We start from the raw sequence: 64,601 nt of genomic DNA on the forward strand, positions 1-64,601 counted from the left end.
AGAATAAAATATTTACATATAAAATAAAATACACTAGAATGGATTAGTCAAGGGAAGTTGATGAAGAATATGCATGTTTTGAGTGTGGTTATTAGAATAGGCGATGGATTTGTAAAGTATGAAAAACTATTTATGACTGGTGAATAGTATAGTAGTTTTATATCTTATATGGTGATTTATTATTATATTTATATTTCTAATTCTTGAAGCCACTTTATGTTAGATTTAATAAATTAGTTTTTGTTCAAAAATGATTTTTCTAAAATGGCAGCCTCTTGTCCAGAGATAATACAAAAACTGCATGTTATGTCTTTAATAAAAAGTTACAAAACATTTGAAAATTGCTTACTGACAAACTGAAAGCGCATATCAAGTTCAAAAAATTAAGTATAGCACATAAGTGAATAACCGCTCAAAATATTTAGGAGAATTACAATTAAATTTTAAGGAAGAGAAATAATTACTAAAAGTAACCTGTGCAAGATGATAATCTCTGGAACTTATTTTGTATTTTTTTTTCATTCAAACTTTATTGTAATTCTTTCAAAATATTTGGTCACCTAAAAACTATTCATAATATTTATAGCATTCGAATTTGAAATTTATTTTGCACAATATTCTGCATAAATATACCATTAATATTTATGTAAATGTAAGTTTATTTAATGCTTTGTTTGGATGAGAAAAAAGTTGGGATTAAGAAAAATTGGAGGAGGGAAAATGAAGAGGAGATAAAATTGGAAAAAAAATTATCATTTCCTCAATTTGCATGAACGAGAAAAACACATAGAGAAAAAAAATAAGCAATATCTAAATAACTAAAATACCCTCATATCTAAAAATATATAATGTTTGAAATCAAATTAAATATTAGAATGGAAAAATCATATTAAAATTAGTATTATCAAATATTTGATTTTAATCTGGGCAAAAAAATAATTTGATTTTAAATTATTTCATAAATACTACCTCCGGTCCTTAATATAAGACTCCATTTGACTTTTTGTTTGGTCCTAATTATAAGAGCCCAATCCATTCTGTCTATCATATTTATGCATTTTTTTCCAAGATAGTCCTTCTAATAATGGTAGTTCTAGCCAATATACCTAATTAGTAAGGATATTTTAGGAATGACAACACTTATTTATTACAAATAACTAACTTAACTTACTTCCTTAATCTCCTCAAATAAGTCAACTGGGTCTTATAATTAGGACCGGAGGTAGTATATGTTACTATATTTAAAAAAATTATTTTCAACACAAAATTAAAACATATTTTTAAATTATATATAATAAAAAGAATTAAATAAATTATACATTCTTTAACATTATTAATAAATGCTAAAAATATAATGTAAAAATAAAAGATGAAGGGCAGGAAGGAAGAATGAGTTTTCTCCTCATTTTCTCTTCATATATGCTGGAGACAAAAGTTGGAGAGGAAAAGGAGTGAGTCTCACACCCCATTTTCTCTTTAGCTTTTTTTCCTCTTAGATTTTCTCCTTCATTCAAATAAAAGAAACTCATTTCTCTCTTTTTTTTTTAATAGTCTTTTTTCTTCTCTCATTTTCTCTCCATTGAGATGACGGGTAAGTAAATCTTAGAAAACTCACATTTTATTTGCTAGAAAAATTGCTGTCTCAATCGGGAATTAAAAAGATAGAATTATGTGATTTTTTTGGGCCAAGATAGAGATTTATGTAATGAGAAAACATTTCTAACCTATTTCTAAAATAAAAAATAAAAAAATTGAGTTAGATGTTACAGGCTCATCAGAGTCAAGGATTGGACTTTTTAACTTATAGAGCACTCGTAAAGATGCCTATGAATTATCCCCTAGCAAGATTTTGATTTGTGATGTGGAACTGAATGAAGGCGGGAAAAAATAATTCATTGCAACGACTTTGTTTGATTGAGTTTGGGCTTAGGCCTTCTGAATCTATCTTTATAGAACTTTGGCAATAGGCCCAAATTGAAATCTGCTTTAATGATTAAACTTTCATAAATTTACATTGACTAGTGAAAAGTGAAAAGGGAAAATGAAAAAAAAAAAAACGCATTAAATTTCAAAATAAAAAATAGATGATTTGACATATCAAAATTTATATAAAAATAATCAGCATCTCCTATTTGTCATTTTGAAATTCTAATCCTATATGAAAAGCCTTCAATCCATCTGGCTTCCTCTTCATTCCTTGGCTTCTTATCCACATGATAAACCACATGATAAAACGACGTCGGAGGCAAAATAGTGAATTTCAACACTTCTTTAACCCTCTCAACCACTCTGGAAACCATGTAAGGACCATTATGCCCCCATTTGTTCCCATCAAAACCTGTTTCAAAATCTTCAATGAATCGAAACAGAAGCGGGTGATTCTTGTCAAAAAGAAGAACTGCATTATTCAGTCTTGTCCAGTTCTTGGAAACTGGGTCCACGCCTTGTGCAGCAATAGAATTTCTCAACCCGTGAAAAACTGAAAAGATTTAAGCACTATGAAATCTGTGTCTAAGTATATTCCTCCATACTTGTACAGAGTCACAAGTCTTATGAGATTCGATAGATTCTGTGACAGAGGAATCTTACCTGGGTCCTTCCCTTTTCTCAGATCATGGAGCCATGCTTTTGCAGGAGTCTTACGAAACAAACTCTGCAAATCTGGTGTCACAGATGCAACTTTGAACCCACGATCGATCGCGAGTCAGAGGCCTCAGAATCCTCTTACCCTGTTTGGAATCCAAAGTTCTTGATACTCTGATCAAACACGCTCTGGGATGAACCTTGAAAAGAGTTTTTTAAGGATAACAATTCCCTGCTTAAAAACAACCTCGCTGGGGATATCCCAGTTATGAGAAACTGAGATTCACATTTATTGCTCAAGATTCCCAGAACTCTCCTGTGAAACTGACGAGTGACGACGTTGGATTTCAAAATCCTGGACTCATGAAGTTTCTCTCGAGCCAGCCGATCCCTTGGTGTTTTGTTGTGAGGTTCCATGGCAGCACTGGATCATCATGATCCTCATCGACTCGTTGCATGGGAATATTCGAACGAAGAAGAACTGCGCCGGAAAGTGTCGTCATTATATTGTTTCCTTTTGTGTTTATGGGATTCTGCAAAGTGCAAACCCATTAAAGAACGACGTAGGACATAATAATCATGGTTCGTTGTTTGGCACTTGTGGACACACAAAATTATAAAGGCAAAGAAAGAGATTACGAAGAAGATGGGGGAACTGGCTCGCCCAAGCTTTTTCTTTGTTTTGGTGTGCACCGTCGTCCAAGCTTTCTCCGATAAAAGGTTTCATTAGAAATCAATAAACATCGAAATTCTTGGGGGGTGGGGGGAAGAACTAGAGTTTCAGTTTTGATGATAATCCTAAACTCATCAGATTTAAACCGTTTAATTTAAACAGTGCAGATTTAAACTTTTTAATTAATTACTTTTAAATAGAAAAACTATTTTTTGAAAAAAATGATAATTAAGATATTATCTCTATTTTAAATTCTATACATATTAAAATAATTAATATAAATGATCTAAATCTGATGAGTTTGAAATATTTATGAAGGTAATGAGCATGGTTCCGAAGATCTGGTCTCCAAGATTATATAGACGAAGATGGGTTGGAAGAGTCCAGTTAGAAGATGGCATTAATTGGTTTATAATTTGAATATCCATTATATTGCAAACTCGGGTTTGAAATCAGTAAATCAGATATAATTTTTACTAATTTAAAATTCAATATTTACATAAACTTCTTGATTTTTAATTACAATTACCATTGCCTCAAATAATACTAAAGTTTCTTTTCTTTTTAATTTGGGGAGAATTACATGTCAAAATGAAGCCTCTAGGATTGACATGTCATTCTTTAATATTTACTTGTAAATATAATTAATTTTTTATTTGCTACCTATTTGTAACGCTTTTTTTTTTTTTCAATCAAAAGTGTATCTTCAGTTCTTAACTTCACATGTGGCTTGATTTTGATAACTTAATTCTATTAAGTGTCTTTTGCAATTCTCTAATTCTAACATTGTTAACAAAAACACTACATTAAAATTTTAAATATTAATAAAAAATTACTTTAAATTTCTTATATTCATTATGTCAAGTTTTTTATTACACGTGTGATTAGAGAACTTGACATAATAAAACTAAAAAACTAGATGAAATATTTTTAAATGTAGACCTATTAATTTTAATTTTGAAAAAATAACAATGATTGACATAAAAATAATCATTTGAGACTAAGGATTAATTAAAGAAATGAAAAAAATATTTTTAAAAAATTAAAAGACTAAATCGAAACAATCTGTGTACAGGCACTAATGATTGTTCTATGTTATGTTATCCCTTATTTTTCCAATTTTAAATGCCAAATTTGTAATTGTGTTCATGTTTTCTTTCCGCCTTTTCACAAGCATGTCTTTTTTTTTTGTTGGGGAAAGTATTGTTTCCAATTAAAAGTGGCCCTCCTAAACAGTTTTTTTTTATTAACATGAATTTAAGGTTTTTTTTTAAAACATGAATTTAAGTTTGAAACTTCGTGTTTAAGCCATCAAAACTTGCTATGCTAAAACAAAAGCGTGTTGGTATGTTAATGTTTTTTATACAGCCATGGTCCATTGACTAATGTACTCATTGGTTACATCACTCACGCCAGAGATTTGACGTGATTTTTGCTTATATATCCTTATATAGAATAATTAATTAAAATAAGGATTATCAACCCTATGTAAAGAAGTTATTGAATAAAACATAATTATCCAGGCGCAACAAGTATGATTTTAATTTTAATATTGTTGACAGATGAGACATCACATCTGATCTACGAATAATGCAGAAATGTGATGCGTGCATGATTATTGTAACGATGACATTAGAAGTTAATTAAAGCAATTTAATTAGGTTTATCGAATATTCTTTTGTTTTATTTATGTATCACCAGTATACATATCGTCTACCATATCTTTTTCCGTGGAAATTTTGAACAAAGCCATTATTATAAACGGAACAAGGTAACACACTCAATATTTTTATTGCCTTATTATTTTTATCGTCGTGGTCATCATCTTAAGAACTATATTGCATTATTTATAACCTAAAATTTTTATAAACAATGAAATTTATTATAATTTTTTTATTTTATAGTGATTTTAAAAATAATAGAAAAGGATATTTTATAACTGATATCTATATTAATAAGAAGTGTCAAATATGTGACAGTTAATAGCAAAACTTTGACGCCAAACTTTCCCAAAGGTGTTGGAATTAGAGCTATTTTCATTTGTTTGCATTTATTCATAATTATATATCTTTCCGTTTTCATTTTATTTTCAAATAAACAAACACATTAATTAGCCAAAAAATGATTATACATGAACTGAAAATTTTAAATTATATTCAAATCATGAAATACATTGACCCTTAAACTAAAAGGTGATTTGTAACACAATTTAAATCTAATTTCCTTTTCTAGTATTGCCTAATCTTAATTAGTGACTTAATTGGACTACATAACCAGGTCAGAAACTTAGTTATATGATAAAAAAACTAGCACTCACATAACTGAAATAAAATCCGCATGATTTGTTTTTTCAATAAATGACGTATGAATCTATTCTTTATTATCATTAAAAGTATACATCATTTTAAACTATTTAATATTATGAGTGAATATTGCCGTTAATTACCTACCTGATCTTTGTTATTAATTGCGATTTTTTTTATTAATACATCAATGAATTGGAAAAGAAAAATTGTGGTTGGAAAAATTTTTTTAGAGAAGTCACACAATTGGTAAATTATAACTTATTTTTTAGAGAGTGATTTTTTTTTATCTAATATGATTATATGATATGTAACTTACTTCTAACTTTGCATATAATTTCAGTATAACTTAATGGACAAGGTTATCTTATCACTTTAATCCCCAATTTTAATAAAATATATAAGTGATATTTTTTATTAAAAATGATCAAGCTTACATACTCGAGTATATTGTTAAATAATAAGAATAATCATATTTAGTTGGATTCATTAATGTAGACGATATTCAATTATTCTAATAGTGCTTATCTCTTATTTAGATCATCTGGAATAAATTTACGTCATTAATATCATGTTTTACTTTTTTTAAAGATTTTTTCATTAAAAAAGAATGTAAAATAAAAATAAATTTTTTCAATTATTAGTTAAGAAGATAATGATAATTCTAACTTGAAATAAAATTTAAATTTAAAATTTATATCATTCAAATTTAAGATAAAAGGATAAAAAGCTTCATTAAAAAAAAAAAAAAAAAAACCAAGAAGGTAGCAGCAAACCGTGTTCATCCACATCACTCATCACCACAGCTAGCCGCCACACCATGACGTGCACCCTGGTTGCTTCTAAATTTGACAAATTCATCCCCAATTAATTCAGTCTTCCTTCATATTGTCTTCTTGAAAGCTGCAATTTCTCTGCTAGCTACCTCTGCTTCATCATCATTCATATCGAATGTTCTGCACCATGTTTGATCGCAAGATTCTTATACGTGCCAAACTCTGTATCATGTTGTCTTTTATCACTTTCTGTGCAATGATTTTTCTTCTCTGTGAAGACATAAGGAGCCCCCATTATTCCCTGAATCATGAAGCTCCTGAGAAGTTTCAGTTACAATTGCAGAAACCCAGAATTCAGAAAGCAATAGAGTCAACGCTTTCCCGCATGCCCGTTGACGATGAAGAAGAGGAAGTTGATAGGGGAAACCAGAAGCCTCTGGTTCCTCCATTGAATGTCACAGAAAAAGAAAGGATCGCTTGGTTCCGGAAGAGGTTTCACGACTTCAAGATTTTCGAGTCAAACAATTTGACCCGTCAGTTTCATGCTAGAGTTGTACGACTCTTCCGCCATGAATGTGAAGCTCAGTTCTTCATGACTTGGATTTCCCCTGCGAGCCTGTTTGGAAACAGAGAACTGTTATCCTTAGAATCTCTGTTCAAGGCTCATCCTCAGGCATGCTTAGTAATCCTATCAAGAACTTTAGATTCCAAACAAGGGTATAAGATTCTGAAGCCTCTTATTGATCGTGGATTCAAAGTCCAGGCTGTGACACCAAATCTGCCATTTTTGTTTCAGAGAACTCCAGCAGAAAAATGGCTTCATGATCTGATAAAAGGGAAGAAGGACCCAGGTGAGATTCCTCTGCCCCAGAATCTATCAAACTTAATAAGACTTGTGGTTCTATACAAATACGGAGGCATCTATCTAGACACAGACTTCATAATCCTTAAACCCTTCAAAGGATTAAGTAATTGCATTGGAGCACAAAGTACGGACTCTGTTTCTAAGCACTGGACTAGGTTGAACAACGCAGTTCTTGTGTTTGATAAGAATCACCCGCTTTTGTTACGATTCATAAAAGAATTTGCGTTGAATTTTAATGGCAACAAGTGGGGATATAACGGTCCATATCTAGTGTCAAGAGTAGTTGAGAGGGTGAAAGCAGAAGGTGGTTTAAACTTGAGAGTGTTACCTCCAATGGCGTTTTATCCTGTGGATTGGACCAGGGTAGGTGGGTGGTTTCAGAAGCCCAAGAACAGGGATGAAACAAGATGGGTGAGAGCTAAATTGATTCAGCTCAGAGGACAAACTTATGGTGTTCATCTCTGGAACAAGTGGAGTGGCAAATTGGCAATTCAACAAGGAAGTGTTATGGCAAAACTTATATCACACCATTGTATATTTTGCAATAATGTCTATAGTTCTTAATTAGCTATTATTTTTTTCCTGCAAATGAAGAGATTTTATCAGAGAAGGAAAATATTGTATTACTTGTTCATACACACACGCATAACTTGTAATATTTATACATTTTTTTTCTAAAATAATCCTTCTAATAATGATAGTTTTAGCCAATATACTTAATTAGTAAAGATATTTTAGGAATGACAATACTTATTTATTATAAATAACCAACTTAACTTATTTCTTTAATCTCCTCAAATAAGTCAATTGGGTCTTATAATTAGGACCGGAGGAGTATTACTTGTTCATATGCACGCGCACAACTTGTGTCTTGTGCAATAATTCTCAATGGCGCACACATTTTCTGAATCATATCAAACATTAATTTTTTCTCTCTTTTCTAACATATGCGCTACTTATTTTCATTCCATTTGCATTATTTTTTGATTATTTCTATTACTGCTAATTAAAAATCTTTCATGCGTCCCTACTTAAAGTGAGTCCATTAGAAATAGTTAAAAAATGAGTTCAGTAAGGAAATTTGATTTCCTTTTAAAAGTCATAATACTATTTCTAATCCTTAATAGAAGAGCTACTTAACCAATTTGAGTAGATTAAAAAAATTAGTTAAGTTAATTATGTGTAATTAATATGAATTGATCTTCTTAAAGTATCTTTTTTAATCATGGCTATTCTTGGATGAAAACCTATTAACATGTGTAATCGATAGAGATACTTTAAAGAATGAATTATAAATTTGAGATACAAAATGGACTGAAATCTTGTATATAGAACCAAATTTAATTCTCATATAATTTTTATTCTCCTCCAGTCCTATAAAAAAGATCTTATATTTAGGACATGAGAAATATTAATGGCCGGAGATAGTAACAAAGAAGGAGAAGATTTGTGACTGGTTCAAGAGCCATTGTCCTCGAAGATAGTAATTTTGAGGAGAGAAGTGGCATTGGTTAATTTCTGCTGCTTCTTCTCAGGTTATTCTGTTGCAGTTCTTTGTTGTTTTTGTTTGTGAATCATGTGTGTGTTTGTATTGATGGTATTTTTTTTTGGCTTGACCTGGCCCCTTTGCATCTGGCCTGATAACTGTTTAAAAAGGGCAAAAGTCATCTTAAATGGACTTTTATAAAAAAGGTAAGAAAGTGTGGATACAGTATTTGGCTGTGGATTATGGGTTTAAACAGATCATCCTGGACTCTGACACTAAAGAACTCATTGAGATGCTGTCATCAAAGGTGGTTAATCATAACAGTAGCCTTATGGTACTGCGAATTCAGGAGTTATTAAAGCGAATTTGGGAAGTCCAACTGAGATATACAAGTAGAGACAACAATGGTGTTGCAGATAGTTTAGCCAAGAGAGGAATTTCATCTTCTACGTTTTTTGTTATGTCATATGTGCCCTCTCGGTTTGAGGGTCATTGTGGAAAAGAAGAGCTTGGGATCTAATCCCTGTCTGGTTTAGTTGTACTTTGGGCGTGGCCCTATTTTGTATAAAAAAAAAACAGTTTTTGGTAGAATTATTGAAGTCATATTATAAAGTAGCTTTATCTCTGTTCTGTTTTTTTCCGCCGAATTTATCTGTATTCCCACGAACAATGTCAAACAAATATTTTCTTCAGTATACTGTAAGAAAATTTTGGTTCATAATATGGAATAATTTGGAGAGTAATTAATATTTATTTACTAATTTTATTAATATAAATACCTTGAATGTGACTATTTTTTCTTTCCTTCAAAATCTCATTAAATATGAATATTTTTTTAAAAAAATTATCCGGCAAAAATGAAAAGAAAAAATTGGGAAAAGTCTCCTACTAAAAATTTTATTTTAAAAAATATAATATTTTTTATATATTTTGTAAATTTTGCACACACAGATTGGGAATAGTTTGGAACATTTTCTCAATTTTCCCAAATGAAAATTATCTCAAAGGCCAATGTGATGCACGTTGTGAACAAGAAAAGCTCAAATCATGGAGCTACATGTGGACTTGGATTCTCTCCACTACCTTCCCATCCTCTTTCCCTCCACTACCTTTCTTTTTTCTTCATAACCATTGGATCAAAATTTCAATGGTTCAGATTTAACATCTTATAAAAATAATGTTATTAAAAAAAAAAATTTAAACTGTTAAAAACTGGTCCGAACAGTTTACAATTGTAAAAAAAAAATTTAAAAAAATTGCTCTATAATAACAGTTTGTAGTTATGAACTATTCAGATTAGATTTTAACAGTTTAAATTTATTTATCTATTTTTTATCATAATATTTATTTTTATAAAATGTTATAAAATGTTAAATCTGGACCATTGGAGTTTTGATCCAATAATTGTGAAGAAAAAAGGAGGGTGTAGAGGGAAAAAGGATGGGAAGGGTAGCGGAGAGAATCCAATTCCGCTACATGTGCCACTAAACGGAAACCACCTGTTCGTACGCTAGAGATTCTCACGTCGAGTAAAAAGCAATTGATGACTTCTTTTACTCCTCCGTCATGCCACGTGTAATCGGATCCGCTCTGCAATTTTCTTCTACTCACATGTTTAAACCCGCCTCTATAAAAGTGGCTTGTCCTTGGCGATTTTGATAGAATTACTTTGCATTCTCAGCCGCTAACCAACAAAAGCTGAATTTGTTGTGGAACCAAGAAAGCCAGGCACACCACAAAACTTTGCTGTGATCACTCTCTCGTGGTTAACTTCCCTCACCGAGTGATGGAAGCCCTCACCAATTCTTACTCTAAGGCCCTTTTTGATGGCCTTGGATCTTCTTCCTCGAGGATTGTTCCTGCCCTTCATTTCTCAGACAGGCTTGAATTTTCCCTCTCTGCCGATAAAGTCGGCAATTTTGGCTTCCTTCAGACGACTCAAAACAAGGGTATTTCCCCAGTCCTGCCCTTTTTGTTTAGATTGATAGGAGGGAAAGGAAGGGGAAACATTTTAATGAGACCTTATTTGACATAAGAGGGGAAGGCACTGGAGTTATTCAAAAATTAACTATTTTACTTTTATAAAATTTAAATAATTTTTTTAATTTTATCCATATGAATGAGGCAATTTATCAACTTAAAAAAAAAATGTTAGATTGTGCTTTTACCACAAGCACAACTCACTGAGTAGTATTAAAAATTAAAGATAGGAATTGGGATTATGATTAAGAGAATTTATTAAAAAAGTGCTCAGCATAAGATATTGCTTATTATATGGGATCAGCCAAACTCATATATGTGAGATTGGAGAATTTCATGGGGGAAGTAGTATTCTCCAATTCGACCTCTATGAGTTTACTTAATCTTATATAACAAGTAATTATTCATGCTAAATACTATTTTAATAATTTTTTTCCAACTGCAATCCTAATTCCTTTTTTTCATTTTCAATGCTTCATACCAAATAAGATCTAAATACCCGTACCAATCCCCTACCAATCCTCCCAAGCAATTATTCATGCTAAAACGGACTCTGTTTCTAAGCACTGGACTAGATTGAACAATGCAGTTCTTGTGTTCGATAAGAATCACCCACTTTTGTTACGATTCATACAAGAATCTGCGTTCAATTTTAATGGCAACAATTGGGGATATAACGGTCCATATCTAGTGTCAAGAGTAGTTGAGTGGGTGAAAGCGGAAAATGGTCTGAACTTGAGAGTGTTACCTCCAATGGCGTTTTATCCTGTGGATTGGACCTGTAATATCCTAAATTAATTTTTAAGATTTATGTAAAAAATATATATATTTATTATTATAATAAAATAATATTATTTTATTTTAAAAAATATATATATAACTCAACTTTCTACCGAATTACTTATATTTTTTTTTAAAAATAAAATAATATTATTTTATTATAATAATAATATATATATTTTTTACATAAATCTTAAAAATTAATTTAGGATATTACAGTACCAGAATAAAATATTTACATATAAAATAAAATACACTAGAATGGATTAATGAAGGGAAGTTGACGAAGAATATGCATGTTTTGAATGTGATTATTAGAATAGACGATGGATCTGTATAGTATGAAAAACTATTTATGACTGGTGAATAGTATAGTAGTTTTATATCTTATATGGTGATTTTATTATTATATTTATATTTCTAATTCTTGAAGCCACTTTATGTTAGATTTAATAAATTAGTTTTTGTTCAAAAATGATTTTTCTAAAATGGCAGCCTCTTGTTCAGAGATAGTACAAAAACTGCATGTTATGTCTTTAATAAAAAGTTACAAAACATTTGAAAATTGCTTACTGACAAACTGAAAACGCATATCAAGTTCAAAAAAATTAAGTATAGCACATAAGTGAATAACTGTTCAAAATATTTAGGAGAATTACAATCAAGTCCTAAAGAAGATAAATAATTACTAAAAAGTAACCTGTGCAGGATGATAATTTTTGGAACTTATTTTGTATTTTTTTTTTCATTCAAAGTTTATTGTAATTCTTCCAAAATACTTGGTCACCTAAAAACTATTCATAATATTTATAGCATTTGAATTTGAAATTTATTTTGCACAATATTCTCCATAAAATATACCACTAATATTTATAATGTAAGTTTATTTAATGTTCTGTTTGGATGAGAAAAAAAATTGGGATTAAGAAAAATTGGAGGAGGGAAAATGAAGAGGAGATAAAATTGGAAAGAAAATATTATCATTTCCTCAATTTGCATGAACCAGAAAAACACATAGAGAAAAGAAAATAAGCAAATATCTAAATAACTAAAATACCCTCATATCTAAAAATATATAATGTTTGAAATCAAATTAAATATTAGAATGGGAAAATCATATTAAAATTTGTATTATCAAATATTTAATTTTAATCTGGGCAAAAAAAATAATTTGATTTTAAATTATTTCATAAATATATGTTACTATATTTGAAAAAAAAAATTATTTTCAAGATAAAAAATAAAAAACATATTTTTTAAATTTTATATAATAAAAAGAATTAAATAAATTATACATTCTTTAACATTATTAATAAATGCTAAAAATATAATGTAAAAATAAAAGATGAAGGGCATGAAGGAAAAATGAGTTTTCTCCTCATTTTCTCTTCATATATGGCTGGAGACAAAAGTTGGAGAGGAAAAGGAGTGAGTCTCACACCCCATTTTCTCTTAGATTTTCTCCTTCATTCAAATAAAAAAAACTCATTTCTCTTTTTTTTATAGTCTTCTTTCTTCTCTCATTTTCTCTCCATTGAGATGACGGGGAAGTAAATCTTAGAAAACTCACATTTTATTTGCTAGAAAAATTGCTGTCTCAATCGGGAATTAAAAAGATAGAGAACTATGTGATTTTTTTGGGCCAGGATGGAGATTTATGTAATGAGAAAACATTTCTAACCTATTTCTAAAATAAAAAATAAAAAAATTGAGTTAGATGTTGCAAGTTCATCAGAGTCAAGGATTGGACTTTTTAACTTATAGAGCATCCGTAAAGATGCCTATGAATTATCCCCAGCAAGATTTTGACTTGTGATGTGGAACTGAATGAAGGCAGGAAGAAATAACTCATTGCAACAACTTTGTTTGATTGACTTTGGGCTTAGGCCTTCTGAATCTATCTTTTCTAGAACTTTGGCAAGAGGCCCAAATTGAAATCTGCTTTAATGATTAGTGAAAAGTGAAAAGGGAAAATGAAAAAAAAAACCCATTAAATTTCAAAATAATAAATAGACGATTTGACATTTTGAAATTCTAAACCTATATAAAAAGCCTTCAATCCATCTGGCTTCCTCTTCGTTCCTTAGCTTCTTAGAGCCTGGTTGATTAAGCCTGGTTGATTAAGCAGTAGGATCTCAAATAAGTCTGTTTGAATTTAAATAAGTACTTATAAAACATGTTTAGAGTGTTTGAATAATTTTTATAAAATCCTGATGAATTGTGATTTTAACTTTCCACCGCATTTTTAAGATAAGAAACAAGAAGTAACTTACGCATTTGAAAAATCCCGATGAATCTTCAGTAACTAAATTTTCTCCAATTTACCCCTCATTCTAATAGTAATTATTTTAATTTTTTTAAAAAAAACATACAATATGAAACTGTAATTTTGATTGAAACAACGGAATCAAATATTCAAGTAATATTCTGATTCGAGGAGCATTGTTAAATTTCTTAATTATAATTTTGATTGAACATTCAATTTCCTTATTTATGTTACTAAAATTGCTAATCAATTTTTTTTTAATATTTCATTCATCTCTTATTTATACGGGGTCTTTTATTTAATATTTGTACTACACATAAATTTTGTAAGTGATTTTAAATAATAATAATTTTAAAATAAAAATAATATTTAAATATTCATGTCATTTATTAAATTATAATTTATTATTAAATATAATAATTATGAAAATGTAAACAACTTTATTAACTTCATGTCCTTTTTAGTAATTATATACCCATAAGTGATTTTAATAAATGAAAACCAAATATAATCACGATTTTTAAAATCACTTATTAAAAAAAATATCCAAACAGAAATCACGATTAACTAGTGTTACTTATAGTCAGTGTTACTTATAAAATTCACGATTATCTAAAATCATAGTTGTTGACCGCTAATCCGCACAGCTACTTAAACAATTGTTCCACGCGCTCTGAATCCACATGATAAAACGACGTCGGATGCAAAATATTGAATTTCAACACTTCTTCTTTAACCCTCTCAGCCACTCTGGAAACCATGTAAGGACCATTATGCCCCCATTTGTTCCCATCAAAACCTGTTTCAAAATCTTCAATGAATCGAAACCGAAGCGGGTGATTCTTGTCAAAAACAAGAACTGCATTATTCAGTCTTGTCCAGTTCTTGGAAACTAGGTCCATGGCTTGTGCAGCAATAGAATTTCTCAACCCGTGAAAAACAGAAAAGATTTAAAAACTATGAAATCTGTGTCCAAGTATATTCCTCCATACTTGTACAGAATCACAAGTCTTATGAGATTCGATAGATTCTGTGACAGAGGAATCTTACCTGGGTCCTTCCCTTTTCTCAGATCATGGAGCCATGCTTTTGCATGAGTCTTACGAAACAAACTCTGCAAATCTGGTGTCACAGCTTCAACTTTGAACCCACGATCAATCAAAGGCCTCAGAATCCTCTTCCCATGCTTGGAATCCAAAGTTCTTGATACTATGATCAAACACGCTCTGGGCTGAACCTTGAAAAGAGTTTCTAAGGATAACAATTCCCTGCTTCCAAACAACCTCGCTGGGGATATTCAAGTTACCGCTCCGATCTCATTTTGTAACGTAATTTACATTACAAAATATAGATCTTATATATTTAGGACAAAAAACTGAGATTCACATTCATTGCTCAAGATTCCTAGAACTCTCCTGTGAAACTGACGAGTGACGACGTTGGATTTCAAAATCTTGAACTCATGAAGTTTCTCTCGAACCAGCCGATCCTTTGGTGTTTTGTTGTGAGGTTCAATGGCAGCACTGGAGCCTCATGATCCTCATCGACTCGTTGCATGGGAATATTCGAACGACAAAGAACTGCGCGGGAAAGTGGCTTCATTATATTGTTTCCTTTTGCGGTTATGGGATTCTGCAAAGCCATTAAAGAACGATGTAGGACATAATAATCATGGTTCGTTGTTTGGCACTTATGGACACACAAAATTATAAAGGCAAAGAAAGAGATTACGAAGAAGATGGAGAAACTGGCTCGTCCAAGCTTTTTCTTTGTTTTGGTGCACCGTCCAAGCTTTCTGCGATAAAAGGTTTCATTAGAAATCAATACATATCGAAATTCTTGGGGGGTGTGCGGGTGGGGGAAGATCTAGTCTCCAGGATTATACCGACGGAGAAGATGGCTTGGAAAAGTCCAGTTAGAATATGGCATTAATTGGTTTATAATTTGATTATCCATCTATCTATCTACTTTAGCCATGAAATCTTGTAATACCCGATCATGTCAAAACGGATCGGATTAGGCAATTAAATGGCTATCCAATTGATATTCAATACTATGAAACTGATAGTAGAGGGGCACTATAAATGCTATTAGGAAAAAATGCAAATGGAATTTCACAAAGGTTAGACAATTAAATGGCTATCCAATTGATACTTGATGCCATGAAACTGATAGTAGAGGGGCACTATAAATGCTATTAGGAAAAAATGCAAATGGAGTTTCCCAAAGGTTAGGCAATCAAATGGCTATCCAATTGATACTTAATACTATGAAACTGATAGTAGAGGGGCACTAAATGCAATTCGGAAAAAATGCAAATGGAGTTTGCTGCACCTTTCACATTTCTTTGGAACTAAACTTTGATGTGTTATCAAGGAGAATAACATTATAGGTAGTTTTACTAAAAAATTTTATGTGAAATCAGTATTTAGTAATAAAACCGTCAACATTAGATGCTTAAATCTTATATTTTATTATCCAAATCATATATAAGAAAAATCATATTTTCAAAAATTAATAACAAAAGATGAATTTTCTTTCCAATAGAAGAGGAAGAATATAATTATAAAATATTTTTCAGTAGTATCAACCATTTTAATATGTGTCATCTTGTGCATCGCATAGGGAAGAAGGTTCTAGTTATATTTCAAACTCGTGTTTGAAATCAGTAAATCAGATATAATTTTTACAAATTTAAAATTTAATATTTACATAAACTTCTTCATTTTTAATTACAATTAGCATTGCCTCAAATAAGACTAAGGTTACCTTCTTTTTCTTTTTAATTTGGCGAGAATTGCATGTCAAAATAAAACCTCTAGGATTTACATGTCATTCTTTAATATTTACCTGTAAATATAATTAACTTTTTATTTGCTACCTATTTGTAACACATTCTTTTGGTCAAAAGTGTCTTACAGTTCTTAACTTCATATGTGGCTTGATTTTGATCACTTAATTCTATTAACTGTCTCTGACCAAAAAAAAAAATTCTATTAACTGTCTTTTGCAATTCTCTAATCCTAACATGGTTAACAAAAATACTACATTAAAATTTTAAATATTAATAAAAAATACTTACTTCAAATTTCTCATATTCATTATGTCAAGTTTTTTAATTACACGTGTGATTAGAGAACTTGACATAATAAAACTAAGAAACTAGATGAAATATTTTTAAATGTGGACCGATTAATTTTAATTTTCAAAAATAATAATGATTGACATAAAAATAATAATTTGAGACTAAGGGTTAATTAAAGAAATGAAAAAATATTTCTTAAAAAATAAAAGACTAAATCGAAACAATCTGTGTTCAGGCACTAATGATTTCCCTATGTTATTTCGTCCCTTATTTTTCCAATTTTAAATGCCAAATTTGTATTTGTGTTTATGTTTTCTTTCCCCCTTTTCACAAGCACGTCTATTTTTTTTTTTCTGGGAAAGTATTGTTTTCAATTAAAAGTGGCCCTCCTAAACAGTTTTCTCTATTCACATGAATTTAAGTTTTTTTTTTTTACCTGAACATGATTTTAAGTTTGAAACTTCGTGTTTAGGCCATCAAAACTTGCTGTGCTAAAACAAACGCGTGGTGATATGTTTATGTTTTTTATACAGCCATGGTCCATTGACTCGTGCACTCATTGGTTACATCACTCATGCCAGAGATTTGACGTGATTTTTGCTTATATATCCTTATATAGAATAATTAATTAATACTACCGGTCATAATTATAAGACCCAATTGACTAATTTGAGGAGATTAAGAAAGTAAGTTAAGTTAGTTATTTGTAATAAATAAGTGTTGTCATTTCTAAAATATCTTTGCTAATTAAGTGTATTGACTAGAACTATCATTATTAGAAGGACTATCTTGGAAAAAAAAACATAAATATGAGAGATAAAATGGATTAGGGTCTTATAATTAGGACCAAACTAAAAATCAAACGGGAGCTTATATTAAGGACCGGAGGTAGTAAGGATTATCAACCCTATGCAAAGAAGTCATTGAATAAAATATAATTATCCAGGCGCAACAAGTATGATTTTAATTTTAATATTGTTGACTGATGAGACATCACATCTGATCTGCGAATAATGCAGAAATGTGATGCGTGCATGATTAGTGTAACGATGACATTAGAAGTTAATTAAAGCAATTTAATTAGGTTTATCGAATATTCTTTTGTTTTATTTATGTATCACCAATGTACATATCGTCTACCATATATTTTTCCGTGGAAACTTTGAACAAAACCATTATTATGAACGGAACAAGGTAACACACTCAATATTTCTATTTGCATTATTATTCACGTCATCAACATCTTAAAATATATGCAATGCGAAAAAAAATCTAAGAAATATATTGTATTATTTGTAACCTAAAATTTTTATAAACAATGAAATTTATTATTATTTTTTATTTTTTATTGATTTTAAAAATAATAGAAAAAGATATTTTATAACTGATATCTATATTACTCCCTCTAGTCCTAAATATAAGACCTATTTTATAGTGTAATTTATACTATAAAATGGGTCTTATATTTAGAAACGAAAGAGTAACAAGAAGTGTCAAATATGTGAGCAGAACTTTGACGTCAAACTTTCCCAAAGGTGTTGGAATTAAAGCTATTTTCATTTGTTTGCATTTATTCATAATTATATATCTTTCCGTTTTCATTTTATTTTCAAATAAACAAACACATTAATTAGCCAAAAAATGATTATGCATGAACCGAAAATTTTAAATTATATTCAAATCATGAAATACATTGACCGTTAAACTAAAAAAGTGATTTTATAACACAATTTTAAATCTAATTTGCTTTCTAGTGTTGCCTAATCTTTCTAGTATTGCCTAATCTTAATTAGTGACTTAATTGGACTTCGTAACCAGGCCAGAAACTTAGTTCAATGATAAAAATGAAATAGCACTCACATAACTGAAATGAAATCCTCATGATTTGTTTTTTCAATGAATGACGTATGAATCTATTCTTTATTATCATTAAAACTATACATTATTTTTAACGACTTAATATTAAGGGTGAATATTGCCGTTAATCACCTACCTGATCTTTGTTAGTAATTGCGATTTTTTTATTAATACATCAATGAATTGGAAAAGAAAAATTGTGGTTGGAAAAAAAAAAATTTAAAGAAGTCACACAATTGATAAATTATAAGTTATTTTTTAAACTCGATGAAACTCATTTAATTTATATTATTAGAGAGTGTAATTTTTTTATCTAATATGTTTATATGATATGTAACTTACTTCTAACTTTGCACATAATTTCAGTCTAATTTAATGGACAAGGTTATCTTATCACTTTAATCCCCAGTTTAAATAAAATATACAAGTGATATTTTTTATTAAAAATGATCAAGCTTACATATATTGTTTTTTTTATACAGAGCTTAAATATATTGTTAAATAATATGAACAATCATATTTAGTTGGATTCATTAATGTAGATGATATTTAATTATTCTAATAGTGCTTATCTCTTATTTAGATAATCTGGAATAAAGTTAGGTCATTAAGATCATGTTTTACTTTTTTAAAAGAATTTTTCGAGACAGAGGAAATAAAAATACATTTTTTTCAAACATTAGTTAAAAAGATAATGATAATTTTAACTTAAAATAAAATTTAAATTTAAAATTTATATCATTCAAATTTAAGGTAAAAGATAAAAAGCTTCATAAAAAGACAAGAAGGTAGCAGCAAACCGTGTTCATTCTCACATCACTCATCACCATAGATGGCTGCCAGACCATGACGTGCACCCCAGTTTCTTCTAAATTTGACAAAGTCATCCCTAACTAATTCAGTCTTCCTTCATATTGTCTTCTTAAAAGCTACAATTTCTCTGCTAGCTACCTCTGTTTCATCATCATTCATCGAATGTTCTGCACGATGTTTGATCGCAAGATTCTTATACGTTCCAAACTCTGTATCATGTTGTCTTTTATCACTTTCTGTGCAATGATTTTTCTTCCCTGTGAAGATATAAGGAGCCCCTATTATTCCCTGAGTCATGAAGCTCCCGAGAAGTTTCAGTTACAATTGCAGAAACCCAGAATTCAGAAAGCAATAGAGTCAACGCTTTCCCACATACCCATTGAAGATGAAGAAGAAGAAGTTGATAGAGGAAACCAGAAGCCTCTAGTTCCTCCATTGAATGTCACAGAAAAAGAAAGGATCGCTTGGTTCCGGAAAAGGTTTCACGACTTCAAGATTTTCGAGTCAAACAATTTGACCCGTCAGTTTCATGCTAGAGTTGTACGACTCTTCCGCCATGAATGTGAAGCTCAGTTCTTCATGACTTGGATTTCCCCTGCGAGCCTGTTTGGAAACAGAGAACTGTTATCCTTAGAATCTCTGTTCAAGGCTCATCCCCAGGCATGCTTAGTAATCCTATCAAGAACTTTAGATTCCAAACAAGGGTATAAGATTCTGAAGCCTCTTATTGATCGTGGATTCAAAGTCCAGGCTGTGACGCCAAATCTGCCATTTTTGTTTCAGAGAACTCCGGCAGAAAAATGGCTTCATGATCTGATAAAAGGGAAGAAGGACCCAGGTGAGATTCCTCTGCCCCAGAATCTATCAAACTTAATAAGACTTGTGGTTCTATACAAATACGGAGGCATCTATCTAGACACAGACTTCATAATCCTTAAACCCTTCAAAGGATTAAGGAATTGCATAGGAGCACAAAGTACGGACTCTGTTTCTAAGCACTGGACTAGGCTGAACAATGCAGTTCTTGTGTTTGATAAGAATCACCCGCTTTTGTTACGATTCATACAAGAATTTGCGTTGAATTTTAATGGCAACAAGTGGGGATATAACGGTCCATATCTAGTGTCAAGAGTAGTTGAGAGGGTGAAAGCAGAAGGTGGTTTAAACTTGAGAGTGTTACCTCCAATGGCGTTTTATCCTGTGGATTGGACCAGGGTAGGTGGGTGGTTTCAGAAGCCCAAGAACAGGGATGAAACAAGATGGGTGAGAGCTAAATTGATTCAGCTCAGAGGACAAACTTATGGTGTTCATCTCTGGAACAAGTGGAGTGGCAAATTGGCAATTCAACAAGGAAGTGTTATGGCAAAACTTATGTCACACCATTGTATATTTTGCAATAATGTCTATAGTTCTTAATTAGCTATTATTTTTTCCCCGTAAATGAAGAGATTTTATCAGAGAAGGAAAATATTGTATTACTTGTTCATATACACACGCACAACTTGTGTCTTGTGCAATAATTCTCAGTGGCGCACACATTTTCTGAATCATATCAAACATTAATTTTTTTTCTCTTTTCTAACATATACGCTACTTATTTTCATTCCATTTGCATTATTTTTTGATTATTTCTATTACTGCTAATTAAAAATCTTTCATGCGTCCCTACTTAAAGTGAGTCCATTAGAAATAGTTAAAAAATGAGTTCAGTAAGGAAATTTGATTTCCTTTTAAAAGTCATAATACTATTTCTAATCCTTAATAGAAGAGCTACTTAACTAATTTGAGTAGATTAAAAAAATTAGTTAAGTTAATTATGTGTAATTAATATGAATTGATCTTCTTAAAGTATCTTTTTAATCATGGCTATTCTTGGATGAAAACCTATTAACATGTGTAATCGATAAAGATACTTTAAAGAATGAATTATAAATTTGAGATATAAAATGGACTAAAGTCTTGTATATAGAACCAAATTTAATTCTCATCTAATTTTTATACTCCTCCAGTCCTACAAAAAAGATCTTATATTTAGGACATGAGAAATATTAATGGCCGGAGATAGTAACAAAGAAGGAGAAGATCTGTGACTGGTTCAAGAGCCATTGTCCTCGAAGATAGTAATTTTGAGGAGAGAAGTGGCATTGGTTAATTTCTGCTGCTTCTTCTCAGGTTATTCTGTTTCAGTTCTTTGTTGTTTTTGTTTGTGAATCGTGTGTGTTTTATTCTTTGCTTTTTCTATATCCCCCCCCCCCCCCAAAAAAATCTGGCCTTTTTTTTTTCGGCTTGATCTGGCCCCTTTGCATCTGGCCTGATAACTGTTTAAAAGGGGCAAAAGTCATCTTAAATGGAGTTTTATAAAAAAGGTAAGAAAGTGTGGATACAGTATTTGGCTGTGGATTATGGGTTTAAACAGATCATCCTGGAATCTGACACTAAAGAACTCATTGAGATGCTGTCATCAAAGGTGGTTAATCATAACAGTAGAGACAACAATGGCGTTGCAGATAGTTTAGCCAAGAAAGGAATTTCATCTTCAACCTTTTTTGTTATGTGCCCTCCCGATTTGAGGGTCATTGTGGAAAAGAAGAGCTTGGGATCTAATCCCTGTCTGGTTTAGTTGTACTTTGGGCGTGGCCCTCTTTTGTATATAAAAAAAAAAAACAGTTTTTGGTAGAATTATTGAAGTCATATTATAAAGCAGCTTTATCTCTGTTCTGTTTTTTTCCGCCGAATTTATCTGTATTCCCACGAACAATGTCAAACAAATATTTTCTTCAGTATACTTTAAGAAAATTTTGGTTCATAATATGGAATAATTTGGGGAGTAATTAATATTTATTTACTAATTTTATTAATATAAATACCTTGAATGTGACTATTTTTTCTTTCCTTCAAAATCTCATTAAATATGAATATTTTTTAAAAAAATTATCCAGCAAAAATGAAAAGAAAAATTGGGAAAAGTCTCATACTAAAAATTTTATTTTAAAAAAATATAATATTTTTTTTATATTTTGTAAATTCTGCACACACAGATTGGGAATAGTTTGGAACATTTTCTCAATTTTCCCAAATGAAAATTATCTCAAAGGCCAATGTGATGCACGTTGTGAACAAGAAAAGCTCAAATCATGGAGCTATATGTGCCACTAAACGGAAACCACCTGTTCGTACGCTAGAGATTCTCACGTCGAGTAAAAAGCAATTGATGACTTCTTTTACTCCTCCGTCATGCCACGTGTAATCGGATCCGCTCTGCAATTTTCTCCTACTCACTTGTTTAAACCCGCCTCTATAAAAGTGGCTTGTCCTTGGCGATTTTGATAGAATTACTTTGCATTCTCAGCCGCTAACCAACAAAAGCTGTGGAACCAAGAAAGCCAGGCACACCACAAAACTTGGTTGTGATCACTCTCTCGTGGTTAACTTCCCTCACCGAGTGATGGAAGCCCTCACCAGTTCTTACTCTAAGGCCCTTTTTGATGGCCTTGGATCTTCTTCCTCGAGGATTGTTCCTGCCCTTCATTTCTCAGACAGGCTTGAATTTTCCCTCTCCACTGATAAAGTCGGCAATTTTGGCTTCCTTCAGACGACTCAAAACAAGGGTATTTCCCCAGTTCGTGCTGTGCCATATGAACCCCAGGTCTCTTTCTTCCCAGAATTTTCATTTTCTCAATCATTCTTGTTTGTTTTCCTCTGCTTCTAGTGGTTTCAGCGATGTGTTTTGCTTCTTTTCGTTCTTGTTCTACCATATTTTTTTATTTCTTTTAAATGGTAAGTTCTGTTTCTTGCCGTTGTTTGTCTTCTTCGAATATCCTGTTTGTGAGCTTCAATCAGCACTTTTAAGTTCCCGCTGCTTCCTTCTTTGTTGTTTTCTTTTCCTTTTGGCTCAAGTTCTAGCTGCTTTCTATGCGAAGTGTTTTAAAAAAGTTGCTTTCAAGATTCTTTCCGGATTCCCAATCTTTCCTTCATATTTTATTCGGCTCTTTTATTTTCTGCAATTTTGGCATGCGGCTGTCAGACAGAGCCTTTCCCCATCCTACAGTTCCCTTATAAAATTTCTTATTTTAAGAAGCAAAAGATTCTGAAAGTGAGTGGTAAGACCGAAATTGTCCCCCCCCCCCCAACTTTTCTCTAAGGCGCTCCTTGTTTCTGATTTCTTTTCTTTCCTTGTGTGAGTATCTGTATAGAAGTTTTGGAGTATCCGGTGAGATTCAATCTTTTCTTGTATAACATGTTGCAGGTGGACTTGGAAACTGAAGAGCCTCAAGCACAGCAAAATGGTGGGTCCTGATTACCTTTTACGAGTTTTCTACTGTACAAAATTCTGTTGTTTTAAAAATTCTAAAGATAATATATGGATTTTGCAGAGGAAACAAAGGTTGTTCGGATCAAACTTCAGTTACAAAAAGACTGCTTGTTCGGCGAACAGTTTCTTGTAGTGGGTGATGATCCTATGATTGGTGCTTGGGATCCCTCAAATGCACTACCAATGACCTGGTCAGAAGGGCATCTCTGGTTTGTTGAGATGGTGAGTAGAATCCATTAATCTAACAGAAATGTGAAGACGAGAATAATTTTTACCTGGTGGCATAAATAGACTTTCTTGTGTCTAAATAGGATGTGCCTATGGGGAGGACAATCCAATACAAGTTTATTCTGAAATCAATGTCTGGAGATATTATGTGGCAGCCAGGGTCTGACCGAATTGTTAAGACTTGGGAAACTGTCAACAGAATAACTGTTTGTGAGGATTGGGAGAATGCTGAGCTTCAGAAAATCACAGAGGAAGAACAACCTGATTACTCAGATGGGCAACCCCTGATTGACTCAGAAATGTCAAATTTTTCTGAGAATTTGGATCATCCTGAAGAAGAGACGGTATCTGATGCAACCAATGCACTAGACTTTGAAGACAGCAAAAGTCGTTTAGAGGAGAAACCACTTGCTCAACCAGACGTGCAACAAATTGCAGGTGATATCACTTCTTCTTCCATGGAGAAGCCAATGGCTATTGTTGCAGAAAATATAGATTCATCAGAAGATGCCCCCAAGAGTACACCTCGAAGAAGAGGCGTGAACAATATGGCTCTTCAGAGTGAAGTTACAGTTCATGATCTTGAACACATGGGAAAAGTTTCACAAGTCAATAATCAGGGAAAGGAAGTTTTGAAGGGCAACCTATTTGACTTTGAAGGAAGTCCTGTTCTTGTACCTGGCTTGACTCCACCTAAAACTGAAGAAACAACTAGTCATAAAGTGGAAGAGAGGGATAACAAGGACACTTCAGTAGAAGCACTTGAAAAGAAGGATCAGGACATGCCAGAGGTAAACTCTTGATGAGCGCGATGATCCTTTTCTCGTCATGCCCTTCTAGTTTCTTCTTCATTTTTCTTGTTCAAACCTACCTTAGGCAGAAAAATGGTTGATTCTGTTTCCAGCACAGGGGCTTCCTTTTCTTTTTGTTTTTTTTTTTCCTTGGGGCTTGGGGTTTCTATTCTACTAATATTACTTGCATAATAAAAAGGAGTTTTTTTTTTCCTTTTCTGTTTTTTCTTCTGTATGGTCTCTTGTGTTTATCAATGGAAGTAAGCTTTGTCCATTTCCAGGGCACATCAAGTTGTTTCTTAGTACAGCATTTCTGCATCTGAATGTGCAAAAAGAAAGAAAGAAATGATATCTCCAATCTTATTGATAATAAAATAATACAATTGACTATACCTATTTTTATAAGCAATAATCGACTTCTCTGTCAATTATGATGAATTACCAAAAAGCCAAGCTATTATAATGTATGATGCAACCGAAAGCCATAAAACTTGCACCGTATCTAGATTTCAGAGACTCAGTTAGCTTTCCATTGTTAATGCGCGTTAGATTCACATGTTGTACTTTTGACCAAAAAGAAAATTCACGTTGTACGTTTTCCACCGCTTTGTGAGCGCTAAAATTCCTTAGCATCGGCATCACAAGCATCTGATGAGCACCTGTGGCCATAAATTTCTAATAAATCTGTGGCTTGTCCATGCTGGTTGAGCAGTTCTTTCAACTCTTCTGTAGGTAATCTATTATTCTGCATTCCTCCCAAACAACCTGAAACTGCTGAATTATTGATGTTATTGTTTTTTCATTGCTTGATGGAACTGAGAAGGTCCAATTCAATGAGGGGCAAGAAGAATCAGATGATGGGGTGCAGGTCAATGAAGAAGAGCAAGAAGAATCAGATGACGGAAAACCCCAAGAGATAGCTGAAACACTCAGTGATGAACCAGTACTGGTTGACAATGAGGGGCAAGAAGAATCAGATGATGGGGTGCAGGTCAATGAAGAGGAGCAAGAAGAATCAGATGACGGAAAACCCCAAGAGATAGCTGAAACACTCAGTGATGAACCAGTACTGGTTGACAATGGGCTTCCAGAGAAGTTTCATTCAACCACAGCTATAGCTAAAGTGCCAGAGGTTCACACGGCTCATGAAAATGTCTTGGAAAGTGATATTCAGTGGGGCCGTGGAATATTAAAGAACCTTCTGTCAAAGCTCGGATTTCCATGAGAAAAATTCTTCATTAGACTCCTGTGGATGAACAAAGAATGGGTAGGTCAAACTAACCATGGATTGATATACAAGTATGTTACCACGCTTTCAGTGAGACTTTTGACATGCTTATCCTCATCCATGAATAGTTTGGTTGGGTAATGTTTCAAACCAACTTTGTCTGAAACTTGTGTGGTTGTTCTAATCCATTTGCCATTTTGTTAGCCTGGCAAAGTGGGATGGGAGTCTAGCCATTTCTTGGCAGGTATTGAGTGTCGATACATAGTATGTTTTAAGGGTGTAATTTTGTTGTATATCATGCTTCTATATTCAGTTAGATTGTATGATTCTTTCAGTTTCGCTCTCTCTTTTATACAGTATGAGGAGTTTCAGGGGCAAAAGAATGGAGATTTGTTCATGAGAGTTCAACAGAACTTGCCTGTAAAAATTACATGTTGTAATGCAAAGATGTAAAATGCTTTTGCTTATTGGATTCCTTTTCTTGTTTTTTCCGGGCTGGATTCCCTATTGGATTCTTTGCTATGAGAATTTGAGAAATCGTGAATCGTTAAATATGTAGATTTATGCGCTCCATTTGTATCTGGGATCTGCTGGCCTTTGCTCAGTGCCATAATATGCCTATTGTGATTGGTGTAATCTTCACGTTAGTTCGATTTATCTTAGAATTTTTCAATGCTTTGAAGTTTCATTGGAACAAGATAAATTACCAGGAACAGGAACCATGTTACCTCAGGAGAGATTTCCAAAGTGGAATAACAGGAAAGAAAGGATGCTTGGAAAATGTAAAGTGACGGTGCTCAGGTCTTTGAAATGAGTGAAGCACATAACGTACGGCAATGGTAGTGGCAAGTTCAGCTGGACCAGAAGACTAAGATACCGAAGTTTTTAAGGAAAATATTCAGCAGGCGGCATCTTGTCTGCTTCATTAATTAACCACATGATGACTGTCCGCATCACTTAAATGTTGCAACCTTCGCGAAGATGACGACAACGTTATAGAATATTTAGGTGGTGGTGACAATTTGCAGAGTCCTTGCACTTATATTCGTTTCTTTCTGTGTTTTTTCCGGTTTCTGCCCCAAACGGTGTTATTAAAGAATCAAATATGAAATCCATCTCTTGGTGCATTATAGTATTACCTAGAATGCATATACACAAACACGTCAATGCTAAGTTCGAATCTAAAATCTCATCCAAATAGGAGTTAGATAGCATCACAAGTGTCAAACTTGCTAAGTATTTTCTACGCAAAATTGAAACTCAATTTTGGTTAATAAATTCCAAATCACTTGTAATAAGTAACTGTAGTTGACACAATTGTTAAAATATAAACACGTTAAACTTGAAACAGTGGTTGCGAAAAAAATATGTTGCATAAATGGTTCCATGAGGAAAGCAAAATTAAACCACCTCTTATTTATAAACACATAAACCCAGTGCTTTGACCAATGGAGTCTTTCATCATTGACAAAGTTTATCCCAAACATCACCGTCATATTCTTCAAATACAATTTCAGCAGTTTAGATATAAAATTTTTAACTAATGAACTTTAAACTAAAAAATTATTTTTTTCCGAAAAGTTAACAGTTAAGAAGTTATTTTTATCTTAGATTATGTATATATTAAAATAAATTTTTAAAATAATAAAAGTTAAAGTTAAAATTCAATTGGAACTATTCAAGTTAGATTTAAACAGTGTGCAATGGTGACAAGTTTTTAGTATTTATCAGTTGGCTTGTCGAAACTTATTCTCCATACTTTTTTTTTTTTGGCCAACTTATTCTCCATACTTACATCATGTATGAATCGATCTTGCCGCCACAAATAACGTACAAAAGAGTTAGAGGTTACCAGTAGCCATAGAATTTTGGATCTACTTTCAGTTTTGACCATATCCTAATAATTAATAATCCTGTTTATTTATTTGAATCATCTTTTTCATAATTGAAAACATTAATCCCATCAAATACAATCCCTCTCATTCCTTCCTGACACAAAACCATGAACAACCTTCCCATGATTTGAAACTGAAAATCCTTCTTCACTTGCCCATCAAGTCTCTCACATGCGTCTAAAGTGTTTGTCCAAATCATGGCTCTCTCTCATCTCTGACCCCTACTTTGCCAAACTCCATTTTCAACAACCTTCCCAACAACACCCAAATCGAATCCTTTGCACAAATGGTCCACAAATCCTATCCATAGATTTTAACTCATCCCTTCATGACGATTCTGCTCTTGTGAAACTGGACCTTCCCCTTTTCAAATCATACGCTGATGTCAATTTCATGACGGCTTCTTACCGAGGCTTTGTGTTTCTTAGGCCTATAGATGAGCACAGATTTTTTCTTTTGAATCTTTCCACAAGGGTCTGCCAAGAAATTGCAATACCTCCTACGACAGTACGCGATTCCATACCTTATTTATATAGCTTTTGTTATGATGAGTTTGCCGATGACTACTTGGTAGTGCTCGGATCCAGATACAAGAAGAAACCAGCATCATCACCTGATATTCATCTTTTAGGCTTTGAAGTCTTCTCTATCAGAAGCAACTCATGGGAAGAACATGGCCAACTTGCCATCGGTGCTTGGACCGTACCAGCCATTGGCTTGTTCTTAAACCGTGCTATTCATTGGCTTGTTCGGACTCCATCTGAAATAGAAATTATTGCATTTGATATAACAACAAAGAGTTTAAGAGAGATTCCTGCGCCCTCTGAATCCGATGGTAATTTCTTAGAAATAGTGTGTCCTCTGCGCGCACTTAAAGGATGCCTCTCCCTCGTGTTGGGATCGAATGGTCGCGATGATGAGATATGGACCATGAGAGAGTATGGAGTGAAATCGTCTTGGACCAAGTTTTTCTCCTTGTCATGTAGCAAGTTTATGGATAACATATTCCCCATGTGCTTCTCCAAAGATGTTCAACTAGTGCATGACCACATAAGATTATCAAAATGGAACGAGAAAGGAGAATTGCAAGAATGTCGTCAATATTTCACCCAGCGTCGTCAAATTTGTTGTCTGTGCTTCCGCTTTTACGCAGCAACTCCTTATACTGAAACTTTGCTTTCTCTCCCTTCACTAGTTTAGTCAGGTAAAAAGGTTGTGTTGGAAAACCTGAAGAGATCCCACTAAAATTACTGTTGGAAGGTATTTTAGTTTTTAGACTTTCGGATGAAATAATCGTGTGTTTATGCCCTTTGTTTTGGAATCTATGGCAGAAAGATTATAAAAAAAAAAAGTCAAAGACTTTGTAGTCTAGTGGTGTTGATGCTCTCCTATAAATTAGAGTTGTGGGTTTAATCTGCTTATAATTTTAAGCCATTAGTGCTTGTTCCTTTAATTTAAAAAAAAAACAAAAAAAGGATTAAAAAAAAAAAACTTTTTTCATCTGCCTTTTTACAGAAGATAGTGCTGAAATGGAACTGGCCAGGGACAATCCATAACCCAAATGATGATTATTACATGCTACCTTCGGGTCTGATTTTTTTTTTTTAAAAAAAAACTTACAGTTGCAATTATAAGTTGTTTTTTAAAAATAAATTTGGAGGTAATACTTTTTTATTTGCAAAGAACAGCATTAATGCTTTTGCACATGGAAGCCTTCATGCTGATCTTCTCATTTTATCTCAGTTCTTACTCGTTTCGTTACTTTTTATGAGCAACAACATATGTCATAGTAGTGTTATTAGACATAGGAAATAAATTTGATTTTAGAGTCAAGGTGTATCTAACACTTCCAAATATTTTCTTAGATGCATTTAATATTCTAATGTTATTTATGATGCAATTTAACCCCTGAAATATTTAAAATGGTGCACCATCAGCCAATGTTAATAGAACTATTTTCTTTAACCGTGAAATTAATAACTCAGCTCAATTTTGATTAAAAAAAATATATAGTTGGGAAATCGCATAAGCAGATGATGTGGCATTTTGGTTATTTGTTATTTTACACCCAGGGCGTCAACTCTTACCACAAAAAAAATGATAAGCACTAAAATATTAGTATTTCTTTTCTTATAATGTTTAACTAAAATTTCATTATATCCAACTAAGTTAATTTTTTGTGTGTGCTAACAACTGAATTAAATAATCAAGTTAAGGACCATTTAACTTTTTAATCCATAAAAGTCAATTACGTTTTCCGCTCCTTGTAATGTTATCATTTATTACTTTATATTAATGGTAAAATTGCACATTGATCCTATAATTTTATATAACATTTTAATTTAATCCCTTAATTTTATAAAATATATTTTAAATCCTCTCACCTTAACTGTGTTAGTCTTAACTCTTAAATGAAAGTTAGATCAAGTGCCACAAGGCAATGTTGCTCCCAAAAAGAGATTCCAATAAGGAAAAAAGTAGTAATGATAATTAGGAGTTTTTCTGGGGCCATGTCATGTCATGATTCAGTTTGGCGGGAGTGGAATATCTCCATTTAGGTTTCTCTCCGTTTCCCTCCATTTTATTATCTCTACCATTAAATCAACATCTAATGATTAATATTTAATGCACTATAATAGTATTATTGTATTATTAATTAAACAACAAATATATATATATAAACAATTAGACATTAATATGCATACATAATCCGTAAATTTTTATTAAAATATTTTATAATTCTTTTATTTTTATCATGATTATGATAATATTTATTTATATATAGATTAAATTTATTTATATTTTATTATTTAATATTATAATAATACTATAGTGTATTAAATCTCAATCATTGAATGTTCATGTAACAGTAAAGATAGTAAATGGAGGGAAATCGAGAGGAAGCTAAGCAGAGACATTCCTCTCCCCAGTATGGCACCATCATTTGATAACAGGGTAGAATATGATCCGCATAATCTGGGAAGAAGATATTTGGTGGCTGAGTCTTAATTAAAAGGGAGAATTAAGTTAATATTAGCTGGTTAGGTTTCACCTTAGCAAGTGAGATGATCATTCAATCATTCCATGTGCTTATAATCAAAGTAAACGCCTGGGATTCCCAGTTCAACTATGACAGAAGATTTCTGATTCTGGTGCGTCCATGGATATCAGAAACATGTCATCAGTCACCAGATCATGTAAGTTGAGAGTAAAGATGCTGTGGCTGAAGCTCATCAAGAAAAAGAAGAAAAACGAGCTCTTGATACCGTTTGGTACGAAACATTGAAAATGAAGGACAGGGATTGTGATTGGGATTGAGAAAATCCATTAAAAGAATGTTTAACATGCAAGATTGCTTGTTGCATGGGATTAGACAAACGCATGTATACAGGATTGAAGAATACCATGGGGGGGAAGTGGTATTCCCCAATCCTACCTCAATGGATTTGCTTAATCCCGTATAACAAGCAATTACTCATACTAAAACTTTTTTAATGATTTTTTTCAATTACAATTATAATTTCTATCCCTTATTTTCAATACTTCGTACTAAACAGGATTATAGAGTCTCTTGTGATTTATTTTCTTTCTCTCAAAATTCTGATCAAGGTTCTTCACGGGATGAACCAGATTATTTCTCTACATCTTTATCGATCTGTTCTGTTTGCTGATCCTTCTAGAGCATTGGGAAACTAGAGATTTTTCTAGCCAAGGAAATTTGTGTACTTCATGTCCCTGACTAGAATGATTAACTCTGCATCCATCAATTCGCCAGTGAAAGATAGGTTTTCTATTTGTTTGTAGTTCCTTAATTTTCTACCTCAAATGAATACATAAAGTGTCATTATTATGTCAAGTGAGCACACCCAATCGTTTTTATATTTGTGAAGGGCATGGAGTCCATAATCTCTTCCAAATCCGCTCATCTTGTACTGTACCCTCCATAAGGAAAGTCGTTATCAAAGGCAAAACAGCAGCTGATCCAAACAATGCCTGCACCAATGTGCCTTGACACTCTGTTTGCTATATCCAAGTTCTTTGGCACAATCCCAGCTGCTAGGCCATATCTGGTGTTGTTGGCACTCCTTATTGCTTCTTCAATGCTGCTATTGTGATTGGTGTAATCTGGGATCGGCTGGCCTTTGCTCAGTGCTATGATATATTCCTCCTTCCTAAATATAAAACCCCTCGTAGTGTAAATTCCATTATGAAAGGGGTTTTATATTTAGGACCAGATGAGTACTTATTATGATTGGTGTGATCTACACGTTACTTCATTTATCTTGGAATTTTTCAATGCTTAGAAGTTTCATTAGAACAAGAAAATTATCAGGGACAGCAACCAGAAGAGGCTAATGCTTGCAGTGGGGGGGGAAAAGATCTGAGGAGCATGTTACCTCCAGAGGAGATTTCCAAAGTGGTCATCTGGAGTTCCTTAGACACTGGCCTCGGTAAGCACAAAGGTTATCGAAGCGAGAAAAAAGTTTCTAAAATCATAAGCTACACCCAACAATATTTTTCTAATAACACTCAATATTATAAACTAACTTTTAGTGCATTTGCTACCTTAAAATATTTTCCTCGATAATAACAAGCACCCAATACTTAAAATATTAAGTGTCACTGTAAAAACATTTTATGATGCCAGATGCAAAAAAAAAATTTAGAATATTGAATGCATAAAAAAATTAATTTAAGATAAGGAATGGTACTTGAAAATTATGCCATAGTTGTTACAAGGAATTATGATAACCAAAGTGGAGTCAAAAAGGCGCTTGGAAAATGTAGAGTGAGGATGCTGGGGTCTTTGAAATGAGTGAGGCACACAACGTACGGCGCTGGTAGTGGCAAGTTCATGTTCAGGTGGACAAGAAGAATAATTAAAATACCAAATTTTCCAGTTAAGGACCATATTCAAACAAATCAACCACATGATCATCGTCTGCATCATTTAATTCTTGGAATCTTGGTGAAATAATTAATAACCTTCTCGGGCAACAACAGTATAAAATATTTAAGTGGTCACAATATGCAGATTCCTTTCCATGCTATGTTCATTTCTTTCTGTGTTTTTCCCCGAATGGTGTTATTCAAGAGTCAAACATGAAACTCCTCTCTCCAATCGGTTTTCAAAAGTTGCAACAGATCACTTGGAATAACATCACATGGGTGTCAAACTCTCTCAACAATTATTTTCATAGGCAAAATTGAAACTCAAAATTTTGCTTAATAAATACCAAATCACTTGGAATAAGTGACTATGGTTGTTGTCGTTGTGCACATTTCTCGATTCTTGGGAGAAAAATCTTCTAATGATGCTTTTCAAGTTTGAATAAGTTCACTTCGATGCCTTAACTCATGGAGTTTTCCTTCGCCAAAAGATTTTCATTTATAGTTTGTTTAGGTACATTTTACTTGCTATAATTATCATTTGACTATAAAATTGTTTTTAGTTAAATTTTAAATTTTTCATCAACTTTTTTATGCTTCTGTGGGGTATTAAATTTTATTTTATTCTATGTACCTAATAATTTAGGATTTCTTTAATCTTTTCTTTGATAAAGTTATACAGTATAGAAGCATATTTTATGCTCCTCAAGGTAGGACTTCCAAATTGATTTTGAACAGTTCAAATTTAATTTAATTTAATTATGTTTCAACATTTGTCATTTTAATAAATATATGATCTAAAATAAAAATGATTTTATAATTGTCATTTTGTTCAGTAAAAAGTTATCATTTTTAAAAAATTATAAGTTCTAAATCTCATTATAATGATGAGCGATGTTAAAAAAAATATTGTACATCCTTTTGTTTTGGAGCTTGTGGGGATAGTCTCGCCTTTTGCTCCCATTTCTTTTGGAAATCAGCGGACCAAGGATTTAGATCTTGGAATCTCCCTGTTGTTCTCCTCTATTTCGGGGTACTCCGTAGCCACACACAACACCCCCCATTTATGACTTCTATATTTAATTGGAGTTTTTTCAGTTTTTAAAAATTTCCAAAATTTCGTAAAATTACCCTTATCAAACTGTAACCCTATCTTACTATATTTCTTAATTTCTCCATCACACTTGCAGAATATCATAATGAAATGCAAATTTGGGGATATCAAATAATTAACTAACATTGACTACATTTGGTAAAATGACTAGCATTTTAAATACTCAATATCTTATAAAATCCAAGTTACATAGGAATAGAGTGATATTTGTCCTCCGATTGGCCTTCCTCGAACAAAACATTTTACACCAAAATTCGTATCTAAACCTCCCATCCACAGGGCCAATGTTAAATCAGTCATTTTTCAAATTAAATTCATCTAAGAAAATCTAAAAGATTTTGCGAGAAGCCAACCTTCTTGGACTCTTGTGAACAAACAGCCCACTTGCCTTGGAAGCTTGAAAGCTGAAAGTGAAGCCTGCAAAGACGTCAGGATCACCTCACAACTTGCAGGGACTAAATAGCAGAATCCCTTCCTCCAGCTTGACACTTGTAAAAAGTCATCATAAAGAATCACCGGTGTTTATGATTCGAACACCAAAAAAGAGGTCTCAGATTCATCTTCATGTTTCAGTAACCCGGCTCATGAACAAACCTTATCCGGGTGCATCTTTTTCCTTCATAGGCTCAAAAAGTAGATTTCCCCTCTCCTGATCAATAGTATGCCATACAATTCATGCATATGCAAAGATTTGTCTGAAATTGACAGCACAAGTTATAGTTTGCCATAATACATCTTGTAAAAGTCACTATTACAATATATGCATAAAAAAAATGGTCAATCTCCAGCTAGAAAATGGCTAGCATTCCAGCTACACTAAGCATTCAGGTGTAAGATATTTGTGATTTCTAATGGAAAATATACCATATAATATTACAATTGCCAGCCTAGACAAAAAAGGAAAATAACATACAAAATAGGAACGTAAGTGGTAGGGCAAAACAAAAAAGGACGCCCTCCTCTACAGGCATAGACTTCAGGAAGAGATATCACCTCAGCATAGCTAGAGATATTGCGATATGACTTGGCAAATAACAGCCATTGAAATTGAAATCTTTTCTGAAACTCATTGTATGCGTTCCGATGAATTAGTATATGCCTATTCTTCCGTGTTGCCGCTGCCCTAACAGTACTTCGTCAGAGTTTTGCAACCCTTTCATTCCTTAAATCGTTTACTAGCAACAGACTGATCCAATCTGAGAAGACAGAATAAGAGAACTAAGCATAGACAAGATATAAAATGCCAACTCCTAAAACCAAGCTTGTGTACAAAAATTTTCAAATTAAACAGAAAAGGAAAAAACTGTAGAATGTTTTTCTTCTTGGAAGATATTTCTCATCCATCAAACCAGAGCACAGAATTCATTAATCCAAAAAGAAGAGTAAGCGTTAAAGAATAAATGATAAAGTATTGAAGATCACATCACAATCCTTCAAGAAAGGGACAAAAAAAGATATAATTATATAAATAAAATACTTCCGAAAGCCGTGAGATGGAGTAATGGCACAAACAGAAATTGCAGAGTAAATTCATATGTTGAATTGATGCATTCTTTCACACTTTTAAATAAGACCAATCAACAATCAACGACTATTAATTAATCGCCCTATCCCTGACCCCATAGATAAGAAAGATCCTCTCTTTTCATTTCTAGTAAAGCCACCATAAAACAAAATGGCAATAACAATGATTACAAGTTACCTGGGTGAGCTGGCACGTTTTTCCAATTGCAGATTGGCCGCATTAGCAGAAGAGACCTTATTTTCACCATTCAAAACCTGAAAATCATGGTAGATTAAGTTGCCTGCATAACTACTATGATAAGCCAGCAATTACAGATCATCTAGTGCATCCGAGATTTTTTCTTGCTACGAATATAGAGCCCACATATGGTCACAATTCACAAACATCAACTGATAGCTTCAGGTTTACCAAGTGACAATATTGTAATTGATTTAGGAGCATGCAATAAGAATGTGACAATAGGCAAAATTAACCACAAGGGAGTACTTGGATAACGGGTAGAAACCAGGGACTAACCACCAAACCCTTACCTTCAAATAGGATTTTAAGAAGCCTGTCTAAGGCAGCAGTAGCAGAAGTGAAGCCAGCTCACTCCACATTCAGTGACTAAGCTCTCACATATCGGTGCTATGCAAATCCATAAAACGAGTGGTTTCTCTATACAACCACTAAGCCACATCAGGAATTTCTAGTCCATATACCCCTTATCCAAGCATCACCTATTTCCTTAAACAAACAACTCAAATCAACTACAAAAAACATCAGATATCCCCACCTCAGAAGCACTTTCTTTAGGCAGCCCATCTCCCAGCAGTTCATTGGTTTCAGGACTGACGTCATCCCATAAGAAACCATTTTCATGTCCGAGAGAGAGTTTGTCAAATTCTCTATCAACTGCTCCAAATCTAGGTTCCATATGTGCAACATACTTCTCTGTAATTTACATATTAAAAAACTGCATTCAGAACTTCAGAACTCCATGATATCATTACTTAAGAAATAGTAATAAAACAGGGAGCATTAAAGAATTAGGGTTTAAATTCAGAACAAAGGAGTTTTAAATACTGCGATTTTAATTTTTCAACTCTCTTACAAACGGTCACCAAAACTACAAATAATTTCTCCAATGCCCTAGATATATGTACAAAAATATTCACCTCATGAACCAAATTTTTTTTTGTATTCTGGACAGTTCAACCTTGAATACATGAGAATCCCAAGTTAAAAACATGCACAATTAGGTCAGAAGACAGAGAAAGATTTATTAGAAAATACTTATTTAAAAAAAAAAAAACTCAGTCAGTTGCCCCTAGATGGTCTCCTTCGATTTGAACACATTCATTCAAGATTCTTTAATAAGTACAATTTCATAAATCATGCATGTCAGGAATCTCCAGAACTTTTAATTTACCAACGGACAAAGGGAAAATTCAGACACTCCTAATCGGGCAAGGAGGAAATGCTCCCTATATGACCTCACTAGTCCAATAAATTTCCAACCAAGTAAAGCAACAGTTTCCTATTTATCAATCTCAAAACCATTTATTAAAAAAAAACCCGGGGGGGGGGGATATTATAATCATAACAAAATTTTGACTTGGACTAACATTAGTGATTAGTAAGGAAACTAATTTCACCTGCTAGACTACGGAGGGCATTCTCAGCAGCTTGCTGTTGTGCATCCTTCCTTGTCTTACCCATTCCAACACCTATTTTCTCACCGGTGAATAGTACCTGAACAAAGGCATCATACAATCGCATGAGTCCAAAACTACACATGAGAGCTGTTGGGTAGAATGTGAAGTGCATCAAACAAGAGAACCTATTAGATAAGCTACATAAGGCCCAAATCATAAATTAAGATACCAAAGAACATGCTACAAAGAAAGCTAAGAAACCGAAATATGACCAATTGGGAAGCAGACCATAATAAGTTTTTTATTACAAACTAAGCAGACTTTTCATAATACTAAATAAAGTTATGTGAAGAAAACATACTAAATACACACCTTATGAGCAACTATATATATCAGAAGAAAGTGGGTGCTTAGAAAAATTGAATTACGATGCTCATTAATATTCAGGATGCCAGTGTCATCAGGCAAAAATTCTACATGGCTCAACATAGATGATTACATAATGTCAATCAAACTTATAATTCAACAGCAAGCAGCTTGTTGAGCCAATCAATCTCATATAACACCATAAAATTAAACTAAATAAGCAAAAAATAATGAAATATAACAATTATTAATATATGTATATATGAAATTTTATGAGTTCAATAGAGAAAGATCCATTAAAAAACAACTTCCACTGACCTCCATTGAAAAATGCAAGTCCTTGCTGGTGCTTACAATGGACCTAAATTCAACCTACAAAGAGAAACACATGAAAAATAATGCCTTCAAAAACCCAGAAAATTTTTTTTAAAAAATTGCACGCAGAAACCACACACACCTTAGAATTACATCGCCTTCCAATTTCTTGCAGCACTCCAATAGACAGAGCAGGTAAGAAGTTCAATTTTCCCACCTCACTTTGAAATTCTCTGTTAATGGAAGACGTATGATCCTGAGATGCATCATACTCTGGAAAAAACCTTCAGTCAGTAACATAACATAGCAACAACATCAAAAGTTATCAGCTCATCAAATTAGATTGTCACTGAAAAGTTTAAAAGAAAGCTTGTCAAAAGTATTTAGCCTTTTCTGGCCCCCTAAATTCAACTTAGAAAAATTTGAACATTTTTGAGAAAATATAGAAAATTACAGCCAGTATACTCACGATAATAATCTTGTACGAGCTGAACCCTCTAAGATATCATGAAACTAGAACAAATCCAGAACCTACTCTCACATGTCCTCCAATTTTCAATTATGTCGCACTTGTCATGTGGATGGATTATTTAAATTGCCACTTTCTTTAGAATATCAAGGGCAATTTTTTTTTTCTCAGTAAAGTCCTATTTGGCACCCTAGGTGATAAACCAAATACACGCTTCATTGATGATAATAGACAACAAATAAGATTCAAAAGCTTCAAATCCAGTCCATCAGAATGAATTCAGATAATAGGTTTAAAGAAATACCTGCTGCAGGGATGGAGATGGAAGAGTTTGCCTATGCAAATCACGGGCAGAACTTGCCTGCATTAAAAAGAATTTGAGAGAAGCAACCTTGAGTGCTCCAAACAACACACAACCATCATTGAAAGCAGGAAGCAGTATAATATCATTGACAAACCTCTTCACTCTTCCCTTGTGATGCTTGTGAAAATGAAGGATTAGAAGCTGAAGTCAGCATGCTCTGAGACAAAGGTTTCAGCTGAAGTTGATGCTTTTCAAACTTTACATTAACTGGTACAGAAGGTCGAATATTTAGCTGAGCTTTGCTATCATCTTCTACCAACCTGCCTCCATGTGGATGCATTAAAGATGGTGATGCTTGAGTGGGAGGCCTTGATATAAGAGGGGGTTCCCCTGAACTTTGAATTCTTATATCTGGAATATGCCTCGTTGTCAATAGTCCCTTTTTCGTCATAATCATGATTAACAGAGCTTCCTTCATGCTTGATCGGAGGTCCAAGCAAACCAGGCTCTTAAACAAATTAAGAAGAGCTACCATAAGAAAACAGTAAATATTTTCAAAACTAGAATATGATCACCTAAGAAGTAACATACTCTGAGAAGGAATGAAGGTGGGGGAAGACATAGGGTATATAACGTTTGAAATTACACCAGCAGGTAGTTGAGAGGTTTCAGGTTTCAGCTCAACATTGTTGGCCATAGATCGAGTGGGCAAATCAACAGAAGACTTCTCATCCTGTCAAGGGTAACATAAGAGTAAGAACACAGAAAATAATCGTAATGTCTATGATTATTTTCAACCTTACAAAGAATATCAATATTCTGCGGCAAAAACTCATCACAAGCAATATTAAGCAATCTCTAACCAGAACTACCATGTTCAATGGTAACTTCCAAGGCATACTGCTATAACAGAGACACAAAACATAGATGCAAAAACCTCAAAAGCTAACAGATTGGTTTACCCTCTGTTCAGCTTCTACACCATTTATTCCCTCAATGATGGGGGCATTCACACTACCATTAGGCACATCCTGTCATTCGACAAAGTTGTTGATATTAGAGTAATATATAAGCAAGCATCCCACAGCAGCAAAATAGCAACACATAGTTCAAGATTTGTTAATTATCACCAATAAACGAAGAAAAATATATTACAGTGACATACCTCAGACATCAAGTAGTTACTCACATCGGGAGGTTTTGGTAAACTTGCAACCTCATCTTCATAGAAAATTTCAGAAATTCTTTGAAGTAAATTCTCATCAAACTCTCTGTACACAAGTTTTAACAAATTAGAGCCATTGAGAGAAAATATTTGAACATATAAAACAATTGCAAATAACTTACTTGAAAAAACAGCCTCTGACATTGCATGCTACATTTCTTGCTACACACAAGACAGGAACAGCATTGGCCGTCTAAAAATGCCACAAAGAAAATAACGATGTTTCAATTAAGTAAAGCTTTGTTTTTAAAAAAAAAAAACAATTCACTTGCAATAAATAAGACAGTACCTCTGCCTGTGGAGCATAATAAGGAGTAAAGGCAGGAACTACATGAACCCTGGGTTGGTCCTTGTCTTCCCAAACCTTTGAACGGTCATCAATCACCATTGCCATTTTTGGATGGCACATATTACGTTGGAAGACATTCAGTAAAGATTTTCGGGAGCCTAGAAACATCATTAGTATAAAAGGTTTACACATTTATTTTATAGAATTTTGGCAACACCATCCCCAGATTGGTGTGGGCGTATGAGAGAAACAAAGGAAACCAACATGAACAATAACATCATGATGAAGGTAACCATTGCGGCAAGCACAAACATGATGAGTTGAACAATGAATCAGAGAAACATTACGAACCAGTGAGAGCCACTTAGACAATTTATTTTAAAAATGTAATGAGACCAAAAGTATAATATACAAAAAGCAAAGCTAAAAAAAGTTTACAGAATAAGGAAGACATGCCTGATTTGACACAAATAACACGATCTAGGAGTTGCTTTGAACCTATAAGATGTTCCCCAGGGTCAAGAAGTCTCCAGATTTCATAGGCATAATCCCTTTCAGCCATAGTACAAACATATACTTCAAACCGTTTCCGTCCTTTTGCAGTTAAGTAGCATCTCAAATCCTCCCAAGCAGGTCGCAACCTTACTAGCACACTAGTATCTCGAATCTATGTGGAAGAAGAAGCAAAGTTACCGTATATGTCAAAATCCTTATATAAGAAAAAGCTTCTAAACAATTATAGCACTTTTCTCTCATAAATCATTCCCATGGGCGACCAAGCTCTGAAAATATTCAGTTCACCCAGAGAGAGTGGGAGAGAAAAGAGTACAAAACTATTAAATCTAAAACCAAACACGTCCAACCTAATGGATGGCATGAGAAACAAGCAACAAGCTCAAACGTAAGATCGATAAACCCAAAATATCAAACCAGAGCAACTTTAAAGTGTGTAAAATTTAATATTCCATAGTTTTGAGATATATATATATTGTCGGCCTTGAATATTAAGCAACATATGAGTTTTTAATCCAATATTGCTGAGAGAAAGACATTTTAATCTATCTGGCTCTAGCATCATTTTGACTGTTAGGTGTTTTAAAATTTCGTAGTTGATGAGAATTTTTTAATTACAATTTCCTCTCAGCTCGTGACCGTGAATCCTTTCAATAACAACCATCAAGTCCAACATAACAATATGGACAATGATGCGTGGATAAATATCATCTCTATAAGATTAGAATATAACCTCTGGGTTGATGCGAGTGAGGACTATATTCTTGTCTTGCAATCTAATGACAGGACGCCGAACAACTTTCTCATGGTTATCAGACAATGGAGGCACCTCTTCCAATTGAACCTTGACTAACTTTCCATTATCGACGACACAGTCGCTTTCCGTGTACTGCTTCAAAAGTGTACGATCATCCATGTAACGCTTAAGTTCCGCAGACATTCCGGCCACTCGCAGCGGATCAGTCTCACGAGCAAGCCAACTTCGCAGGGCCTCAATTCTATCTTCAAATGACTTCATGGTATTTGCAACGATGAGGGTCTCGTCCAAATCAAACACAATCGCAAGACACCGCAGATTCAACAACCCCAAGCATGCATTGAATAGACCCACAGGAACTGAGTAGCACCAGAAGCATGGAAACTTCTTCCTCTTACTCGGCATAGCCACCAAGTGAATTTCCTCATCCCCAACTAATGCCACCGCCGTCTGTTCCATCCAAATCAAAACCACAAATCAGAATCTATGAATCAACACTTCGCTTTTAGAATTCAAGTTGAAATTAGTAGGGGGCGCAATTGAAGGAGTAAACGAGACAATCAAAGTTCACGTGCTGCCGAGAAATCCATCCTGGTTTACGGAGTGACAAAAACTGAAGCTTCAATCATTGATGTAAAATGCAAAAGTCAAAATTAAGTTTATACAATTAATCAACATTTTCTCATGAGCAATCAGACTGAACTACAGGAAAATACCAGTGACAGATTAAAATAAAAGAGAAATGCCTTTGGCTGAGACCTTCAATTCATAAAAACACGAAGCGTGAAGATTGATCAAATGAGGTTGTTCAATAGGCAGTGATGACTCGAGCTTGCATCGAACAGAGAATGCAGAAATCGTTTGCAGTATTGAAAGAGGAGGACAGCGCTCACTCCTCGGCGATATATGGCGAATTCGAATCTCGTTGTTTGGGAACTGGAAATTCTGGCCCTTGACAGGGATAACATCCAGTTCCCCTAACCGCAAGTCACCGTGGTAGACCACGGATTTCAGCCCCAAGCGGTTCATCTGCACTGATTTGGCTCGCAGTAACAAAGGGAGGTGATGCAGAAAAAACTCGAACGCAGGTTCAACGAAAACGACAATGCTCAGAGAATGAGAAGTTCATGCAAATTTTTTAGAACAATCGTCTAGTGTGGTTCTTCGCTTGTCATCATCTCTCCCACCATCTCCCCCCAGGGTCTCTGAGAGGCTCTTTTCTATCCCCCTCTCTCTAACTCCCCCTCTCCCTCCTCCCTGCGGTTTCAAACCACTGAGCGCTTCTCCTGTATTTATAGGCAAGAAGGGGTCCGGTTAGCCAAGAAACGGGGATTTTGATCTCAAATTACAATAATGACCTCCTGCCCTTTAAAAAAAAAAAAAACACTGAACAACCCCCCGGGGGGCGCCTGTTCAGCTGAAATTACAATAATAGTTCTCGCATTTTTTTTTCATTCCTTTTAGATTTTTTTGGGAAGAAGAAGAAGAAATATAATGAACAGAAATTTCAATAATAAGTAAGCAATACAAATTTATTATAATTAATCACGAGTGCCATTGTGATTGAGGCAACTTGTCCTTAATCAACATTAGCTTATCTTATTGTAATTATGACTTCATACATATAAATGTGTTATTGAATAATTAATCATTAATCAGTATCAATAATAAGGTTCCTTCATTTTTTCCCCCCTACAGACCCAAAAGATGATACAGTTTCGGATCCTACCCAGAGCGATGCAAATTACAGCATTTTTTTCAGGCAATTTTTGTTGGCCAGAAGTTTTTTTAACTTTTTGGACATTTGGACGTTTAAAACGTTTAGCATGAATTACTGTTTAAAGCATTAACTTTAACTCTTCAAACCATTGGTTTATTTAATATAATGATTAATTTGATCTAGAAAAATTAAACATGTAGATTATAATAAAAATGTAAAGTGTTAATATAATTTTTGATCCATCAAGTTTACCTTTGTTTAGGTTTTATTTTCTCAAATTTCAAATTATAGGTTTTAGCCTTTCAAAGACAAAATGGTTTAAATGTTCATTGAATTATTAGAACCAATATTTCAAATGAAAAGAAACTTAATATACTAAAACTTATAGTTTGAAATTTAATAAACTAAAACTAAAATGAAAACAAAGTAAAAGATAAAAATTGTATTAACCAAACTAAGCTTTTTTTTCACATAATTCCTTTACGGTAGTTTTTCCTTGATAAATTATTAGTAATAAACTATAATTGATTGAGTCAAGTGAAAAGAAATTTTTCAATGCCCTAAGAATAAGGTTCAAATTTAATTTTAAATATAATATCTCAATTTATTTTATCTTTAATATTTATTCATTTTACTCACAAGTAATACATATTGTGATTATATTAAAAAGTTTTAATTAAAAAGTAGTTTTAGTATACATAATTAATAGAAATATTTTTAAAATAACAATATTTATTTATTATAAATAAATAATTTAATTAATTTTTTTAATATTTATAAATTAGTTATATAGTTTTTATATTAAATGATGGCGTGATATGATCTAAATTAGTTAATAATTCGGATTATGTTATAGTTCTCACCAAAGAAATGAGTGATTAGTATTCATTTGTAGTTGGTCAAAAAAATTAAGGAAAACTAATTCCCCAATCCTTATAATTTTCCTTACTTTTGATTTAGGTCCTTGAACTTTGTTTTCATTGGGTCCTTTTTGTTTATTTTGTCATATCCATAACTGTTAACAGTGTTAAAAGCCCGGTTAGTATTTGATGAGATGGCATCCACTTGGATATATGTTGCTTAGGTGGACCTGATTGCGTCGAGGGAAATTTAAGCCACATCTGAAAAAGAACTTATTTTTGCAAATATTAAAATAATTTTAGCCAAGTCGGGTTATTCATCGGCTCCCTTGTTCTTGGTCCGCCGTCGTGAACCCAGGGAAAAGGGGGCAACGACGATTACGGTCATACTCAACAATCAGGAACAATCAGAATATGAAGCCTTCTCAAGCTGCGTCTATGTATTCAAGGTGGATCTCACTGGGCTTAACAATCAGACTTGTAAAGCCTTCTCATGGTTAATTAAATTGCAATAATCAAAAATATCACAGTAAGAAGCAATATGAAGAGAATGTTAGATGATTTTGTATGAGGTTGCAATATTAGATTTATCAATCAATACCTAATAGAACAGAACGATTTGGTGACGAAATCAAAATTTTTGAAGAATATGGAATTATGTGGTTAGGGCATAATCCACGGTTGAATCAAATCCCTCTTCCAAATTCATAATCTGAAAATGGAATTGAGGAAAAGGGATTGAGGTTTCCTTCGAAGGAAATTCTAGGAAGATACATGGAAAATCAAGAAGAGTAGGTCAGATCAGAAAGGGCAAGGAAGTACTCAAACAAGCCGACAATGAAAACCCAGAGTCACCCTTCGACACCGAAGAACAACGCTCAACTTCGCCTCTTCGCTTAGAATCATGAAGAAAAAGAGCGCCTATCTAATCTTCTCCCTTCTTGGCATCTGCGTGTGATGGCGATCGTCCCTTCTCCTGCTTTCTGAGCTTCTCCTGTGTTCACGGCGAACCAGACCCAAGTGAGCCGACGCACAATCCGAACCACCCTTTTTTTTTTTTCCATATGTGCAAAATTAATTTCTTTTCAGACGTGGCTTAAATTTTCCCAGACCTGATCTGACCCACCTAAACAATGTGTTGGTGCCATCTCATCAAACACTAACAGAACTTTTAACACCTTAATACTGTTAACAGTTTTATAGCTTCAGGGCTTGTGGATATAACAAAAGAAACATAAAGGACCCAATAAAAAAGAAACAGGGAGCTAAATCAAAACTGAGAAAACTATAAGGACTAGAGAACAAGTTTTCCCAAAAATTAACATGTAAGGATTCAAATTGAAATTAGCTTCTTTTTTTTATCATTTTATTTAATAGCAAGATCTTCGCATAGGATTGGATTTGATTTTACTGAATAATTAAAGTTTAATGATGTGTATTGCATGGATAATAGACAAACCAAATAGCTTGTCTGCCCTTGTCGTAGAATATTTAAAACTAAAAAGGTGTTTGGATATCCCAATAATCACTTTTTAAAAATATTTTTTCTCAAATCGAGACAAACTCCTTCACATATTTACTTCGTATACCGTAAAAGCACTTCTGAAATCATGGTTTTGATTCTACCCAAACACCCCCTAAATTCAACTCTTCAATTAGTTTTCATATTTGATAGAAAATTCTCTTTAGATATATTATAAAATGTTGCCTCTATTTTTTAATATAAGAATTTGTTTGTTTTTTATTTTGATTTTAAATATAAGACCACTATCTATTTTATTTTTAATACTTCCTCCAGTTCAAAATATAAACTAAACTTTGTTAGAGAGGCTTGGTTTTTTTAATAAGATAACATTTACTTTTATCTAAGCATTAATGAGTTTTTTCTAATTTTATCCTCATACATTCTCTTTTCTCTATGATTCATCTATTACATCTTTTACTTATTTTTCCATTAATAGGGGCATATTTGGAAAAAAAATACATGGCTTACATATTTATTGTTTCAAACTAATTTTAACTAGTTTCTTAATAAACGTAAATGAATAAAGTTTAACTTATATTTTGAACCGATAAAGTAATAGTAGTTCTAACTAATATACTTGATTAATAATAATATTTTAGAAAAAACAACACATATTTATTATAAATTACTAACTTAATTAGTTTCTTAATCTACTCAAATTAGTTAACTAATTCTTATATCAAGTATTTGGAAGTAGTATATGGATATAAACAAGCTTAATTCTCCTCAGTCAATTCAAACCTGAACTATACATGCCTATCCCCCATGTGATGTGTTGGTCAAACTTGTGGGATCATTGCTAAACCCTTTCTTACTTTAAGGGGATATTTAAATAAAACCAAAACTATGATTTTAAAAGTATTTTTATAGTATACAAAATAAACATATAAAAGATATTGTTTCGTTTAACGAAAAAAATGCTTTCTAGAAACATTTATTAGTAGTCACGGTCAAACTAGATTAAAGTTGGGGGACCCAATGGTTGATAATGGATTAATGGATGACAAATCAAGGAATTTTCATAATGAATTCTTCCAATCAAAATAGTAAAGTGAAACAATTTATGGCTTCATGCTTTTCTTGATCTTGCTAAAGTGTAAATAATTTTTTTTGAAATAAAATTTTGGGAAGTTTTCAGTACGTTTCCCCTCTTATTTCCTTGCGACAATCTATCCTCTTTTTTTTTTTTTTGCAACACTTAATATTCCATGAACTTAATACATTTTGAAAGATTTATTCCCCTCTTATTTCCTGTAAAAGAAAAAAGTTTTTTTTTTTGGCACAAGCACCCTGATATTGAAAAAAGTCTTGTTCAAGTTGCTATGAGCGAAAAATTTAATCATTACTCATGTTTCCTTGGACGCAATTTCAGAAGAAAAATATATTGGTCATGATCCAGTGTGTTAATAACCAAATCCATCGATGGGACCCTAATTTCCTCTCACGCACGCGCAGTGCCTCGTGGGTTGCGTGAAGAGTGTGAACGTCTTGACTTGAATTGAGATTATTTCCACCATGTTAATAAAAAAAATTAAATAGAAATTATACCAAAAATTCTAAATTAATACTATTTCTGAAAAACTATTTAACAATTCATATAAATTTAAAAAATCACTTAGCTATATATCCTGATTTTTTATATACCTCTCTTATAACTCATTTAAGTTTTAGTATTATCAACCTAATTTGTGCTTTTTTTGTTTTGTCAAAAACCTAATTCACACATTATACAGGTGTCTAACTATAATAAGATATTTTGAAGAGAAAATAAGAAGGATGACAGATAAAAGAATTGAAGTCGTACACTTATAATTAGAAAAATTATAAGGACTCGAGAACTAGTTTTCCCAGAAAATTAATATGTAAGGATTCAATTTGAAATTAGCTTCCTTTTTTTTCATTTTATTTAAAAGCAAGATCTTCATATAGGATCGGATTTGATTTTATTGAATAAATAAAGTTTAATGATATGTATTGCATGGATAATAGACGAACCCAATAGCTTGTCTACTCATATCATAGAATATTTAAAACTAAATTCAACTCTTTAGGTAGTTTTTATATTTGACAGAAATTCTGTTTAGATATTATAAAATACTCTTTCTAATTTTTAATATAAGAGCTTGTTTGATTTTTATTTTAATTTTAAATATAAGATTACAATCACTTTGTTTTTAATAATAGTAGTTTTAACCAATATACTTAATTAATAAAAATATTTTAGAAAAAAATACTCATTTATTATAAATAACTAATTTACCTAGTTGTTTAATCTACTTAAATTAGTCAACTAACTTTTATATCAAGTATTAGATGCAGTAAATGAATATAAACAAGCTTAATTCACCTCCGCCAATCTAAACCCGAAACATACATGTTGATTACCCATGTGATGTGTTAGTCAAACTTGTGGGATCATTGCTGAGCCCCTTCTTACCCTAGGTCAAAGTCAATCTACAAAATTAAAATCGGGGGGCCCGATGGTTGATAATGGATTAATGGATGACAAATCAAGCAATTTTCATAATGAGTTCTTCCAATTAAAATAGTAAAGTGAATCAATTTATGGCTTCATGCTTTTCTTGAAATAAAATTTTGGGAAGTCGTCAGTACGTTTCCCCTCCTATTTCCTTGCAACAATCTATCCTTTTTTTCTTCAACACTCAATATTCCATGAACTTAATATATCTTGACAGATTCATTCCCTTCTTATTTCCCGTAAAAGAAAAAAGATTTTTTTTTAGGCACAGGTACCTTTGAAAAAAGTTTTGTTCAAGATATTACCAGGTATTAAATATGAACAAAAATTTAATCATTAGTCATGTTTTATTAGACCTAACTTCATAAAAAAAATACTAAGTACTAAAAGATGTTCAAGATGTTATTGAGTACTAAAGAAATATGATTATGGTATTTTAAGAAAAATGTGTCATATTTTTTATAATAACTAACTTATCTAATTTTTTTAATCTAATCAAATTAGTTAAATAGGTTTTATGTTAAAGACGGAAAGAATATATTGGTCATGATCCAATGTGTTAATAACCAAATCCACCTAATTTCCTCTCACGCACGCGCAATATCCTGTGGGTTGTGTGGAGAGTGTGAACATCTTGACTTGGATTGAGATTATTTCCACTTTGCTAATAAGAAAAATTTAAATGGAAATTATGCGAAAAATTCTAAATTAATCCTATTTCTGATTAACTATTTAATAATTCATATAAATTTAAAAAATAACTTATTTATAAAAAAAAATGTATCCTGATTTTTTATATACCTCTATTATAACTCATTTACGTTTTAGTATTATCAACCTAATTTGTGCATTTTTTTGTCAAAACTTAATTTATACATTATACAAGTATCTAACTATAAAGTTATTTTGAAGAGAAAATAAGAAGGACGACAGATAAAAGAAACTGAAGTCGTACACTTATAATTAAAAAAGTTATATTTTTAATTTTATTCTTATTTAATATATATACTCTTTAGAAAATAACAATCCACACATTAACAATAATAATAAATGATAAAATTATATATTTGTATAAAAAATTTAATAATATAACTTATAAATAGAATAAAAAATTTTACATCTAACTCATAAATAAGATCATAAAAATAATTAAGTATGAATCTCAGTACTGCGGTCACATGCAAAACATGAGCAAAACATCTGCCACGCAGCCGAAGAACATTCGGCCGGGGTGGCGGGGAGTGGGGAGAGCGAAGCAAGAGATGGCGCTGAGCTGAGTATTCTCATCACCTGTGCACAACCCCATGTTATGTGATGGCGTGGCATTAAATGAATGGCTAGATCTATCTAAATTTCATCGCTGGGCACTTTATCGGTTTACGTCCAATCAATGTCTCGCTGACAATAGACTCGACCGCATTTTAACATCGCTGAACTAAAATCCAATTACGCTGAAATTTGGAGAGGCCTCACCATCGACCATCATCAAAAGCTTCGTGCGAAGCCCGTGGCGCTCGCTTGTCGGAGAAATTCAAGTCAAGCAATGTCATCCTTCGGCAGCTCTAACCGGCCATTTGACGACGACGGCTACGTTGACTTCGATCATCACTTCCAATCTCAGCGCCTAGAATCGTTCTCTAACTTCGACGCCAACTCGGCTGGTGACTCATCTCCCATATTTGGCAGCCAGTCTTACGCCGCCGGCGACGATATTTTTTCGTCTCAGCCGGTCCCGGAAGCTCCGTCTCCTCCATCGATCTACTCCGCTGCCGGGGGATACGCAGCGTTCTCTTCGGAGCAGAGCGTAAAGGATCTCGATGGTGATTTCGGTTCCTCTAATGGTCCGATCTTACCTCCTCCCGTGGACATGGAACTTGAAGTGGGATTCGCTCTGAGGGAATGGCGAAGGTAAGCTTGTGATCGCTGATCTTTGCATCTGATTGGTGGCGTTTGATTTCAATATCATTCAGTCTCCGTCTACGAAGTTGTTGCATGTAGATGATTTGATGATGGTATGTTTCGATGGGCAGAAAGAATGCAGCTCAACTTGAAGAGAAGGAGAGGAAGGAGAAAGAGCTGAGACAACATATTATAGAGGAAGCGGAAGAGTACAAAATCGAGTTTTGCCGGAAGCGTGAGATCAACGTTGAGAACAACAAAGCGTCAAACAGGGAAAAAGAGAAGGTGAATTATTTCACATATTTTCTGTTGTTTTTTTCCTTATGATCTTGTGCTTGTTGTTGCAGTAGTCTGATGAACTTAAATTATGTCTGAATCTAATTTTGTTGAAGACGTATATGTTAAGACTATTTATGTCTTTTCGACACATTGGTATGAAATATGCCAGCATAATGCAACTCTCTGAGTTGAGGTGTCCAACTTTAGTTATTCCAAAAACACATCCTTGGTTCAATATCAAATTAGTTTCACTAATATTTAAGTTGAATTTAAAGTGCACTGATCACATTTTGCAGTATTGCCATCCTTGAGAAGACTGTGAGGTCACTGAAACCTTGATTCACAACTTTTCGAGGAAGTTGGCATTCTTCTGTCTGTCAGCCTATCAAATTTTAATTTATATTATGAGAGTTCTGTTTTAGTGCGACATATATATCTGCCGCTCCTTTACTTTCCTATATTGTTATGTTTTTCTCCTTCCTGTTTTGTCTCTGCATACGCACACTAACTTCCCCTATCACTTTGGAAGGCAAATGTGCTATTATTATCCTCTCAACCCATTACAAGACAATCTGTCTTGCATTTGACAGCTTTTTCTGGCAAGCCGGGAGAAATTCCATGCTGAAGCTGAGAAAAACTACTGGAAGGCAATTGGTGAACTTATTCCACATGAAGTGCCAGCCATAGAGAAGAGAGGGAAGAAAGATAAAGAGAAGAAGCCTTCCATTGTAGTGATTCAAGGGCCAAAGCCAGGGAAGCCAACTGACCTTTCAAGAATGCGCCAAATTTTATTGAGACTCAAGCATAATACTCCGCCACATATGAAGCCTAAGCCACCCCCATCATCAGAACTGAAAAAGGATACTAAATCTGGATCTTCTGATGGGGCAAGTCCAGGTGCTGTACCTCCCAAGGCTGTAGGGGTTGTTGCTGCAGCTTGAGAGAGTTGCTGAATGCTCAATTCTATATGTGAAAATCAGTATGTCAAGTCTGTGATAGCGACAAGTTTGTGAGGTTCTTGGTGATGAGTGTGCGGCTGCGTATTATGTAGAAAATTAAAATATCTATGTCAAATTTGGTTGCCTAATACTACCTCTTACCAGCGAGGTTTTATAATTAAAATCCAAGGTATTATAATTAAGACCGGAGGTAGGATGTTGGTATTTCGTTTTCCTCTCTACTGTTTTTTCAGGCTGCGATCTCCTGTGCTCTGTGGCCTATCTATTCTCAATTGTCTGCTGCAATAGATATGTGTGTGTGTGTGTGTGTGTGTGTGTGTGTGTGGCTAATGTGGGTTGCTTTGACCTTGGTATTGGCATCAAATGTTTTATTATAGCTTTTGATGTTCAAGTTTGACCTCGTTATTGTCATTTCAGGGAACCCATTTATTCGAACTTAGAGAGGGTTTTATATAAAAAGAGCATTTGTAAAATAGATGAACCACCGGTATTATCATCAAATCAAAGACATAATAAAATTTATAATATATTATACTACTTCCGATCTTAATTATAAGAGCTAGTTGACTAATTTAAGGAGATTAAGAAAATAAGTTAAGTTAGTTATTTGTAATAAATAGGTGTTGTCTTTCTTAAAATATTCTTGCTAATCAAGTTTATTGGTTAGAACTACCATTATTAGAGGGATTATCTTGGAAAACAATGTATAAATATGAGAGACAAAGTGAATTGAGGTCTTATAATTAGAACCAAAATAAAAGTTAAACGAAGTTTTATATTAAGAACCGGAGGTAGTATTACTTAGGTTGAAAAACAGTATGACTCTTTTTGGGGAAAAAAATTTGGGTTCCATATTTGTTTTGGCAAAATTGACATTTTTATCTTAAATGATATTAATGTCAAATTATTTTGATATATTTCAAGACAAAGCAAAACTGATTGTAAGGGGAAAATTAAACTAGTACCCAGTATCAAGCAATAGGCGGCTCCGCCAGAAGGAAAACAGCTAAAGCTTCGATTGCATAGCAATAAAATTCCATGTTGATCGAGTAAGAGAAAGCAGGATCATCATTGTTTATTTTATTGTGTATTTGGCCAAATAATATAAGTATTATATATATATATAGTAGTAATACGCTAGGCAATTGAAGTTCAAACAAACTTTGGGAACCGCAAAATTTGCACCCTACAGCCATGATATTTGATGTCATCTCAAGATCTTACTATCACAGGCCGACGACTGCTTCATTAAAAAGAACAAGTACAGAGTACAACAGCTCAGATAAACATAGAAGGGCAGAATCTAAAGGCAGAGGAAGCTTGAGCATCCTTATGTGCTACTAATTGCTGCAATCTCACTCCACAACGATATGGGAAAGATCCGAAGTATGGTTATGGTAATTGGACACCTCACATCTTCTTATTAAAAACACTATTTGTGTTCTTAAAATTACAGTTGTCTTGTTTTCCTAATCCTCTGACAGACACTTTGAATAAATCAATGAAAAACTGGTCAATGTAACTACACGTGTAAGTACGAAAATAATCAATTGAGCTAGTCTCTGATCAACAATCTACATGACCAGCCACATATCAACTTCTAAAAAGACTGTCATAATCCTGCAGCAGAACGTCATAGTAAACTTCTAAGAACTGTATGATTCATCTTGGAGTCATCTCTGTCACAGTATCAGAATCACCAAACTGGCTAGAGGTTATGAGTGAATTTTCAGGTCTTTTAGACTTGTTCGCTTGAGAACTTGATGTCTCATCCGAAAAATTTACAGTATTTCTGGAGGCTCGATGCCATGTATGAACTCCAGGCTCCGTCAAAGCCTTCTCATTAAGGTGAACTTCCTTGGAGAGCATTTCTACAACTTGCTTCATGGTCGGTCTGTGATGAGCGGCTGCTTGGGTACAGAATAGAGCAACCTTAATGAAACGCATGACCTCAGTCTCATCATATGAAGTTAGTTCTGGATCAACAACGTCCAGAAGCCTATTTTCTTCTTTCAGCTTCCAGATCTGCCTCCAAGTAAATTCTTATGTCAGAAGAATATCAAAAAGCATTATAAACAAAGCTGAGGTTAAATTGCAGAAAGGAGGAGAAAGTAACATGAGAAGTAACTGTTCAGCATGAAAAAAGACAGAAAAAGAGATCATGTGTGAGAATATAGTAGGACTAGGGAGAGAAAAAGGAAAAAAAATTGATTTAGTAAAGCTACATCGCCCAATGTCGATCAATTAGTTTATTTCTCTTCAACTGTCTCTGCTTGGAGATTAAACAAGTCAAATTAATATTCTAGCATTTCTCAGAACTAATTGATACACACAGAGTTCAGAAGTATACCCATTCCACGAGAACCAGTAGCTTATCTCCAAATGCAGCTTTGCTGCTACTTCTACCACTGATTACTTCGAGCATGAGAACGCCAAAACTGTAGACATCTGCTTTTTTTGTAAGCTGTCCAAGAAGTGCATATTCTGGTGCAAGATATCCCCTGTAGATATAACTTTCTTATCTTCAGAAAATCTCAGATTGTATACTGAAGCCAAATCCCATAAAATCACCAAGAGCAAATCATAAAGCAGCTTGGATGTATCCATCGCACATAAATTAATTTATCCTAATAAAGATTCTCAGGGATACGTGGGGATGGAAACTTAAAACTTGTCTCTTCATTCTAAACACATTTACCGTTGTTATATTGTTCTTAATGTCTAAACTGCTTTTAATCATAGTTCAAATTTAAAAATTAAATTGACATGCTGTTGATGCATGATAAGATGGTAGGATTATAGTATGCTATGAATCTAAGAAGCATGTTACTATATCAGAAAATTAATCTAAGAATGAGAGCAGACATGTTGGCTGGAACGACTCACAAGAAACTAAAAGTTCCTTTTCTTTCGTTTGTTCTAAGGAAAAACGAAAGACTGGTCTGGTTGCACAATAATAATCAGAAGGAAATATTAAGGCCCCATTCACATATAACGATATCAATAATATAAACAATGCATTTGTGCTTACACAGTTCCAGCCACTCGAGTACTCAGATGGGTGACATTGTCGGGAAAAAGTTTTGCTAGGCCAAAGTCCCCTATCTTGGGATTGAAGTTCTCGTCAAGCAGTATGTTGCTAGCCTTAATATCTCTATGAACAATATTTGGCTGAACCTCGTCATGAAGAAACGCAAGAGCAGAAGCTGTACCACGGCAAATAGTAGCCCTTTTTTGCCAATCTAGAGCTACATATTTACTTTTGGAACCTACAAAAACGTTTTCTACAGAATTAGCAGTAAAACAACGGATGGACAGCAACATTAAAAGGTTAAATATCCAACCAGCTCCGAGGAAACTCATATATTCACACTATAATATGCATTTTTGAATTGTTCATACTTACCAAGCAAAGAGCTTGCAAGGCTATTGTTTTCCAGAAATTCATAGACCAATGTGCGATGATTGTCCTCTATACAGCAGCCAACTAGCTGCACAAGGTTTGGATGTTTTATATTCGATATCGTATCAATTTCTGTCATAAATTCTCTTGTTCCTTGCTTAGACTCTACAGAAAGAGACTTGATAGCAACTTGAGTTCCATCCCGCAAAACTCCCTGGAAATGTTAGTGACAGAGCAAATAAGAAATTTACCAGAAATAAAGGGTGGAAAATTAAAGACAGAGAAATGCATAACCCATAAAAGCCAACAAAGGATAGAAGGCAGAAGCACAATGAAATAGCAAACTACAGATGAGAGTCTTTATTCTCACCTTGTAGACAACTCCATAACCTCCTCTACCAATTCTGTTGGATGGATGAAAGTCTCCTGTTGCTGATCTTAAGGAATTATAACTAAACTTTTTAGTTGACATCACTGCCATTCAAAAACACATAAAACACACAAGTAAATCACCAAGTTTCTCAAAAAGAAAATATTAGTAAAAAAGCAAAACCCTAACAAGCTTTCCAAAAACTATTCAGGCAAGTATATCTGATTTAAGTTGGACAAGTTAGTTCCCAAACATCCAGACCTCCATCCCAACCTCAGTTCCCACAAGAACATGCAACAATTCCGGACAAATGTTGTCGGCGGCAGGTTCTGAAATGTATTGAAGGGGTAACAAATATATTTCCAACGAATGCAAATATCTGAGAAAACAACTTTGTACAGTTGCAATTACAGACGGATAGCCTCAAAACTAGTAACAACATTCATATGGGGTTTGAAGAAAAAATACATAGAAACATGCCATGCAATAGAATGGACATAAACAATGAAAATCGTAGAACTTAATGATGAATGAGATAAGTCAAAACACCCCATTCTCCTTACCTTGTTCGCGTGACTGATCATCAGAATAATTCCTCCGTTTACGTTTACACCAATTCAAGGCACCGAAGCAATTTCCAATCATTGCTTTCTTCCAGTCTCTAACACTATTGTTGATAAACCTTCTTAACTGCATTTGTTCTTCACAACCAATTCCAACCAGGCAACCACTGACTAGGACGAAGACCAAAGAAGAAATCTCATTCTTCGGGGAAAACAATGATCAATGATGCAATCTGGTATCCTTACGCACTATATATAAGCAGATAAGTCAACCAGATCGAATAAAAGTACCGTGTTTTACCCACAAAGGTTGAATCGTTCCCCTCTTCTTTTCCTTTTGCCAGGTCAAAATGTTTAAATCACAGAGGTACCAAGAATCCTATTTCGAATCTTGAAAAGCTGCGAATGTAAGAACGACAGACAACCATGATATATTCGAGATAGAAACATTGAATAGCCGGAGAGACCCTGTAAATCCATGTACGATGAAGAAAATGGAGAATTTGTGAAAGGTTAAGGAAGCACTGTTGGAAAAGGAGCGCCAACAAGCAAGCATTAGGAGGGGGTAGTGGGAGGTTATACCTGCGAAAGCGACTAATTGTATTTTTCTTTTGCTTGAAAGTATGAATAAAGGACGCGCCACCAAATCAACAAAAAGTCCAAGCAGCAAGAAGAGAAAGCGGCCTGAAACCCGAAAAAGACATGCAGACGCTTCACACCATGCTTGTTCATTTTTTATTGACAGTACAATGAAATAACTTTGATTAACATAATATTTAATTCTCGTATTGCCATAAATTTTGATTTCAGTTCCTTGGGATTTATCACAAAGAAGCAAAACCAACAAATTTGAGGATGTGAACTCATAACCTTTTTAGTCAAACTTTCTAAGTTAATCAATTATTAAACCAAGCAAAGTTCTCAAACAAGAAATGTTTGCGTTCTGGCAGCATACTCGCATGCATGGTCTTCTCTCTCTCTCTCTCTCTCTTTTTAATCCCCCGGGATATCCTCGTATCCTAAAAAATTGAATACCACAGAGCGGTGAAAAAGCAGCTCATGATATTAAAATGATACTACCTCTTATTCTTAATATAACAACAAGTTTGATGTTTAATTTAGTCTTAAATATAAAATCTTAATATACTTTATCTCTCATATTTATCTAATTTTTCTAAGATAGTTCTTACGGTAGTTACACATGTTAAATGTTTTTTAACTCCAAAAAAAAAAACACGAAAGAATAGACAAGAATACACGTAAAATATTTTAGTAGTCGAAACTTTAAAAAATTTTAACAACTAGTTTTCAACAAAAAAAATATTTTAAAAAAAAACTAACTAAATTTGAACGGTTTAATTTTAATTTGGATGATTCAAGTGTTCATCACTTAACTGTTGTGATAAGCATCCAAACTGAATTCATTTTCAGCCATGTCAGATGCTTTTTCATTTGGTGTTGGTTTGAGAAAACCTATACACGCACACAACATTAAGTCATTATACAGTGATTGAGATTGTTGTGAAGTATTCCTACCATACCATGTTTGATAGCGTGCGTGAGAATTAATATAGGGGGATAGCATAACAATTATTGTCAACTTAGAATGAGATTTTATACTATAATTTTCAACATAAAATATATCCATGAACAAGTCCATGCATGATACATATCCAAGTGCTATAACTTAATAACACCCCGACGTCTTCGTTAAGTTTTTCTCCAACGTAAGCACGTGAATTTGAATTTTTTTTTATTGAGAATATGATGTGTTTTAAAAATATGACACCCAAACTACGGAGTAATTCAAAATAAGCAAGGTATAATTAAGAGAGAGTTCTTGCGAGATTCCACTAAAAAACTAGAAGGTATCCAGAGATCCTAATGTTAAGCTAGCAGTTCAAAGACGGTGTTATTTCTTACCTCAAATCTTGTCATTATAAATTGCTCATGAAAGTTTTTAGTAAACATAGACCCTGTTTGGTAGAGCGTAAAAATCTCTCATAAGCACGTTTTATGTAAACCAAGATAAAACTCTTCTCACATAATTACCTCGTATTCTGTAAATCATTATTGAAAAGCAGCTTATAAACTACTTATAAGCTATTCCAAACGGTCCTCTTTTTTTTTTGAAATCTTATAGTAATTCTTCTTATAATTAAAAGCTCATTTATAATGATTTATATAAGTGGTTTTTTAATTATGATTTATAAAATACGAAATAAGTATAAAAAATTTTTATCTTAAATTATATCAAACATGTTTTTAAGTGATTTCAGATTAAGTTGTAGTTAACAAGATTCACCTGCTTGGCCAGAAAAATAATAATAAGCGCGTCCGGCTGCGGTGGAAGAGAGAGTTCAACTGGATGAGGCGAGCTTTGATCAATTCCACTGGGGAAGTGCATTCATATCATTGGGCATTAAATGACGATAAATACTGGGGCATTCATACCAATTTTGTAACATCGTTCAATGTACCAGCATACTTAACGATAAATACAAATCGATGGACCATGATTGTCATTTTCAGTCAAATCACGATTTTATACATGCTGTTATTTAATACAAGCATGGAATAATACTAAAAAAAAAATAGTTAATTAATTATTAATTTTTCTAAATTACTCTCCTCTTATTAATATAGGACCTAATTAAAAAATTCTTACTTTTTTTTTTCAAATTACCACATTGATATTTTTCTAATAATAATCTGGTAGGAGAGGGAATAAGTGAATTAAAAAAGATACTTAAGATGTTTTTAAAAAAACATATCATATTAACTAATTTAACTAACATTCTTAATTTACTCAAATTAATTAATTATGTTCTACATTAAAAACCAGAAGAGTTTTATATTAAATCAGGTGTACTGAAACTATCTCTTGACAGAATTCCTTTAAAATCTATAAGAATATTTTATAAATTATAAATTTAAGAGATAAAATAAATTAAAATTTTATATTAGATTAAATTTAACTTTAAATTAGTTCGAAATGGTACTAATTAACCTTGTCCCACTCAACTGTCACCTCATGAATTAGCCTATGTTCGCGGCTATAATTTTTATTTCCGAGGACGTATCGTGTATTTTGGGCCAAATACACACCCACATGTTTATAAATGGTCGCAGATGGAGCCCGGGTCGAAAGGAATCAATTAATCAAATTCTGAAGTTTTGAACATCAGTGCCCACCAAACACCCCACAAGTATCTTTTTCGTCTTTGCTGATTAACGTTAAACTTTCCGGTCGCGGTGTGACTTTGAAATTGGTGAGCATTAAGATAAGATTCTTCATACTACTGATTTTATCACTTTGATATAAAAGCTATTCCGTAAATAACTAATTTAAATATATTAAAAAATTAGTTAAATTAGTTATTTATAATAAATATATGTTGATTTTTTAAAATTATACTCTTTAATTGTGTATATTATAACTAATCTCTGGTAGAACCCCTTACAAATAATAATGATGTTTTGAAAAAAAATTATAATTTAAAAGATAAAATAAATTAAGATCTTATATTTATAATTAAATTTCAACTTATTTTTAATATATTTTGGAGGTGAAAAATGGATGCCCTCTTATACTGTTCACCTGTTTCTTAATGATTTTGACCCCCAAAAAAATCGGTTTCTTTATGATTATTATAATACATCTTGCAAAGACCAATTTTTGTATATTCTTTATTTCCAGACTACTACTATTATTTAGGGAAAATCCTAATTAAATCATGCTGAAATACTTAAAATTAAATTGAGACCTACACTTTTAACAAATTCTTAATTAGGACATAAGACCTGATTAAGAATTACTGAATATTGTTAAGTAACTATAATACCCCTCTTTAGTTAAAAATAAAAATTGATTATTTTATCCCTCTAAAGTGGTTCATCATCTCTTATTATTAATATTTAGACAAAAAAATATAAATAATTTTTTAGTGTTTGAAATTTTGTAATATAACTAAAATCTTCAAAATATTTTCATAAAACATTTCAAATTATAATATATGTAATCTTTAAATAAATATTTTTAATATTTTTTATTTTCAGGTTGTAAATATTTATTTTAAAATTTTAAAATATTTTAATTATAATAAAAATTTAATATTAAATCGTAATCATTTACGTTTTCAGTTGGATCCAACATTGTTTAAATAAATAAAACTAACGTAAATTATAAAAACTGAAAATAAAAAATATTTATAATTTAACATGTTTTATTAAAATATTTTTAATAGTATAAGTTATATATATACAAATTTCAAAAATTGTAAAATTACTTATATGTTTTTTGGTCTAAAAAAACCATAAGAGATGAGGAATTACCTGGGAGAGGTATATTAATCAAGTTTTCTTTTTAATTGAAGAAGGACATTTTGGTGATTTAACAACATTCAAAAATCCCTAATTAGGTCTCATGGCCTAATTAGGAATTTGCTAAAAGTGTAGGCCTAAATCTGAATTTAGGTATTTCGGCTAGATTTAATTGGGATTCTCCCTATTATTTATTTGAAACTATTGAAGTAAATTATATCAGTATGATTTTAGGCTGAATTAATTATCAACATAACACAATCAATTTGGATTTTCTTAATTTTTTTCAAGGGGAAAGTAGTATTTACCTTAGTATAAATAGTTGTTTGGATGAAAAAAAAATCATAATTTTAAAATTAATTTTACAATCTACGAAATAAATATATAGAAGAGTTTGCTCCAATTTATAAAAAAGTGTTTTTAAAAAATATTTATGAACATATTCAAACACTCCCTAAAAATGAAATGGTCATTCATGTGGGTGAACATTGATATGCTAACCAAATATTCCACAACTCATAGGAGGTCTAGAGAATTAATTAATTAGCAGTAATTAACATATAAACAACTTTGTTTTTATAGTAATTCTTAGGTCAGAGAATTTAGTTGTATAATTTAATTTTTCTCCTACTAATCTCCAGGATTAAGAAGGAGCAAGGATTTCCCGTGGGAAACCAATACCATATTGTTCATAGACAATGAAGTGTGACTTTATATATTTTATAGATTTCCTTGAAATCCAATATAATAAAACATAAAATATTTATGTAATTAAAAATATATCACATCGAATAGAAATATTAGAGTGATTCTTGAGATATTGTGTGACAATTCTAATTGCCAATCTTCAGTATAAGCTATGAACAGTTCTCTCATCCCAAGCAACTAATGCAGTACTCTATAACAACGCAGGCAATTGGTTTTTGAAAAATTTACAATAAGATCCCATCTAAAAAAATTAAATACAAAAAAATTTCTTAAAATCATCAAATTAATTTGAAGTCTAATATCACGGCAGATATTAGCAATATATTTTCTCAACGTATCAAAAAAAAATAATACCTGAGTTATCAATAATTAAATATTTTGAGGCAATTATGCTCATTTGTATAAATAATTAAATTCCTTTTTTCTGGCAAATTTTCTATTAAATATTGAATGTTGATTATAATAAATCTAGTCCTTAATATAAAACTTAATTAACTTATTAGGGAAAATTATGAAGTTAATAAATTACCTTAAAGTATTTATATTTAGATTATACTTATATCAAGTTGTTTATATCTATTATGTCAAATTCTCCAATCATATATCACTCCGTGTCATATTTTTAAAATGTTAAAATTTAATTATAACTTCACACGAAACAAAAAAGAACACATAGTCCTGTGTGATTGGAGAATTTAACATAATGGATATAAACAATTTGACCTAAGTTGTTTCCTAATTTTAAAAGCTCAAGAGAACACTAATTAAAAAAATTAAGGATATGTTAGGAATTCAAAAGATACTTTGATATTTTTTTATGAAATCCTTTGATACATTAATTTGTATGTTGATATCTTTAAAAAGATTGTTCAAAAAAAAGGAGAAGCTTAAACATTTTAAAAAAATAAAGAACTAAAAATAGTTTTGACACCTAAAACCAAGAGTATATCTCGCTAAAACAAAAAACAAAAAAAAGACTAATTAATATTAATAAAAACTCCAACGATGAGCAGCTCTCTGTGTTTTTAAACCCAAGTTAAAATGATATTAAATAAGTAAAATCAAAGTTTACAAAAAGATAACAAACCAACCGAAGAAAAGTTAAAAATGTTTTAATCCAAACAAACATTAATTAATGCTACATCTAGTCTTTAATATAAGGATCAATTGACTAATTTATATATATATAAAGAAAATTGCTATATTAATTATAATATATGTTAGACAATCTGTCTAAAATATTTATGTATGTCATTATATTATATATTACTCCCTCTGGTCCTATTTGTAAGCTTCAATTTGAGATTTATCTTAATATTTTGTGTATTTTTTATTTTGTCCTTAATTATTTATTTTTTTGTCACATTTCTTTGCACAATTTGTTTAGTCTGTTTTCTCATTTATCACAAGGATATATTTGAAAATAAAAATATATATTTATTACTTTTAACTAATCTTAACTAATTACTCATTATCTGTGAATTAATTATTTGAAACTTGTGATAAGGATCAAAGAGTGTTATGAAATTAACCAACAAAGAAAGTATATTAGAGGAGAGAAGTAGACAAGAAAATGAAAGAATGATATTATATTCCTTTACTTGTTTCACTTGCATCACAATACAATGGCATGCTTTATTTATAGGCATAGTCTTACACAAAAGTTAGATTTGTACTTAAATGATAGATAGTGGACAATAAACCACATGAATATGAGTGGAGGAAGTTACAAGATTAAAGGTATAGTGAAAATGTAATGGAGTAGTAGAAGATTAGTGGAAGTAGTAGGAGTTGATGAAGTTGAAGAGGAAAAGGAAGAGGAAGAGGAAGAAGAGGAGATGGACATCCACATGTTATAATATTCATAACAAAGAGTAATTTATAAGAGTGACAAATTAGTTTGAAAAAAATGATAAATATAAAAGAAAAACTTAGGTGAAGTTTTTATATCTATTAAGTTCTACAATTACACATAGCCATGTGTTCTTCTTTATTTCATGTAAATTCATAATTAGATGTTATTAAATACTAACATTTCACAAATAGGACACGCAGTGATATGTGATTGAAAAACTTGATATAAGTGTAGTTCTTAAAATTAATATAGATAGGTGTATAATTAATATGATTTTTTTTTTTAGGCTGGCAATGAGGAATAACAGTTCTTTTCCCTCTCAGCTTCCCTCTGAATTCCTTCCGCACCTACTTCTATAATTTCCTTCCAAACTCTGTTATTTTTGTGTCAAAATATTTATAGTGTTTTGCATGCAAATACCTCTGAGCACATATGATGATATTTACATGAAATGGATTCAGTAGCTTTTATAGTCTGATTTGATTGTATTTTTTTGATCATCTTAAGTGATCATAACATATTCAAATGGCCTGTCCCGTGTTTAATATTTTTTTAAAGGCCTCCCACATGTTTCTTTATAATGATTAATATGCGATACCTTCTTCCAACAAAATGCTAGCTTTCTGTGTAATCTTTCTTTTAATTCTAGAATATTATATTATTGTTCACAATTTTATTCAAAATAATAAAGGATCAATGTTTTAGTGATGAATATTGCAAAATCAATTTGGACTCTTTCTACTTTTTAAAAGGATAGCGACACTTGTAAACCCAAAAAAAAGGATAGTGATACTTATTTTCATTTCATTTATGATCAGAGAAATTTTTTGCACATTTCATAAAATTGCATGATTAATTTCTTGAAAGTAAAAGGATCAAAGATAATCCATTTGGTATAACCGTGCAACTGAATGTAAAAGCTTCATAATTGGCCAACTAAACCACAAACATAGTCTTCCAAAAATAAACTTGGCTTCCAAAACGTTCCCAAACATACATCTAGATTCAACATCAATCTTGCTAATCCTTCTCATCATTCTCATCATTGATCATCCCATCCTTGATCTAAACATGGTTCAGTTTAGTAATGCTCAACCAATCTTCGTAGATGATCATTAACCCCACATTACTCCCTAATTTGACTCTTCTTAGAAGGATAGGTAGTTTAGATACACTGCTAGTGGGATCCTTCAAAAAAATCACAACATACTTCTTTTCTGGGTAGTAGATATAGCTATGTAATCCACACATGGTCCCTCTAACACCGTTTCATTGGTGTATGCTTGGGAGGACCAACAAAACTGGGCATGGATAATATAACCTCCTCTTCCTCAACGTAGTCTTTGACTACCTTCAGACTAACATGTACTTATAATAAGAAAGAAGAAAGTGATTTAAAAAAAAGAGAGAAAACAGATTAAATAACTTTAAAACGTGAAAAAGTAGTACTGAAATATATATTCTCCTCTGATTTTGAACTTGCCAACTAATATTCTTGTATTGTCATGGCCTTGACGAAAGGCCTTCCAATCACTTATCTCCATGCAAAGGAGATGAGACGCTTAGTCCTTGTTCTAGGATCATAGCAACCATAACTGCAAATACCTAATCTTTCATAAGGAAGATTGAGTTGGACAGACCAGACCTTTTCCTTAAGACACCATTTTATGGGGATACTTTCAGTTGGACCATTGATTTGAAACAACATCAGACTCAATCATTCTTTGTAAAGATTAGTAGCTTACTTTAAAGGTGTTCTTAGCTTTATAGTTCTTTATTAATTAGATTAAGATCTTCATCAGATTTATTAAGCTAATAGTTAGAGATATTTATAATTTTTTTGATATAATTCTTTTGGATATCATATACATATACATAGTTTGGATTGATTTAATATTATATATGTGCTTTTTTTTATAACACGATATCAGAACTTGATTTCCTGACTCACTTTGCTTAACTCCTTTTTTAATACGCTTTTAATTTATCCAATTTCCTATTTTAAAAATCATGTGGAATATTTTGAGAGTATCAATTTTGGCTTTGATTCAAATTTTTGATTTGATTAAATAATATATATGTGTTATTTTTCTTGCACATGGTATCAGAGCCCGATTTATAATTAAGGTCAATATAAACCCACAAGAATAATGAAATAATTACATACGTGAGACTGCATATGCGCTCATTGTGTATATACATACTTGTATGTTCTCTGCAAAGAGGCATAGCCTAATATTAAACAATTATTCTTGGTATCAGAGATTGGTTTCCTAGCTCACTTTGCTTAACCCCTTTTTTGATACTCTTTTAATTTATCTAATTTTTAATTT

At 32.5% G+C, this 64,601-nt stretch overlaps 8 protein-coding genes and 1 pseudogene across 8 annotated transcripts; 5 read left to right on the top strand and 4 right to left on the bottom strand.

The window, feature by feature from the left end:
* Positions 1-2,135: 2,135 nt before the first annotated feature.
* LOC114722498 (lactosylceramide 4-alpha-galactosyltransferase-like) lies at positions 2,136-3,000 on the bottom strand. The gene is given in 4 exon segments (XM_028908545.1): positions 2,136-2,471; positions 2,474-2,698; positions 2,700-2,798; positions 2,800-3,000. Coding segments are annotated over 4 exon segments (861 nt in total).
* Positions 3,001-6,346: 3,346 nt separating this feature from the next.
* LOC114722521 (lactosylceramide 4-alpha-galactosyltransferase-like) lies at positions 6,347-7,774 on the top strand. The gene has a single exon (XM_028908566.1). The coding sequence runs from the start codon at positions 6,511-6,513 to the stop codon at positions 7,762-7,764; it is 1,254 nt and encodes a 417-aa protein (XP_028764399.1). The 5' UTR covers positions 6,347-6,510; the 3' UTR covers positions 7,765-7,774.
* A 6,585-nt stretch (positions 7,775-14,359) lies between these two features.
* LOC114722500 (lactosylceramide 4-alpha-galactosyltransferase-like) lies at positions 14,360-15,356 on the bottom strand (annotated as a pseudogene).
* A 4,303-nt stretch (positions 15,357-19,659) lies between these two features.
* Positions 19,660-20,930, top strand: LOC114722523 (uncharacterized protein At4g19900-like). Its single transcript, XM_028908568.1, has one exon. It carries the CDS (start codon positions 19,684-19,686, stop codon positions 20,881-20,883), a length of 1,200 nt encoding a protein of 399 aa, XP_028764401.1. The 5' UTR covers positions 19,660-19,683; the 3' UTR covers positions 20,884-20,930.
* A 1,950-nt stretch (positions 20,931-22,880) lies between these two features.
* On the top strand, positions 22,881-26,512 carry LOC114722525 (uncharacterized). Its single transcript, XM_028908571.1, has 5 exons — positions 22,881-23,113; positions 23,714-23,753; positions 23,841-24,001; positions 24,091-24,798; positions 25,622-26,512. Exons 1-5 carry the CDS (start codon positions 22,913-22,915, stop codon positions 26,021-26,023), a joined length of 1,512 nt encoding a protein of 503 aa, XP_028764404.1. The 5' UTR covers positions 22,881-22,912; the 3' UTR covers positions 26,024-26,512.
* Positions 26,513-28,092: 1,580 nt separating this feature from the next.
* On the top strand, positions 28,093-29,121 carry LOC114722501 (F-box/kelch-repeat protein At3g06240-like). Its single transcript, XM_028908546.1, has one exon. The coding sequence runs from the start codon at positions 28,093-28,095 to the stop codon at positions 29,119-29,121; it is 1,029 nt and encodes a 342-aa protein (XP_028764379.1).
* Positions 29,122-34,022: 4,901 nt separating this feature from the next.
* On the bottom strand, positions 34,023-42,563 carry LOC114722502 (RNA polymerase II C-terminal domain phosphatase-like 2). The gene is made up of 17 exons (XM_028908547.1): positions 42,085-42,563; positions 41,302-41,775; positions 40,512-40,722; positions 40,056-40,213; positions 39,889-39,959; positions 39,707-39,812; positions 39,504-39,572; positions 39,133-39,274; positions 38,853-39,049; positions 38,696-38,776; positions 38,542-38,572; positions 37,911-38,041; positions 37,772-37,825; positions 37,088-37,184; positions 36,226-36,383; positions 35,628-35,704; positions 34,023-35,121 (listed from the first exon to the last, which is right to left on the bottom strand). Exons 1-17 carry the CDS (start codon positions 42,352-42,354, stop codon positions 35,082-35,084), a joined length of 2,367 nt encoding a protein of 788 aa, XP_028764380.1. The 5' UTR covers positions 42,355-42,563; the 3' UTR covers positions 34,023-35,081.
* A 6,840-nt stretch (positions 42,564-49,403) lies between these two features.
* LOC114722482 (clathrin light chain 3) lies at positions 49,404-51,209 on the top strand. The gene is made up of 3 exons (XM_028908525.1): positions 49,404-49,817; positions 49,940-50,093; positions 50,678-51,209. The coding sequence occupies exons 1-3, from the start codon at positions 49,453-49,455 to the stop codon at positions 51,026-51,028; spliced, it is 870 nt and encodes a 289-aa protein (XP_028764358.1). The 5' UTR covers positions 49,404-49,452; the 3' UTR covers positions 51,029-51,209.
* Positions 51,210-52,224: 1,015 nt separating this feature from the next.
* Positions 52,225-55,860, bottom strand: LOC114722510 (putative serine/threonine-protein kinase). The gene is made up of 6 exons (XM_028908556.1): positions 55,383-55,860; positions 54,820-54,923; positions 54,453-54,663; positions 54,078-54,315; positions 53,397-53,547; positions 52,225-53,071 (listed from the first exon to the last, which is right to left on the bottom strand). The coding sequence occupies exons 1-6, from the start codon at positions 55,513-55,515 to the stop codon at positions 52,709-52,711; spliced, it is 1,200 nt and encodes a 399-aa protein (XP_028764389.1). The 5' UTR covers positions 55,516-55,860; the 3' UTR covers positions 52,225-52,708.
* Positions 55,861-64,601: the final 8,741 nt, after the last annotated feature.

The sequence above is a fragment of the Neltuma alba genome, unplaced genomic scaffold, assembly GCF_004799145.2.
Source record: "Neltuma alba isolate B1F8T4 unplaced genomic scaffold, ASM479914v2 tig00012095_pilon, whole genome shotgun sequence".
In the NCBI taxonomy this organism is placed as follows: Eukaryota; Viridiplantae; Streptophyta; class Magnoliopsida; order Fabales; family Fabaceae; genus Neltuma; species Neltuma alba.

Coding starts and splice junctions, on each gene's coding strand:
- LOC114722521 (XM_028908566.1), top strand. CDS start 6,511: ATGTTCTGCACCATGTTTGATCGCAAGATTCTTATACGTGCCAAACTC.
- LOC114722523 (XM_028908568.1), top strand. CDS start 19,684: ATGTTGTCTTTTATCACTTTCTGTGCAATGATTTTTCTTCCCTGTGAA.
- LOC114722525 (XM_028908571.1), top strand. CDS start 22,913: ATGGAAGCCCTCACCAGTTCTTACTCTAAGGCCCTTTTTGATGGCCTT. Junction 23,754..23,840: donor GCCTCAAGCACAGCAAAATG/GTGGGTCCTGAT, acceptor TGGATTTTGCAG/AGGAAACAAAGGTTGTTCGG. Junction 24,002..24,090: donor ATCTCTGGTTTGTTGAGATG/GTGAGTAGAATC, acceptor GTGTCTAAATAG/GATGTGCCTATGGGGAGGAC.
- LOC114722501 (XM_028908546.1), top strand. CDS start 28,093: ATGCGTCTAAAGTGTTTGTCCAAATCATGGCTCTCTCTCATCTCTGAC.
- LOC114722502 (XM_028908547.1), bottom strand. CDS start 42,354: ATGAACCGCTTGGGGCTGAAATCCGTGGTCTACCACGGTGACTTGCGG. Junction 37,185..37,771: donor ACTTGCATTTTTCAATGGAG/GTCAGTGGAAGT, acceptor GCCTTTGTTCAG/GTACTATTCACCGGTGAGAA. Junction 35,705..36,225: donor CTAAAGAAAGTGCTTCTGAG/GTGGGGATATCT, acceptor CATGATTTTCAG/GTTTTGAATGGTGAAAATAA.
- LOC114722482 (XM_028908525.1), top strand. CDS start 49,453: ATGTCATCCTTCGGCAGCTCTAACCGGCCATTTGACGACGACGGCTAC. Junction 49,818..49,939: donor GCTCTGAGGGAATGGCGAAG/GTAAGCTTGTGA, acceptor TTCGATGGGCAG/AAAGAATGCAGCTCAACTTG. Junction 50,094..50,677: donor CAAACAGGGAAAAAGAGAAG/GTGAATTATTTC, acceptor TGCATTTGACAG/CTTTTTCTGGCAAGCCGGGA.
- LOC114722510 (XM_028908556.1), bottom strand. CDS start 55,515: ATGCAGTTAAGAAGGTTTATCAACAATAGTGTTAGAGACTGGAAGAAA. Junction 54,924..55,382: donor TGATCAGTCACGCGAACAAG/GTAAGGAGAATG, acceptor TTTGAATGGCAG/TGATGTCAACTAAAAAGTTT. Junction 54,664..54,819: donor GTTATGGAGTTGTCTACAAG/GTGAGAATAAAG, acceptor TAACATTTCCAG/GGAGTTTTGCGGGATGGAAC.